This window comes from Cyanistes caeruleus, chromosome 4, assembly GCF_971803275.1.
Source record: "Cyanistes caeruleus chromosome 4, bCyaCae1.hap1.1, whole genome shotgun sequence".
Taxonomy (NCBI): domain Eukaryota; kingdom Metazoa; phylum Chordata; class Aves; order Passeriformes; family Paridae; genus Cyanistes; species Cyanistes caeruleus.
In genome coordinates, this window is record NC_141704.1 from 70068153 (window position 1) to 70138738 (window position 70586).

Consider the following 70586-nt stretch of genomic DNA (forward strand, 5'->3'; position numbering starts at 1 on the left):
TTCACATAGTATATAGTGAAATACTATCATTTCCACCTGAAATATTCATCATCATTATTATGTTTTTCCATACTAAATTACAAAGTCTCCTGCACCCATCTTCCCAATATCCCATTCTAAGTGCTTGCTTCTTTAATCCCTTAGGAAGCAAAAGGAGCCTCAGGTGTCTCTGGATCAACAGAAACTAAACAACACAGCTTGACAAAGTATATCAAATTGTCAATCAACTCAATAAAGAACTCCCACTCCAGAGATAGCTATCACCAGCTGATGAATTTGGCTAGGGCAGGTTTAGTGAAGAAAAACTAGGTCTTTATTACCAAATCAGTTAGGAGTTGTTCTACCGTACTGCCCGTAGGATGGGAGTACAAACACCATATTCTTCACAGCCTCATCCACAAAGAATTCCACCTTCAAATTAAGGCTGCTTTGGAGTTGGACCAAACCAATGAAAACTCACTCATCAAACACAGTGATGGCAGCATGCTCAGTCTTTGCAATACAAAACTGGCAACTAACAGCACATTCCTGATCACATCTCCAAGGCTGAGTGTACAGAACTGCAGTGGTGGCCAGGCCCTCGCTGACTGCCAAACCTCCAGCCATCATCCCTTCCTCTCACAGCGACAGGGCAGAAAATAACAACAGCAGAAACTAGAAAGCTTAAGCTAAAACCACAAAGGTCATTGATGAAACAGACTGGAGTGCTTTAGAAACTAGCACGCAGATTTAGCTGAAAACAAATCTTATTGATCACCAATTACAATGAATACTTAATTCTATCATTCTGCATTATTATTAGACAGTCAGAGACAGCCAAGCTGACCTCAAGCATGCTGAAGCATCGGGGCCAAGCAGTGCACATCTTCCCAGGAGCTGATTTACCCATCGTTCTCAAGTGAATTCACCTGCACACAGCCCCACCGTACAACTGCTAGGCTGCAAAATAAAAAAATAGCTCTGCTTAAGAGTCAAACCCCAGGACATAGACCATATGAAAGGAAGAATGAAACCTGCAGCATTTGGTTGACCTTCAATGCCCTGAGAAGATGACAAATTTCCCAAGATGAACAAGTGCCCAAAATACAAAGCAAAGGACTGACTTTTAGGGATCAAATGTTAAATAGGCCTGCGAAATTGGAGTTGTTAGGTTGCACATGAAAGAAGGGAAAAAAGAAAAAACCACCCCAACCCTCAACTGCAATTTTACATCCCTCTTGGAAAATTTGCTTTAATAAGAGAGAGGAATGGATACAATCTTCCCCTCACCTGGAGATTTTAATCAATTCAAGCCATTTCAAATCTGGCAAGAAAGCCCTACCACAGTCCCCATCAAACAACATTGCCTTTCATTTTTGCTTCTCATGACTACTTCAGAGCAGTCTAAATAACAGCAAAGAAGGAAATTCAAGTTGCAATTCAAACACTAAGCTCTGGAATCCCACATTGCCTTCAAACACCTGCATGAAACACTAACTTCATGCTCTATGCTCCCTGCTTTCTTCTAGTTTACTGCACAGTGCATTATTTACATAAAACAGAATTTCTTCTGTGGGAAAGGCTTGCATGGTACTTCAAAGCCTGAATAAATCAGGGACTGCAGCTTGAACTAACAAAAAAATCATCCAAAAAATTCCTTTCAATATCTGCATTGTATTGCCTTATCATGCTACCTGTCTAGCTGAGTTATTCAGGTATCCACACCAGAAATGACAGACAATGTCTCTCTATGATGATGTGATGTTACTTCAAATGAAAAAAAACAATAAATAAAAATCACAGATTAATTTCCCATACAAATGATGACTCACTACTCCCAAATCCTTCCTTATAGCAGGATGCTCACTTCAGTCTGGAAGTCTTCATGTTGCAGCCTGCAGGAATCAGCTTATTTCCTGTCAAGGGCTGGAAAGCCTTACAGGAACTGGTTTTGGTTGAAGAACTTCTCCAAGGTGCTTACCTGTGGGACTTATCCAGGTAAGGGATGTTAGCTCCCTCTTCTTTGAGGTTCAGTGTCCAACCACTCCTACTGCTGGTAAGAAGAACAGAAGAAACATCTGCCCATAGCAAGGACTGCACTGGTGGGCAAAGTCCAAATTCCATCCTTCAGGGAAAAAGAAACAAAGACTGAGGAATTCATGTCTGTTCAAAATTTCATCCTTGACTACTGAAAGCATTGGAAGCACATGTGTATGTTTAAAAATGGAATTGTCCTCATTTAAGAATAAAAATAATTTCATCCCATCACCATTTTTCTTGGTCCAATCCTGAACTGCAGATCCAAACAGCTGAGAAAGCATGGAATAGTCTGCTGGACAGCATTAAAATGAGCAACTCCTGTATCTTCCTAAGATAAGAACACAAATCACAAAGAAAGGCACTCTGAGAAAAAATTTCTTAGAGGAAGACCTCAATTATTTTCCAGCAAGGCAGGTAATATGCATTTGGCTATTTGTTAGAAAAAAAACCAAAAAACAAACCTGTTTTTATACAAGATTTTACTCATATATTAACTATCACATATTTTGCAAAACAAAAAGAGACCACAGCAAAGTAAAATCCCAATTTTTTCCTATATTTAAGCTGTGATAGTATGTCTGAAATGGGAATCCAGAGCCTCACCAGATTAATATCACCACTTGGACCAGAGAATTTGCCATATCCACTTCTTCTGGTTTCGTTCAGTTGGAGCTTCTGTTTGTACAGTGATGATGGCTCTTGAACATTCTGGGATTTAAAGTAGTCCCTGAAGAGATGGCTGACAAAAATATGATGTTACTTTCAAGATGCTTTTTAATTATTTCTACCCTCATCCAGAACCTTCTGAGGAGACTTGAAGAATTTTGAGGAATTTTTCTTAGATTTTGTGGAAACTTGTGGAGGTTTTGTGGGATTTTTGTGTGATTTTGTGGGATATTGAGGCGATTTAGGGATCTTGAGGGATTTTTCATGTATTTTGTGGGAATTTGTGGAGATTTGGTGGGATATTTTTCTAGAATTTGGTCGTGTTTTGAGAAGATTTAGGGAATTATGTGGGATTTTTCTTGGAATTTTGTTGGATATTGAGGAGATTTTGTGGGTGGTTTGTGGAACTTTGAGGGACTTTTCTGGAATTTGGTGAGATTCTGTAGAGAACTGACAAATTATCAGGGATTTTTCATGTATTCTGTGGGAATTTGTGGAGATTTGGTGGGATTTTTGTGGATTTTGGCCGTGTTTTGAGAAGACTTAGGGAATTTTGTGGGACTTTCCTGGGATTTTGTTGGGTATTGCGGACATTTTGTGGGATGTTTCTGGAATTTGGTGGGGCTTTTCAAGAATTTTGTGGTATTTTGAAAAGATTTTGGGAATTTTGTGGTGTTTTTTCTTGAATTTTGTGGGAAACTGTGCTGATTTTATGGGGCGTTTCTGGAATTTGGTCGAGTTTTCAGAAGATTTAGGGATTTTTGTGGGATTTTTGTGGGATGTTCTGGGAATTGGTGGAGATTTTGTGGGACATTCCTGTGAATTGGTAGGGTTTTGAAATGATTTAGGGAGTTTTGTGGGACTTCTCTGGAATTTTGTGTGTTTTTTCTGGAATTGTGTGGTTTTGAGGAGACTTGAAGAATTTTGAGGAATTTGTTTTAGATTTTGTGGGAATTTGTGGAGAATCTGTGGGATTTTACTGGAATTTGGTGGGCCTTTTCAAGGACTTTGTGTGGTTTTGAGGAGACTTGAAGAATTTTGAGGAATTTTTCTTAGATTTTGTGGAAACTTGTGGAGGTTTTGTTTGATTTTTGTGGGATTTTGTGGGATATTGAGGCGATTTCGGGATCTTGAGGGATTTTTCATGTATTTTGTGGGATTTTGTGGAGATTTGGTGGGACATTTTTCTAGAATTTAGTCGTGTTTTGAGAAGATTTAGGGAATTTTGTGTGATTTTTCTGGGATTTTGTTGTATATTGAGGAGATTTTGTGGGATGTTTGTGGAACTTTGAGGGACTTTTCTGGAATTTGGTGAGATTCTGTAGAGAACTGACGAATTATCAGGGGTATTTTCATGTATTCTGTGGGAATTTGTGGAGATTCGGTGGGATTTTTGTGGATTTTGTCCATGTTTTGAGAAGATTTAGGGAATTTTGTGGGATTTTTCCTGGAATTTTATTGGATACCGGGGAGATTTTGTGGGATGTTTCTGGAACTTTGAGGGACTTTTCTGGAATTTGGTGAGATTCTGTAGAGAACTGACGAATTATCAGGGATTTTTCATGTATTCTGTGGGAATTTGTGGAGATTCTGTGGGATTTTTTTGGAATTTGGTAGAGTTTTGAGAAGATTTAGGGAATTTTGTGTGACTTTTCTGGGATTTTGTTGGGTATTGAGGACATTTTGTGGGATGTTTCGGGAATTTGGTGGGGCTTTTCAAGAATTTTGTGGTATTTTGAAAAGATTTAGGGAATTGTGTGGTGTTTTTTCTTGAATTTTGTGGGAAACTGTGCTGATTTTATGGGGCGTTTCAGGAATTTGGTCGAGTTTTCAGAAGATTTCGGGATTTTTGTGGGATTTTTGTGGGATGTTCTGGGAATTGGTGGAGATTTTGTGGGACATTCCTGTGAATTGGTAGGGTTTTGAAATGATTTAGGGAGTTTTGTGGGACTTCTCTGGAATTTTGTGGGGTTTTTCTGGAATTGTGTGGGATTCTGAGGAGACTTGAAGAATTTTGAGGAATTTTTCTTAGATTTTGTGGAAACTTGTGGCGGTTTTGTGGGATTTTTGTGTGATTTTGTGGGATATTGAGGCGATTTAGGGATCTTGAGGGATTTCTCATGTATTTTGTGGGAATTTGTGGAGATTTGGTGGGATATTTTTCTAGAATTTGGTTGTGTTTTGAGAAGATTTAGGGAATTTTGTCGTGTTTTTTCTTGAATTTTGTGGGAAACTGTGCTGATTTTATGGGGCGTTTCTGGAATTTGGTCGAGTTTTCAGAAGATTTAGGGATTTTTGTGAGATTTTTGTGGGATGTTCTGGGAATTGGTGGAGATTTTGTGGGACATTCCTGTGAATTGGTAGGGTTTTGAAATGATTGAGGGAGTTTTGTGGGACTTCTCTGGAATTTTGTGTGTTTTTTCTGGAATTGTGTGGGATTCTGAGGAGACTTGAAGAATTTTGAGGAATTTTTCGTAGATTTTGTGGAAACTTGTGGAGGTTTTGTGTGATTTTTGTGTGATTTTGTGGGATATTGAGGCGATTTAGGGATCTTGAGGGATTTCTCATGTATTTTGTGGGAATTTGTGTAGATTTGGTGGGATATTTTTCTAGAATTTGGTCGTGTTTTGAGAAGATTTAGGGAATTTTGTGGGATTTTTCCTGGAATTTTGTTGGATATTAGGGAGAATTTGTGGGATGTTTATGGAACTTTGAGGGACTTTTCTGGAATTTGGTGAGATTCTGTAGAGAACTGACGAATTATCAGGGATTTTTCATGTATTCTGTGGGAATTTGTGGAGATTCGGTGGGATTTTTCTGGAATTTTGGTTGTGGTTTGAGAAAATTTAGGGAATTTTGTGGGATTTTTCTGGGATTTTGTTGGGTATTGGGGACATTTTTTGAAATGTTTCTGGAATTTGGTGGGGCTTTTCAAGAATTTTGTGGTATTTTGAAAAGGTTTAGGGAATTTTGTGGTTTTTTTTCTTGAATTTTGTGGGAAACTGTGCTGATTTTATGGGGCGTTTCTGGAATTTGGTCGAGTTTTCAGAAGATTTAGGGATTTTTGTGGGATTTCTGTGGGATGTTCTGGGAATTGGTGGAGATTTTGTGGGACATTCCTGTGAATTGGTAGGGTTTTGAAATGATTTAGGGAGTTTTGTGGGACTTCTCTGGAATTTGGTGGGGTTTTTCTGGAATTGTGTGGGATTCTGAGGAGACTTGAAGAATTTTGAGGAATTTGATTTAGATTTTTGTGGGAATTTGTGAAGATTCTGTGGGATTTTTCTGGAATTTGGTGGGCCTTTTCACGAACTTTGTGTGGTTTTGAGGAGACTTGAAGAATTTTGAGGAATTTTTCTTAGATTTTGTGGAAACTTGTGGAGGTTTTGTGGGATTTTTGTGTGATTTTGTGGGATATTGAGGCGATTTAGGGATCTTGAGGGATTTTTCATGTATTTTGTGGGAATTTGTGGAGATTTGGTGGGATATTTTTCTAGAATTTGGTCGTGTTTTGAGAAGATTTAGGGAATTTTGTGGGATTTTTCCTGGAATTTTGTTGGATATTAGGGAGATTTTGTGGGATGTTTGTGGAACTTTGAGGGACTTTTCTGGAATTTGGTGAGATTCTGTAGAGAACTGACGAATTATCAGGGATTTTTCATGTATTCTCTGGGAATTTGTGGAGATTTGGTGTGATTTTTCTTGAATTTGGCCGTGTTTTGAGAAGATTTAGAGAATTTTGTGGGGTTTTTCTTGAATTTTGTTGGATATTGAGGAGATTTTGTGGGATGTTTGTGGAACTTTGAGGGACTTTTCTGGAATTTGGTGAGATTCTGTAGAGAACTGACGAATTATCAGGGATTTTTCATGTATTCTGTGGGAATTTGTGGAGATTCGGTGGGATTTTTCTGGAATTTTGGTTGTGTTTTGAGAAAATTTAGGGAATTTTGTGGGATTTTTCTGGGATTTTGTTGGGTATTGGGGACATTTTGTGGGATGTTTCTGGAATTTGGTGGGGCTTTTCAAGAATTTTGTGGTATTTTGAAAAGGTTTAGGGAATTTTGTGGTGTTTTTTCTTGAATTTTGTGGGAAACTGTGCTGATTTTATGGGGCGTTTCTGGAATTTGGTCGAGTTTTCAGAAGATTTAGGGATTTTTGTGGGATTTTTGTGGGATGTTCTGGGAATTGGTGGAGATTTTGTGGGACATTCCTGTGAATTGGTAGGGTTTTGAAATGATTTAGGGAGTTTTGTGGGACTTCTCTGGAATTTTGTGGGGTTTTTATGGAATTGTGTGGGATTCTAAGGAGACTTGAAGAATTTTGAGGAATTTGATTTAGATTTTTGTGGGAATTTGTGAAGATTCTGTGGGATTTTTTTGGAATTTGGTGGGCCTTTTCACGAACTTTGTGTTTTTGAGGAGACTTGAAGAATTTTGAGGAATTTTTCTTAGATTTTGTGGAAACTTGTGGAGGTTTTGTGGGATTTTTGTGTGATTTTGTGGGATATTGAGGCGATTTCGGGATCTTGAGGGATTTCTCATGTATTTTGTGGGAATTTGTGGAGATTTGGTGGGATATTTTTCTAGAATTTGGTCGTGTTTTGAGAAGATTTAGGGAATTTTGTGGGATTTTTCCTGGAATTTTGTTGGATATTAGGGAGAATTTGTGGGATGTTTGTGGAACTTTGAAGGACTTTTCTGGAATTTGGTGAGATTCTGTAGAGAACTGACGAATTATCAGGGATTTTTCATGTATTCTGTGGGAATTTGTGGAGATTCTGTGGGATTTTTCAAGAATTTGGTAGAGTTTTGAGAAGATTTAGGGAATTTTGTGGGACTTTTCTGGGATTTTGTTGGGTATTGAGGACATTTTGTGGGATGTTTCGGGAATTTGGTGGGGCTTTTCAAGAATTTTGTGGTATTTTGAAAAGATTTAGGGAATTTTGTGGTGTTTTTTCTTGAATTTTGTGGGAAACTGTGCTGATTTTATGGGGCGTTTCTGGAATTTGGTCGAGTTTTCAGAAGATTTAGAAATTTTTGTGGGATTTCTGTGGGATGTTCTGGGAATTGGTGGAGATTTTGTGGGACATTCCTGTGAATTGGTAGGGTTTTGAAATGATTGAGGGAGTTTTGTGGGACTTCTCTGGAATTTTGTGTGTTTTTTCTGGAATTGTGTGGGATTCTGAGGAGACTTGAAGAATTTTGAGGAATTTTTCTTAGATTTTGTGGAAACTTGTGGAGGTTTTGTGGGATTTTTGTGTGATTTTGTGGGATATTGAGGCGATTTAGGGATCTTGAGGGATTTTTCAAGTATTTTGTGGGAATTTGTGTAGATTTAGTGGGATATTTTTCTAGAATTTGGTCGTGTTTTGAGAAGATTTAGGGAATTTTGTGGGATTTTTCCTGGAATTTTGTTGGATATTAGGGAGAATTTGTGGGATGTTTGTGGAACTTTGAGGGACTTTTCTGGAATTTGGTGAGATTCTGTAGAGAACTGACGAATTATCAGGGATTTTTCATGTATTTTGTGTTAATTTGTGGAGATTTGGTGGGATATTTTTCTAGAATTTGGTCGTGTTTTGAGAAGATTTAGGGAATTTTGTGGGATTTTTTCTGGAATTTTGTTGGATACTGGGGAGATTTTGTGGGATGTTTGTGGAACTTTGAGGGACTTTTCTGGAATTTGGTGAGATTCTATAGAGAACTGAGAAATTATCAGGGATTTTTCATGTATTCTGTGGGAATTTGTGGAGATTCGGTGGGATTTTTGAGGATTTTGGCCGTGTTTTGAGAAGATTTAGGGAATTTTTTGTGATTTTTCTGGAATTTTGTTGGATATTGAGGACATTTTGTGGGATGTTTGTGGAACTTTGAGGGACATTTCAGGAATTTGGTGAGATTCTGTAGAGAACTGACGAATTATCAGGGATTTTTCATGTATTCTGTGGGAATTGGTGGAGATTCGGTGGGATTTTTGAGGATTTTGGCCGTGTTTTGAGAAGATTTAGAGAATTTTGTGGGATTTTTCTTGAATTTTGATGGATATTGAGGAGAATTTGTGGGATGTTTGTGGAACTTTGAGGGACTTTTCTGGAATTTGGTGAGATTCTGTAGAGAACTGACGAATTATCAGGGATTTTTCACGTATTCTGTGGGAATTTCTGGAGATTCGGTGGGATTTTTCTGGAATTTTGGTTGTGTTTTGAGAAAATTTAGGGAATTTTGTGTGATTTTTCTGGGATTTTGTTGGATATTGAGGACATTTTGTGGGATGTTTCTGGAATTTGGTGGCCGTTTTCAAGAATTTTGTGGTATTTTGAAAACATTTTGGGAATTTTGTGCTGTTTTTTCTGGAATTTTGTGGGAAACTGTGCTGATTTTATGGGGCGTTTCTGGAATTTGGTCGAGTTTTCAGAAGATTTAGGGATTTTTTTGAGATTTCTGTGGGATGTTCTGGGAATTGGTGGAGATTTTGTGGGACATTCCTGTGAATTGTTAGGGTTTTGAAATGATTTAGGGAGTTTTGTGGGACTTCTCTGGAATTTTGTGTGTTTTTTCTGGAATTGTGTAGGATTCTGAGGAGACTTGAAGAATTTTGAGGAATTTGATTTAGATTTTTATGGGAATTTGTGGAGAGTCTGTGGGATTTTTTTGGAATTTGGTGGGCCTTTTCACGAACTTTGTGTGGTTTTGAGGAGACTTGAAGAATTTTGAGGAATTTTTCTTAGATTTTGTGGAAACTTGTGGAGGTTTTGTGGAATTTTTGTGTGATTTTGTGGGATATTGAGGCGATTTAGGGATCTTGATGGATTTTTCATGTATTTTGTGGGATTTTGTGGAGATTTGGTGGGATATTTTTCTAGAATTTGGTCGTGTTTTGAGAAGATTTAGGGAATTTTGTGGTGTTTTTTCTTGAATTTTGTGGGAAACTGTGCTGATTTTATGGGGCGTTTCTGGAATTTGGTCGAGTTTTCTGAAGATTTAGGGATTTTTGTGGGATTTCTGTGGGATGTTCTGGGAATTGGAGATTTTGTGGGACATTCCTGTGAATTGGTAGGGTTTTGAAATGATTTAGGGAGTTTTGTGGGACTTCTCTGGAATTTTGTGTGTTTTTTCTGGAATTGTGTGGGATTCTGAGGAGACTTGAAGAATTTTGAGGAATTTTTCTTAGATTTTGTGGAAACTTGTGGAGGTTTTGTGTGATTTTTGTGTGATTTTGTGGGATATTGAGGCGATTTAGGGATCTTGAGGGATTTCTCATGTATTTTGTGGGAATTTGTGTAGATTTGGTGGGATATTTTTCTAGAATTTGGTCGTGTTTTGAGAAGATTTAGGGAATTTTGTGGGATTTTTCCTGGAATTTTGTTGGATATTAGGGAGAATTTGTGGGATGTTTATGGAACTTTGAGGGACTTTTCTGGAATTTGGTGAGATTCTGTAGAGAACTGACGAATTATCAGGGATTTTTCATGTATTCTGTGGGAATTTGTGGAGATTCGGTGGGATTTTTCTGGAATTTTGGTTGTGGTTTGAGAAAATTTAGGGAATTTTGTGGGATTTTTCTGGGATTTTGTTGGGTATTGGGGACATTTTTTGAAATGTTTCTGGAATTTGGTGGGGCTTTTCAAGAATTTTGTGGTATTTTGAAAAGGTTTAGGGAATTTTGTGGTTTTTTTTCTTGAATTTTGTGGGAAACTGTGCTGATTTTATGGGGCGTTTCTGGAATTTGGTCGAGTTTTCAGAAGATTTAGGGATTTTTGTGGGATTTCTGTGGGATGTTCTGGGAATTGGTGGAGATTTTGTGGGACATTCCTGTGAATTGGTAGGGTTTTGAAATGATTTAGGGAGTTTTGTGGGACTTCTCTGGAATTTGGTGGGGTTTTTCTGGAATTGTGTGGGATTCTGAGGAGACTTGAAGAATTTTGAGGAATTTGATTTAGATTTTTGTGGGAATTTGTGAAGATTCTGTGGGATTTTTCTGGAATTTGGTGGGCCTTTTCACGAACTTTGTGTGGTTTTGAGGAGACTTGAAGAATTTTGAGGAATTTTTCTTAGATTTTGTGGAAACTTGTGGAGGTTTTGTGGGATTTTTGTGTGATTTTGTGGGATATTGAGGCGATTTAGGGATCTTGAGGGATTTTTCATGTATTTTGTGGGAATTTGTGGAGATTTGGTGGGATATTTTTCTAGAATTTGGTCGTGTTTTGAGAAGATTTAGGGAATTTTGTGGGATTTTTCCTGGAATTTTGTTGGATATTAGGGAGATTTTGTGGGATGTTTGTGGAACTTTGAGGGACTTTTCTGGAATTTGGTGAGATTCTGTAGAGAACTGACGAATTATCAGGGATTTTTCATGTATTCTCTGGGAATTTGTGGAGATTTGGTGTGATTTTTCTTGAATTTGGCCGTGTTTTGAGAAGATTTAGAGAATTTTGTGGGGTTTTTCTTGAATTTTGTTGGATATTGAGGAGATTTTGTGGGATGTTTGTGGAACTTTGAGGGACTTTTCTGGAATTTGGTGAGATTCTGTAGAGAACTGACGAATTATCAGGGATTTTTCATGTATTCTGTGGGAATTTGTGGAGATTCGGTGGGATTTTTCTGGAATTTTGGTTGTGTTTTGAGAAAATTTAGGGAATTTTGTGGGATTTTTCTGGGATTTTGTTGGGTATTGGGGACATTTTGTGGGATGTTTCTGGAATTTGGTGGGGCTTTTCAAGAATTTTGTGGTATTTTGAAAAGGTTTAGGGAATTTTGTGGTGTTTTTTCTTGAATTTTGTGGGAAACTGTGCTGATTTTATGGGGCGTTTCTGGAATTTGGTCGAGTTTTCAGAAGATTTAGGGATTTTTGTGGGATTTTTGTGGGATGTTCTGGGAATTGGTGGAGATTTTGTGGGACATTCCTGTGAATTGGTAGGGTTTTGAAATGATTTAGGGAGTTTTGTGGGACTTCTCTGGAATTTTGTGGGGTTTTTATGGAATTGTGTGGGATTCTAAGGAGACTTGAAGAATTTTGAGGAATTTGATTTAGATTTTTGTGGGAATTTGTGAAGATTCTGTGGGATTTTTTTGGAATTTGGTGGGCCTTTTCACGAACTTTGTGTTTTTGAGGAGACTTGAAGAATTTTGAGGAATTTTTCTTAGATTTTGTGGAAACTTGTGGAGGTTTTGTGGGATTTTTGTGTGATTTTGTGGGATATTGAGGCGATTTAGGGATCTTGAGGGATTTTTCAAGTATTTTGTGGGAATTTGTGTAGATTTAGTGGGATATTTTTCTAGAATTTGGTCGTGTTTTGAGAAGATTTAGGGAATTTTGTGGGATTTTTCCTGGAATTTTGTTGGATATTAGGGAGAATTTGTGGGATGTTTGTGGAACTTTGAGGGACTTTTCTGGAATTTGGTGAGATTCTGTAGAGAACTGACGAATTATCAGGGATTTTTCATGTATTTTGTGGGAATTTGTGGAGATTTGGTGGGATATTTTTCTAGAATTTGGTCGTGTTTTGAGAAGATTTAGGGAATTTTGTGGGATTTTTTCTGGAATTTTGTTGGATACTGGGGAGATTTTGTGGGATGTTTGTGGAACTTTGAGGGACTTTTCTGGAATTTGGTGAGATTCTATAGAGAACTGAGAAATTATCAGGGATTTTTCATGTATTCTGTGGGAATTTGTGGAGATTCGGTGGGATTTTTGAGGATTTTGGCCGTGTTTTGAGAAGATTTAGGGAATTTTTTGTGATTTTTCTGGAATTTTGTTGGATATTGAGGACATTTTGTGGGATGTTTGTGGAACTTTGAGGGACATTTCAGGAATTTGGTGAGATTCTGTAGAGAACTGACGAATTATCAGGGATTTTTCATGTATTCTGTGGGAATTGGTGGAGATTCGGTGGGATTTTTGAGGATTTTGGCCGTGTTTTGAGAAGATTTAGAGAATTTTGTGGGATTTTTCTTGAATTTTGATGGATATTGAGGAGAATTTGTGGGATGTTTGTGGAACTTTGAGGGACTTTTCTGGAATTTGGTGAGATTCTGTAGAGAACTGACGAATTATCAGGGATTTTTCACGTATTCTGTGGGAATTTCTGGAGATTCGGTGGGATTTTTCTGGAATTTTGGTTGTGTTTTGAGAAAATTTAGGGAATTTTGTGTGATTTTTCTGGGATTTTGTTGGATATTGAGGACATTTTGTGGGATGTTTCTGGAATTTGGTGGCCGTTTTCAAGAATTTTGTGGTATTTTGAAAACATTTTGGGAATTTTGTGCTGTTTTTTCTGGAATTTTGTGGGAAACTGTGCTGATTTTATGGGGCGTTTCTGGAATTTGGTCGAGTTTTCAGAAGATTTAGGGATTTTTTTGAGATTTCTGTGGGATGTTCTGGGAATTGGTGGAGATTTTGTGGGACATTCCTGTGAATTGTTAGGGTTTTGAAATGATTTAGGGAGTTTTGTGGGACTTCTCTGGAATTTTGTGTGTTTTTTCTGGAATTGTGTAGGATTCTGAGGAGACTTGAAGAATTTTGAGGAATTTGATTTAGATTTTTATGGGAATTTGTGGAGAGTCTGTGGGATTTTTTTGGAATTTGGTGGGCCTTTTCACGAACTTTGTGTGGTTTTGAGGAGACTTGAAGAATTTTGAGGAATTTTTCTTAGATTTTGTGGAAACTTGTGGAGGTTTTGTGGAATTTTTGTGTGATTTTGTGGGATATTGAGGCGATTTAGGGATCTTGATGGATTTTTCATGTATTTTGTGGGATTTTGTGGAGATTTGGTGGGATATTTTTCTAGAATTTGGTCGTGTTTTGAGAAGATTTAGGGAATTTTGTGGTGTTTTTTCTTGAATTTTGTGGGAAACTGTGCTGATTTTATGGGGCGTTTCTGGAATTTGGTCGAGTTTTCTGAAGATTTAGGGATTTTTGTGGGATTTCTGTGGGATGTTCTGGGAATTGGAGATTTTGTGGGACATTCCTGTGAATTGGTAGGGTTTTGAAATGATTTAGGGAGTTTTGTGGGACTTCTCTGGAATTTTGTGTGTTTTTTCTGGAATTGTGTGGGATTCTGAGGAGACTTGAAGAATTTTGAGGAATTTTTCTTAGATTTTGTGGAAACTTGTGGAGGTTTTGTGTGATTTTTGTGTGATTTTGTGGGATATTGAGGCGATTTAGGGATCTTGAGGGATTTCTCATGTATTTTGTGGGAATTTGTGTAGATTTGGTGGGATATTTTTCTAGAATTTGGTCGTGTTTTGAGAAGATTTAGGGAATTTTGTGGGATTTTTCCTGGAATTTTGTTGGATATTAGGGAGAATTTGTGGGATGTTTATGGAACTTTGAGGGACTTTTCTGGAATTTGGTGAGATTCTGTAGAGAACTGACGAATTATCAGGGATTTTTCATGTATTCTGTGGGAATTTGTGGAGATTCGGTGGGATTTTTCTGGAATTTTGGTTGTGGTTTGAGAAAATTTAGGGAATTTTGTGGGATTTTTCTGGGATTTTGTTGGGTATTGGGGACATTTTTTGAAATGTTTCTGGAATTTGGTGGGGCTTTTCAAGAATTTTGTGGTATTTTGAAAAGGTTTAGGGAATTTTGTGGTTTTTTTTCTTGAATTTTGTGGGAAACTGTGCTGATTTTATGGGGCGTTTCTGGAATTTGGTCGAGTTTTCAGAAGATTTAGGGATTTTTGTGGGATTTCTGTGGGATGTTCTGGGAATTGGTGGAGATTTTGTGGGACATTCCTGTGAATTGGTAGGGTTTTGAAATGATTTAGGGAGTTTTGTGGGACTTCTCTGGAATTTGGTGGGGTTTTTCTGGAATTGTGTGGGATTCTGAGGAGACTTGAAGAATTTTGAGGAATTTGATTTAGATTTTTGTGGGAATTTGTGAAGATTCTGTGGGATTTTTCTGGAATTTGGTGGGCCTTTTCACGAACTTTGTGTGGTTTTGAGGAGACTTGAAGAATTTTGAGGAATTTTTCTTAGATTTTGTGGAAACTTGTGGAGGTTTTGTGGGATTTTTGTGTGATTTTGTGGGATATTGAGGCGATTTAGGGATCTTGAGGGATTTTTCATGTATTTTGTGGGAATTTGTGGAGATTTGGTGGGATATTTTTCTAGAATTTGGTCGTGTTTTGAGAAGATTTAGGGAATTTTGTGGGATTTTTCCTGGAATTTTGTTGGATATTAGGGAGATTTTGTGGGATGTTTGTGGAACTTTGAGGGACTTTTCTGGAATTTGGTGAGATTCTGTAGAGAACTGACGAATTATCAGGGATTTTTCATGTATTCTCTGGGAATTTGTGGAGATTTGGTGTGATTTTTCTTGAATTTGGCCGTGTTTTGAGAAGATTTAGAGAATTTTGTGGGGTTTTTCTTGAATTTTGTTGGATATTGAGGAGATTTTGTGGGATGTTTGTGGAACTTTGAGGGACTTTTCTGGAATTTGGTGAGATTCTGTAGAGAACTGACGAATTATCAGGGATTTTTCATGTATTCTGTGGGAATTTGTGGAGATTCGGTGGGATTTTTCTGGAATTTTGGTTGTGTTTTGAGAAAATTTAGGGAATTTTGTGGGATTTTTCTGGGATTTTGTTGGGTATTGGGGACATTTTGTGGGATGTTTCTGGAATTTGGTGGGGCTTTTCAAGAATTTTGTGGTATTTTGAAAAGGTTTAGGGAATTTTGTGGTGTTTTTTCTTGAATTTTGTGGGAAACTGTGCTGATTTTATGGGGCGTTTCTGGAATTTGGTCGAGTTTTCAGAAGATTTAGGGATTTTTGTGGGATTTTTGTGGGATGTTCTGGGAATTGGTGGAGATTTTGTGGGACATTCCTGTGAATTGGTAGGGTTTTGAAATGATTTAGGGAGTTTTGTGGGACTTCTCTGGAATTTTGTGGGGTTTTTATGGAATTGTGTGGGATTCTAAGGAGACTTGAAGAATTTTGAGGAATTTGATTTAGATTTTTGTGGGAATTTGTGAAGATTCTGTGGGATTTTTTTGGAATTTGGTGGGCCTTTTCACGAACTTTGTGTTTTTGAGGAGACTTGAAGAATTTTGAGGAATTTTTCTTAGATTTTGTGGAAACTTGTGGAGGTTTTGTGGGATTTTTGTGTGATTTTGTGGGATATTGAGGCGATTTCGGGATCTTGAGGGATTTCTCATGTATTTTGTGGGAATTTGTGGAGATTTGGTGGGATATTTTTCTAGAATTTGGTCGTGTTTTGAGAAGATTTAGGGAATTTTGTGGGATTTTTCCTGGAATTTTGTTGGATATTAGGGAGAATTTGTGGGATGTTTGTGGAACTTTGAAGGACTTTTCTGGAATTTGGTGAGATTCTGTAGAGAACTGACGAATTATCAGGGATTTTTCATGTATTCTGTGGGAATTTGTGGAGATTCTGTGGGATTTTTCAAGAATTTGGTAGAGTTTTGAGAAGATTTAGGGAATTTTGTGGGACTTTTCTGGGATTTTGTTGGGTATTGAGGACATTTTGTGGGATGTTTCGGGAATTTGGTGGGGCTTTTCAAGAATTTTGTGGTATTTTGAAAAGATTTAGGGAATTTTGTGGTGTTTTTTCTTGAATTTTGTGGGAAACTGTGCTGATTTTATGGGGCGTTTCTGGAATTTGGTCGAGTTTTCAGAAGATTTAGAAATTTTTGTGGGATTTCTGTGGGATGTTCTGGGAATTGGTGGAGATTTTGTGGGACATTCCTGTGAATTGGTAGGGTTTTGAAATGATTGAGGGAGTTTTGTGGGACTTCTCTGGAATTTTGTGTGTTTTTTCTGGAATTGTGTGGGATTCTGAGGAGACTTGAAGAATTTTGAGGAATTTTTCTTAGATTTTGTGGAAACTTGTGGAGGTTTTGTGGGATTTTTGTGTGATTTTGTGGGATATTGAGGCGATTTAGGGATCTTGAGGGATTTTTCAAGTATTTTGTGGGAATTTGTGTAGATTTGGTGGGATATTTTTCTAGAATTTGGTCGTGTTTTGAGAAGATTTAGGGAATTTTGTGGGATTTTTCCTGGAATTTTGTTGGATATTAGGGAGAATTTGTGGGATGTTTGTGGAACTTTGAGGGACTTTTCTGGAATTTGGTGAGATTCTGTAGAGAACTGACGAATTATCAGGGATTTTTCATGTATTTTGTGGGAATTTGTGGAGATTTGGTGGGATATTTTTCTAGAATTTGGTCGTGTTTTGAGAAGATTTAGGGAATTTTGTGGGATTTTTTCTGGAATTTTGTTGGATACTGGGGAGATTTTGTGGGATGTTTGTGGAACTTTGAGGGACTTTTCTGGAATTTGGTGAGATTCTATAGAGAACTGAGAAATTATCAGGGATTTTTCATGTATTCTGTGGGAATTTGTGGAGATTCGGTGGGATTTTTGAGGATTTTGGCCGTGTTTTGAGAAGATTTAGGGAATTTTTTGTGATTTTTCTGGAATTTTGTTGGATATTGAGGACATTTTGTGGGATGTTTGTGGAACTTTGAGGGACATTTCAGGAATTTGGTGAGATTCTGTAGAGAACTGACGAATTATCAGGGATTTTTCATGTATTCTGTGGGAATTGGTGGAGATTCGGTGGGATTTTTGAGGATTTTGGCCGTGTTTTGAGAAGATTTAGAGAATTTTGTGGGATTTTTCTTGAATTTTGATGGATATTGAGGAGAATTTGTGGGATGTTTGTGGAACTTTGAGGGACTTTTCTGGAATTTGGTGAGATTCTGTAGAGAACTGACGAATTATCAGGGATTTTTCATGTATTTTGTGTTAATTTGTGGAGATTTGGTGGGATATTTTTCTAGAATTTGGTCGTGTTTTGAGAAGATTTAGGAAATTTTGTGGGATTTTTCCTGGAATTTTGTTGGATATTAGGGAGATTTTGTGGGATGTTTGTGGAACTTTGAACGACTTTTTAGGAATTTGGTGAGATTCTGTAGAGAACTGACGAATTATCAGGGATTTTTCATGTATTCTGTGGGAATTTGTGGAGATTCTGTGGGATTTTTCTGGAATTTGGTAGAGTTTTGAGAAGATTTAGGGAATTTTGTGGGACTTTTCTGGGATTTTGTTGGATATTGAGGACATTATGTGGGATGTTTCGGGAATTTGGTGGGGCATTTCAGGAATTTTGTGGTATTTTGAAAAGATTTTGGGAATTTTGTGGTGTTTTTTCTTGAATTTTGTGGGAAACTGTGCTGATTTTATGGGGCGTTTCTGGAATTTGGTCGAGTTTTCAAAAGATTTAGGGATTTTTGTGGGATTTCTGTGGGATGTTCTGGGAATTGGTGGAGATTTTGTGGGACATTCCTGTGAATTGGTAGGGTTTTGAAATGATTTAGGGAGTTTTGTGGGACTTCTCTGGAATTTGGTGGGGTTTTTCTGGAATTGTGTGGGATTCTGAGGAGACTTGAAGAATTTTGAGGAATTTGATTTAGATTTTTGTGGGAATTTGTGGAGATTCTGTGGGATTTTTCTGGAATTTGGTGGGCCTTTTCACGAACTTTGTGTGGTTTTGAGGAGACTTGAAGAATTTTGAGGAATTTTTCTTAGATTTTGTGGAAACTTGTGGAGGTTTTGTGGGATTTTTGTGTGATTTTGTGGGATATTGAGGCGATTTAGGGATCTTGAGGGATTTTTCATGTATTTTGTGGGAATTTGTGGAGATTTGGTGGGATATTTTTCTAGAATTTGGTCGTGTTTTGAGAAGATTTAGGAAATTTTGTGGGATTTTTCCTGGAATTTTGTTGGATATTAGGGAGATTTTGTGGGATGTTTGTGGAACTTTGAGGGACTTTTTAGGAATTTGGTGAGATTCTGTAGAGAACTGACGAATTATCAGGGATTTTTCATGTATTCTGTGCGAATTTGTGGAGATTCTGTGGGATTTTTCTGGAATTTGGTAGAGTTTTGAGAAGATTTAGGGAATTTTGTGGGACTTTTCTGGGATTTTGTTGGATATTGAGGACATTTTGTGGGATGTTTCGGGAATTTGGTGGGGCATTTCAGGAATTTTGTGGTATTTTGAAAAGATTTTGGGAATTTTGTGGTGTTTTTTCTTGAATTTTGTGGGAAACTGTGCTGATTTTATGGGGCGTTTCTGGAATTTGGTCGAGTTTTCAAAAGATTTAGGGATTTTTGTGGGATTTCTGTGGGATGTTCTGGGAATTGGTGGAGATTTTGTGGGACATTCCTGTGAATTGGTAGGGTTTTGAAATGATTTAGGGAGTTTTGTGAGACTTCTCTGGAATTTTGTGGGGTTTTTCTGGAATTGTGTGGGATTCTGAGGAGACTTGAAGAATTTTGAGGAATTTTTCTTAGATTTTGTGGAAACTTGTGGAGGTTTTGTGTGATTTTTGTGTGATTTTGTGGGATATTGAGGAGATTTAGGGATCTTGAGGGATTTCTCATGTATTTTGTAGGAATTTGTGGAGATTTGGTGGGATAATTTTCTAGAATTTGGTCGTGTTTTGAGAAGATTTAGGGAATTTTGTGGTGTTTTTTCTTGAATTTTGTGGGAAACTGTGCTGATTTTATGGGGCGTTTCTGGAATTTGGTCTAAAGCAAGAGAAAAAACCCCAAACAAACACAACCTTTCAGGCAGAGAAAAGATGTGGTTGCTCTTGAAGAAAGCATTTCATTCTGCCTGGAGAAGAACCTGTTGGGAAAAATATTAGCTTTTAGCAAAATGGCACTGTGCTGTTGCACTTGTTCTAGCACTGGGAGAAAGAACAGGCCCGTCTGTAAGGCTCCTGCAGCTCACCCTGGCTGAGGGTCATTGACCACTGAGCACTGCAGGCATCACTGGCAACAACGATGGTGGAAAATGGGGAGGGAGCAGGATAAATAAATGTTTGCCATTGCCTTAGCCAAAAAAACCCCAGACATCAAAAGCAACCCACCCTCAAAACAAAGCTATGAAAATAGTTTGCCTCTGAATTTAAAGAACTTCAATTAACTCTATGATGTCTGCTTTTGGTTCAGCATTCATCAATCTGAATTTGAATATGCACAGGGTAATGAAAGGTAACTGAGGCTTAAAAATCATGTCTATTGACTTGTGCATAGCCTATACTGAAGCACATTAAAAAGCAGCGTTTTGCTTGAAATCTGCACGGTATTAACTTCATTCAGTCTTACACTCACTAGGTAATTAAATACATGAAGAAATAGATTTTTTTTTTTTTTATTAAGAATGCATTATTAATTAGGAAGGCATGGCTTTAGCAGAGTCTGCTGATACCAACATTACTCAGCTAAGTTCAAAGTATGAACACAAGAACTTGATGACAGAAGCAATGTTCATCAGAGCCTCAACAAGAAAGTTGCAGTTCCAAGTTTTTCAGATGTCCTACACTTGCTAAGGCACCTCCAGAAAGAGGAGTCAACTGAAAATAGCACAGGAAATTTGAAACCCATTTCTATATTTTTCTTTTTTTTCCTGAACTTTCTTGTGGGCAACAGAAAACTCCCAATATGTGGAATGCAATGTAGTTTTTATGCCAGAGTCATGAGTCATCCCCTCAGTTCCAACCTGATCCAATGCTCACTTGAATCTTGGAAAGGCTCAAATCAGCAAGATGAAATTAAAATTGTATTCATGAAAGGAGCTCTTTACTCTCCATTCCCCTCCCTCCCCCAAATACATCAGCACCAAGTGAGAAAGGCTCGATTTGAAAGATAATTATTACACAATTAAACTTGGACATAGCTAGTTTGCTACAAGTTCCAGCAGACAGACAAACAAGAGCAGAATCAGAGGTTATCAACCTCAATAGAAATTCCAGCTCATGCTTTCCCCAAAAGCCTCATTTAATTTATCCAGGATTAAAAAATAAAAGAGAAATGAAAAAAAAATCACATAAAAGCATTTCACATAGTATATAGTGAAATACTATCATTTCCACCTGAAATATTCATCATCATTATTATGTTTTTCCATACTAAATTACAAAGTCTCCTGCACCCATCTTCCCAATATCTCATTCTAAGTGCTTGCTACTTTAATCCCTTAGGAAGCAAAAGGAGCCTCAGGTGTCTCTGGATCAACAGAAACTAAACAACACAGCTTGACAAAGTATATCAAATTGTCAATCAACTCAATATAGGTTTTCCACTCCAGAGATAGCTATCACCAGCTGATGAATTTGGCTAGGGCAGGTTTAGTGAAGAAAAACTAGGTCTTTATTACCAAATCAGTTAGGAGTTGTTCTACCGTACTGCCCGTAGGATGGGAGTATAAACACCATATTCTTCACAGCCTCATCCACAAAGAATTCCACCTTCAAATTAAGGCTGCTTTGGAGTTGGACCAAACCAATGAAAACTCACTCATCAAACACAGTGATGGCAGCATGCTCAGTCTTTGCAATACAAAACTGGCAACTAACAGCACATTCCTGATCACATCTCCAAGGCTGAGTGTACAGAACTGCAGTGGTGGCCAGGCCCTCGCTGACTGCCAAACCTCCAGCCATCATCCCTTCCTCTCACAGCGACAGGGCAGAAAATAACAACAGCAGAAACTAGAAAGCTTAAGCTAAAATCACAAAGGTCATTGATGAAACAGACTGGAGTGCTTTAGAAACTAGCACGCAGATTTAGCTGAAAACAAATCTTATTGATCACCAATTACAATGAATACTTAATTCTATCATTCTGCATTATTATTAGACAGTCAGAGACAGCCAAGCTGACCTCAAGCATGCTGAAGCATCGGGGCCAAGCAGTGCACATCTTCCCAGGAGCTGATTTACCCATCGTTCTCAAGTGAATTCACCTGCACACAGCCCCACCGTACAACTGCTAGGCTGCAAAATAAAAAAATAGCTCTGCTTAAGAGTCAAACCCCAGGACATAGACCATATGAAAGGAAGAATGAAACCTGCAGCATTTGGTTGACCTTCAATGCCCTGAGAAGATGACAAATTTCCCAAGATGAACAAGTGCCCAAAATACAAAGCAAAGGACTGACTTTTAGGGATCAAATGTTAAATAGGCCTGCGAAATTGGAGTTGTTAGGTTGCACATGAAAGAAGGGAAAAAAGAAAAAACCACCCCAACCCTCAACTGCAATTTTACATCCCTCTTGGAAAATTTGCTTTAATAAGAGAGAGGAATGGATACAACCTTCCCCTCACCTGGAGATTTTAATCAATTCAAGCCATTTCAAATCTGGCAAGAAAGCCCTACCACAGTCCCCATCAAACAACATTGCCTTTCATTTTTGCTTCTCAGGACTACTTCAGAGCAGTCTAAATAACAGCAAAGAAGGAAATTCAAGTTGCAATTCAAACACTAAGCTCTGGAATCCCACATTGCCTTCAAACACCTGCATGAAACACTAACTTCATGCTCTATGCTCCCTGCTTTCTTCTAGTTTACTGCACAGTGCATTATTTACATAAAACAGAATTTCTTCTGTGGGAAAGGCTTGCATGGTACTTCAAAGCCTGAATAAATCAGGGACTGCAGCTTGAACTAACAAAAAAATCATCCAAAAAATTCCTTTCAATATCTGCATTGTATTACCTTATCATGCTACCTGTCTAGCTGAGTTATTCAGGTATCCACACCAGAAATGACAGACAATGTCTCTCTATGATGATGTGATGTTACTTCAAATGAAAAAAAACAATAAATAAAAATCACAGATTAATTTCCCATACAAATGATGACTCACTACTCCCAAATCCTTCCTTATAGCAGGATGCTCACTTCAGTCTGGAAGTCTTCATGTTGCAGCCTGCAGGAATCAGCTTATTTCCTGTCAAGGGCTGGAAAGCCTTACAGGAACTGGTTTTGGTTGAAGAACTTCTCCAAGGTGCTTACCTGTGGGACTTATCCAGGTAAGGGATGTTAGCTCCCTCTTCTTTGAGGTTCAGTGTCCAACCACTCCTACTGCTGGTAAGAAGAACAGAAGAAACATCTGCCCATAGCAAGGACTGCACTGGTGGGCAAAGTCCAAATTCCATCCTTCAGGGAAAAAGAAACAAAGACTGAGGAATTCATGTCTGTTCAAAATTTCATCCTTGACTACTGAAAGCATTGGAAGCACATGTGTATGTTTAAAAATGGAATTGTCCTCATTTAAGAATAAAAATAATTTCATCCCATCACCATTTTTCTTGGTCCAATCCTGAACTGCAGATCCAAACAGCTGAGAAAGCATGGAATAGTCTGCTGGACAGCATTAAAATGAGCAACTCCTGTATCTTCCTAAGATAAGAACACAAATCACAAAGAAAGGCACTCTGAGAAAAAATTTCTTAGAGGAAGACCTCAATTATTTTCCAGCAAGGCAGGTAATATGCATTTGGCTATTTGTTAGAAAAAAAACCAAAAAACAAACCTGTTTTTATACAAGATTTTACTCATATATTAACTATCACATATTTTGCAAAACAAAAAGAGACCACAGCAAAGTAAAATCCCAATTTTTTCCTATATTTAAGCTGTGATAGTATGTCTGAAATGGGAATCCAGAGCCTCACCAGATTAATATCACCACTTGGACCAGAGAATTTGCCATATCCACTTCTTCTGGTTTCGTTCAGTTGGAGCTTCTGTTTGTACAGTGATGATGGCTCTTGAACATTCTGGGATTTAAAGTAGTCCCTGAAGAGATGGCTGACAAAAATATGATGTTACTTTCAAGATGCTTTTTAATTATTTCTACCCTCATCCAGAACCTGCAATCATCTGATCTCCTTCACTATGCTCCAAGCTCATTAAAACTGGAACGCTAAATAAGAATATTCAAAATATTTTGTTTTGCATTGCTAAAGGCACCACTGCAGGTACTTGACTCATCCTTCAGACTGTAAATAAATAAATGAAGTCTAGGACAGGTCAAATAAAGACACTATGTTTTCTGTGTTTTGTTGGGGTTGGTTTTAGAAGACTTAGGAGATTTGAAACAGATCTTTTATTAAGGAATTGTTCCTAAGGGACTTGACTTACAGAAATTAATTTATACTTGGCAGTGCATTTGATTGATTGCAGTTCCTTTTTTTCAAATACAAACCAGCATTTTCACTACCAGGTGTGGTGGTTGGAAATGTTGGGACTGTAGAACACTGCAAGGCTAATTTCTCCTCCAGTCTCCATCATTTTTATGTAGCTCAGCATTTTCTCATCCTTACTGAGATCTGCTGCAAATTTAAAATACCCTAACAGGGCTGAGAGAGTATTGCAACAGTGTTTATCTAGTGTATCATTACAGTTCTTGTTACCCTAATTCCACAGTTCTGAGCAACAACTCTCATTTTATGGGCAGGTAATTGAGCTCTATGATACATGAATTGATTTGCAGGGGAAATACATTAAAACCTGGCTGGAAAAGAAAATTATTCAGGATCTTCACTCTGATTGCCTTTTACAGCTACCACTCTAGGACCACTGAAAGAGCTTACTTTAGCTCATGTCAATGAAGCTACAATTCAGTGTTTGTCCAAAAAATGTTCACATTCTAAAATGAAGGTTACTGTGGTTTCCTGAGTTATAAAGGCAGAATTAAAGATTACTGCAGATTCTTAGATCAGGACCACTTCCCAGCTCAAGAACTATTTAGTGGGAAGAGCCAAGGCAAAAGGCAGCATTCAAGCAAGTGTTGCTGATCAAGTGAGTTATGGGTTCTACATGAAAATGTTAGCAAGGGTGATCCAGTCAGATCTCATGTCTGCCTGTGGTTCAGCACTGCAGCTGCTAACACCCAGAGCACCAGATCCAATCACTCCTGAGGAGCAGGTTTGTTCAAGCAGGCACTGTTGTTTCAGGACCAGTGAAAGACAGGACAGAGACAAAATTGATAGTACTCCCTCAGTGCAAACAGAACTTGCCCTGCGACAAATTTGCTCCTCTCTGGCCCTACTTTTAACATCCCTGCTCTCAAATTCCTATTTTTAGCAGCTTCTCATAAAAGGCATTCTTACTCAGAGAAGTGAATGTTAGAAGTGTTCATTTGAATGAAGCAAACAATTAAGCAACATCTTCCCTAAAGTGATTTTGTAAAAGTTATGGTTTAGTTTTCTTCCTAATTGCTTGGAAAAATCGGATTGGCGCTGGAAATGGGAAGGGTTGGCTAAAAGGAGTCAGCTGATGGGAAGCAGCCAGTAACTCCTGCTGCTGCTGACCTGCTGCAACTCCCAGGTTAAGAGGACAAGTGCCTCATTTGTAATCAAGTCTATATAAAACACAAAAGAGGCAGAAGGACAAACCTGGTTCATAAAGGCAGCAGTCTGTGACCAAAAGCAGCAGAGTCAGCAGCCAGTGTTTCACTCCTGATGAGAGCCCACTTGCAAAAGTTCCACTTGAGTACCTGCTGCAGAGCAGAGGCTGTTCTTCATTGATGTGTCAAACCATGACAGCCATACTTCTGTTGCTATTCAAAGAACAGGGATAAACTCCGGGGTTTGTTAGGTTTTAAATAGTTTCCAATTTCAGGCCTAATAGAAGGCAAAATGGAAAATATCACATGTAATAGGACTTAAAAATAGAAATACGGAAGAACACAATGTTATACTCATGTTACCTATTACTTTTTTCAGCTGAGCAAAGTCTTCACAAACACTATAAATACATATCTTTTTCCCCCAATGAAAATAATAATAAAAAAATCTGTCTTGTAACCTGAAAGAAAAGAGATAAAACCAAAGCAAACCTGATTCTTGTAAACAGAAAATGTTGCTTAAAAATTGAGTTTGGGGAGCATAAATATTTAATTGCCTTGAGCATGTCTTAGGAATTCACATTTACTCAAAATAGTGTCAAGAGCAAACAAAACTGCAAAACAATCTCTTTTAGTAGGAAATACCTTGTGAGAATCAAGTGTTTTCTTATCATCTTTCACTGTTTCACTTGATGTCTGAATCTTCTAACTCCAACTCCTAGAACAGCATCAGTGGGGGAGAGAGACAATGAACACTCCTTCTGTTATTTGACTGACTGCAAGGTTTTGACATGTAGAGTATTAATAAAAATAATTTATTCTCACAGGGTTTTGTCAGAATAACAAGCTGGTAGCTTTAAATATGGTTAAGAAAATTTTATGTATGTTAGGAAAAAACAAACAAAAAGAAACATTTGCAGTAGTAGGACAAAACCATCATAAAAAAGGTATATAGCAGATATACATATTTATATTCATATATATATATCTCCAATTTCCCAAAGCATTGCTCTAAGAATTAGACAAAACTGGCTACAAAATTCAGATTTTTTAGGTTATTTATTGACTGTAAAGTGAATCCTGACTGACAATAAATATCACTGGGGAACATTAATTATTAAATATACATTGTCCAATCTTTAACAAATCAACTTTAGTAAGAACAGTTTTAAATCTAAAAATAAAAACAATTTCCAAGACACTTATTTTAAGTAATTGCACTAAGAAATAGTAAGACCTTATATATAGTTAAATGACTAGCAGCCAACTCACATCATCATAGTAAGAATAATATATATGTACTGCAATTTTAAGTGTTATGACTTCAAGAACTTGTAGTAATAACCAAGCATTACTTGCTAAATAACACAAAATTTGTCTGATTAAGTCTGTTTAAAAGAATATGCAATGGGAATAACTAAGAGCTGAAATTAATGGTGTTAGCTTGTAAAGACAGAAATTTACTTCTTACAAGTAGGAAAACATGCAATATATTCCTATACTTAACACATGTTCGTAGTACAGACATTCCTGTTAATAAATTTCAGGTTAAAATTGACAAATGTGACATGTTCTACTATATGGAATTTCTTCAAGTGGCTGTTGTTCCATCGGACAACACAAACTAAAAAATGTCCTGCCTCTCAGAAATATTATTCTGTTTCTACTCTTTACTTTATTTTTTTATTTTTTTTTTTCACTTTTAGAAAAACACAGATTTTTTTTTTTTTAGTATTAGAAAAATATAGGACAAAAACAAGGCTTAAGTTTTAGATAGGGAAGAGAGAATAAGGAGATGCTTTATAAGCTGAAATATTTTTCTCTTAAAGCTATGGAGATGGACAACCATGTTCTGAAAAAAACTCCTTTAATTCATGACAGAGTATATTGGGAAGCATGGAGTGTTCAAAGTGTGGATTTTGAGTAAAAAGTAGAGTAATTGTGATACAGTGAGGCGCTGGAACAGAGTGGAGTGAAGATTTGAGGCCTTGAGGGCAATGAGAAAACTGTTTTCCTGCGAAGCTCACAGAGACAGATGAAGAGGACTCATGGCCCATACACACCTCAGAGTGATGTGAAATGGGAGGAGTGAACTCATGGCAGATTTCCGGGCAGCTGGCATCAAACAAATAGAAAACTATAACAGAAATATTTTTCTTGTGAGAAACTCCATAGATTAGCAGAAGAAGATTTCTGTTTCTATACAAACACTGATAAAGAGACTCTAGCAAGAATTGGGACTGTTTTAAACACCAAAGTTCCAAAGTCTTTTGTCTCTATCTTGTCATGTGAACAAGGGAATGCTGGGTAGTGCGGGATAAAAGGGTTTTCTGAAAGTTTATTCTGGTGTTCTTATTCTTGTAGTTTTGTGAATAAACTTTCTTTATTCCTTTTAAGTTTTAAGCCTGTTTTGCTCTTGCTCTAATCCATATCTCACAGCAAGAAATAAGTAAGTTTTCTAGTATTTTTTCAGTTACTGCTTTAAAACCACGACAACTGTGTTTTCACCATCACGTCAGATCAGCTCTTGGACTCACAGCTCACCGCAGACCTCGAAACAGGAGGCAAAGATCTGCACCACTTGGCCTTTCAGAACTTCTCACCCATCTATGACCTTTCTGGGGCCAGCTTCACAAAATGAGGGGGAAGCCATTCCAAAGAACACGACCAAGGAAATCACACAGCACTCGGGATTTGTTCCAGGCATCAAATTTTTAATGGATGATGTGAAGTAACACCGAAGCAATTCCTGTCCACAGAAAAAAAGATTTCAAATGGTTTTGTCTCAAGGACAATCACTGGAGGTTGAAAGTTTCTGGGGCTGAAAGTTACATGAGGTCCTCAACACTGAGCAATCAATATCCCCAGAGTCTAAACTGTGAAATTACTACCTGGGCAAGGAGAACATTTTCAGGATTTGCAACTCATCTCAAAGCCTCAGTAGAACTCAACCAGCAGAATTCCCCTGAGATGGCACTGTGCTCTGGAAGCCCTCAAATACTCACTAAAACAGACTTGACTTTCACTAGGACAGCTGCTCATGAAAATCTGGGGTAAAACCTATGGGAAGTGGCCATGTGCACGCATATTCCTTCTTCCCACAGCAGGCACAATCAAATCCTCCTTTGAATGGCCTCCAAGTTGAGCAGCACTCATTGGCACAGCCTCTTCTCCCACAGACAGGCCAGCGAGCAACACGGCAGCGCCAGCCAGGTGGGCAAGGACAAGAGAGAGCAGATGCCAACAAGGCTTGGAAGCTGGGCCAAGGGAGGTTTACGCTGGCCATTGGGAAGAACTTGTGCCCAGCGTGGGCCATCAGATACTGCAATGGCCTGACAGGGGCTGCTGGAGTCATCATTGTGGCACGGGTGCAAGGCAAGCCAGGCCGCAGCGCTCGGGCCCCGCTCTGCTGGCCATGCTTGCCGCCATGGCTCCCAGCTTGGACTCAACATTCTCTCAGGGCTCTCTGCAGCCAGGGCGTTCTGTGCTTCTGTGACATCACAGCCTCTGGGGACGGCACGCTGGCTGGCAACTGTCCCCAGCTGTTGCTGCGCCCCAGTGCCCAGGCACAGCTGCTCGCAGAGAGACGCCCAGAGCCTCGGTGCTGCTGGCAGAGCACTATGGCTGCTCACGGCTCCTCCGCGCTGCTGCAGCTTTACGTGCTGCTGCTCTTGGCTCATCCCCTCGACCCTGTGAGCAAACCTGAGCGCAGCACGGATGCCTCTCCTCTGCTTCTGGAGGATTGTCATCTGGACGAGTCGGACCCTGAGCGCATCCGGTGGGCGGCCAGGACATTCCTGCTCATCGACCTGCTCATCATAGGAATGGCCATGGGATGGTCGCTCGGAAAAAGAATTCAGAGACGCTGGCGAGAGGTGAGGAGGGGGGTGGGGGGTCAGGCAGGCGGGATGGGGCAGACCTTGAGGGCCTCTTGGGCACCCTTTGGCCAATGCCCTGCGGCAGAAGGGGCCTGAGCTCCTGGCTGGGGAATGCGGCCCAGGGGCTGAGCTCCATGGACAGCACCAAGCAGAGGCGGCAGAGCTCTGCCTGCTGCAGCCTCTTCCCCGGGCCAGCCCAGCCCAACTGGGCCCGAGTCTCTGTCTCCCAGGCCAAAGGCAGCCCCACAGGTGCCGGCCCCGCTCTGCCCCTCTGCCTCTTCCATGGGGATCCCTGTGCTTTGCCTTGCAGCGGAATCTCCAGAGCCCTTCGGGCCGTGCGGGGCCCCGCCGCCATCGAAGACAGGGCTGTCCCACGGAGCTGATGCAGCTGCTGATGGACAACCGCGACCTGATGCGGCTGCTCCTTCGCGACAGCCCTCAACCAACCACCAAGATGGCGGCAAAAGAGGGCAGTGACAGGAGACTCCGCACCTCCCCACAGCTCTGACCTCCAGCGTCGCGCTCCAGCTACAGAACCTTACGGGGAACGGGTGACCAGTGCCCAGCCCAGGCACTGCGACGTTCCCCACCTTACAAGTTAGCCACACCCCTGTTGTTGTTCGATTCCCCACCACGTTTCCCCCAAGAAGTTGACCTTTCCCTTAGTGTTCAGTTCTAAACAGTTGAAGCATTGAAGTTTCTTAGCCTTAAGATTCTTACCCCATAGTCTTCTAGTAACGTTGGATTGTAGATTTTAGAAGTAGTCAAGTGAATAAAGTTCACGTTTTCTACACGTTGCTGTGTCATTTTCTTGAGGTTGCACCTGAGACCTGGGGACTCCTTGAGAGATGGCTTTGCATGGCAGCTCCAGACTGCCTGCAATGGAGAGCCCCAGTGCCCCAGCAGGCTTTGCAAGAGCACGGAGGGCAGCGGGAAAGAAGAAGGTGGCCAATATTCACCTGCCTCCAGCTTCCAAGGAAGCTTGCAGTCAAGCCCTGTCTGCCCTTTAGGGGGGACCCTAAAGGCCCCGGCAGGCATCACCATGGCCCCAGGACGGGGGGCTTGCAGCACTCTGGGGCACCAGGAAAGGAGCAGGATCATCCCTGGAAAGCTGTCTGGAGACAAATCCAGAGACGTCTCCCCTGGCATCCAGGCAAGGGCTGAATACAGGCAGGCAATTAGATCCACAGGCTGCCTGGGCTATGGCACCAATCAGTCCTGCTTCATAGATTTCGGGGGGCGGGGTTATACATATATATATATATATATATATATATATATATACACGCATATATGTATATATGTATCTACATCTGTATTTAGTTCTTTGTATTTATCCTGTTGACCCTCAAATAGGATTAGATTTCATTTTCCTACAAAACAAAACATCCGTTTTTTGATTTTTAGGAATCAACCATCTGTGCTCCCACTTTAAATCACTTCTCTCAAACTCATTCTGCATCTTGCTCCTTTCCAGCACCATCAAATACCTCTGTTAAAATACAGAGCATCAGTGGAAGGACGACAATCTTGTTACTTGCTGAAGAAAGTTAACTTGGATGACATACCTGCTTTTAAAAATCCAAGAGGAACAAAACCTACACATCAGCTTTAGAATTTCAAAAGCTGCTTCCTCAACTCTTCCACACCACTTTACTCTTTGGGGACATTCAGCAGCAATACCAAACAAGCACAGAAAAGAAATGGAAGAAGAAATGCAGATAGTCAGCAGCTGACCACCTACCAAAATACATTTTAAATGCAGCTCCAAGTTCTCCAAGAGCAAGTTTGAAGTGTAAATGGAGACACTCACACAAAATTACTACCAGGTGGTACTTTTGGCATTTCCTTGGGCTTTCCTCTTCATTTTTTTTTTATCTCTCACCTAAGGCAAGAGAAAAAACCCCAAACAAACACAACCTTTCAGGCAGAGAAAAGATGTGGTTGCTCTTGAAGAAAGCATTTCATTCTGCCTGGAGAAGAAGCTGCTGGGAAAAATATTAGCTTTTAGCAAAATGGCACTGTGCTGTTGCACTTGTTCTAGCACTGGGAGAAAGAACAGGCCCGTCTGTAAGGCTCCTGCAGCTCACCCTGGCTGAGGGTCATTGACCACTGAGCACTGCAGGCATCACTGGCAACAACGATGGTGGAAAATGGGGAGGGAGCAGGATAAATAAATGTTTGCCATTGCCTTAGCCAAAAAAACCCCAGACATCAAAAGCAACCCACCCTCAAAACAAAGCTATGAAAATAGTTTGCCTCTGAATTTAAAGAACTTCAATTAACTCTATGATGTCTGCTTTTGGTTCAGCATTCATCAATCTGAATTTGAATATGCACAGGGTAATGAAAGGTAACTGAAGCTTAAAAATCATGTCTATTGACTTGTGCATAGCCTATACTGAAGCACATTAAAAAGCAGCGTTTTGCTTGAAATCTGCACGGTATTAACTTCATTCAGTCTTACACTCACTAGGTAATTAAATACATGAAGAAATAGATTTTTTTTTTTTTTATTAAGAATGCATTATTAATTAGGAAGGCATGGCTTTAGTAGAGTCTGCTGATACCAACATTACTCAGCTAAGTTCAAAGTATGAACACAAGAACTTGATGACAGAAGCAATGTTCATCAGAGCCTCAACAAGAAAGTTGCAGTTCCAAGTTTTTCAGATGTCCTACACTTGCTAAGGCATCTCCAGAAAGAGGAGTCAACTGAAAATAGCACAGGAAATTTGAAACCCATTTCTCTTTTTGTCTTTTTTTCCTGAACTTTCTTGTGGGCAACAGAAAACTCCTAATATGTGGAATGCAATGTAGTTTTTATGCCAGAGTCATGAGTCATCCCCTCAGTTCCAACCTGATCCAATGCTCACTTGAATCTTGGAAAGGCTCAAATCAGCAAGATGAAATTTCAATTGTATTCATGAAAGGAGCTCTTTACTCTCCATTCCCCTCCCTCCCCCAAATACATCAGCACCAAGTGAGAAAGGCTCAATTTGAAAAATAATTATTACACAATTAAACTTGGACATAGCTAGTTTGCTACAAGTTCCAGCAGACAGACAAACGAGAGCAGAATCAGAGGTTATCAACCTCAATAGAAATTCCAGCTCATGCTTTCCCCAAAAGCCTCATTTAATTTATCCAGGATTAAAAAATAAAAGAGAAATGAAAAAAACCACATAAAAGCATTTCACATAGTATATAGTGAAATGCTATCGTTTCCACCTGAAATATTCATCATCATTATTATGTTTTTCCATAGTAAATTACAAAGTCTCCTGCACCCATCTTCCCAATATCTCATTCTAAGTGCTTGCTACTTTAATCCCTTAGGAAGCAAAAGGAGCCTCAGGTGTCTCTGGATCAACAGAAACTAAACAACACAGCTTGACAAAGTATATTAAATTGTCAATCAACTCAATAAAGGTTTTCCACTCCAGAGATAGCTATCACCAGCTGATGAATTTGGCTAGGGCAGGTTTAGTGAAGAAAAACTAGGTCTTTATTACCAAATCAGTTAGGAGTTGTTCTACCGTACTGCCCGTAGGATGGGAGTATAAACACCATATTCTTCACAGCCTCATCCACAAAGAATTCCACCTTCAAATTAAGGCTGCTTTGGAGTTGGACCAAACCAATGAAAACTCACTCATCAAACACAGTGATGGCAGCATGCTCAGTCTTTGCAATACAAAACTGGCAACTAACAGCACATTCCTGATCACATCTCCAAGGCTGAGTGTACAGAACTGCAGTGGTGGCCAGGCCCTCGCTGACTGCCAAACCTCCAGCCATCATCCCTTCCTCTCACAGCGACAGGGCAAAAAATAACAACAGCAGAAACTGGAAAGCTTAAGCTAAAATCACAAAGGTCATTGATGAAACAGACTGGAGTGCTTTAGAAACTAGCACGCAGACTTAGCTGAAAACAAATCTTATTGATCACCAATTACAATGAATACTTAATTCTGTTATTCTGCATTATTATTAGACAGTCAGAGGCAGCCAAGCTGACCTCAAGCATGCTGAAGCATCGGGGCCAGGCAGTGCACATCTTCCCAGGAGCTGATTTACCCATCGTTCTCAAGTCAATTCACCTGCACACAGCCCCACCGTACAACTGCTAGGCTGCAAAATAAAAAAATAGCTCTGCTTAAGAGTCAAACCCCAGGACATAGACCATATGAAAGGAAGAATGAAACCTGCAGCATTTGGTTGACCTTCAATGCCCTGAGAAGATGACAAATTCCCCAAGATGAACAAGTGCCCAAAATACAAAGCAAAGGACTGACTTTTAGGGATCAAATGTTAAATAGGCCTGCGAAATTGGAGTTGTTAGGTTGCACATGAAAGAAGGGAAAAAAGAAAAAACCACCCCAACCCTCAACTGCAATTTTACATCCCTCTTGGAAAATTTGCTTTAATAAGAGAGAGGAATGGATACAACCTTCCCCTCACCTGGAGATTTTAATCAATTCAAGCCATTTCAAATCTGGCAAGAAAGCCCTACCACAGTCCCCATCAAACAACATTGCCTTTCATTTTTGCTTCTCATGACTACTTCAGAGCAGTCTAAATAACAGCAAAGAAGGAAATTCAAGTTGCAATTCAAACACTAAGCTCTGGAATCCCACATTGCCTTCAAACACCTGCATGAAACACTAACTTCATGCTCTATGCTCCCTGCTTTCTTCTAGTTTACTGCACAGTGCATTATTTACATAAAACAGAATTTCTTCTGTGGGAAAGGCTTGCATGGTACTTCAAAGCCTGAATAAATCAGGGACTGCAGCTTGAACTAACAAAAAAATCATCCAAAAAATTCCTTTCAATATCTGCATTGTATTGCCTTATCATGCTACCTGTCTAGCTGAGTTATTCAGGTATCCACACCAGAAATGACAGACAATGTCTCTCTATGATGATGTGATGTTACTTCAAATGAAAAAAAACAATAAATAAAAATCACAGATTAATTTCCCATACAAATGATGACTCACTACTCCCAAATCCTTCCTTATAGCAGGATGCTCACTTCAGTCTGGAAGTCTTCATGTTGCAGCCTGCAGGAATCAGCTTATTTCCTGTCAAGGGCTGGAAAGCCTTACAGGAACTGGTTTTGGTTGAAGAACTTCTCCAAGGTGCTTACCTGTGGGACTTATCCAGGTAAGGGATGTTAGCTCCCTCTTCTTTGAGGTTCAGTGTCCAACCACTCCTACTGCTGGTAAGAAGAACAGAAGAAACATCTGCCCATAGCAAGGACTGCACTGGTGGGCAAAGTCCAAATTCCATCCTTCAGGGAAAAAGAAACAAAGACTGAGGAATTCATGTCTGTTCAAAATTTCATCCTTGACTACTGAAAGCATTGGAAGCACATGTGTATGTTTAAAAATGGAATTGTCCTCATTTAAGAATAAAAATAATTTCATCCCATCACCATTTTTCTTGGTCCAATCCTGAACTGCAGATCCAAACAGCTGAGAAAGCATGGAATAGTCTGCTGGACAGCATTAAAATGAGCAACTCCTGTATCTTCCTAAGATAAGAACACAAATCACAAAGAAAGGCACTCTGAGAAAAAATTTCTTAGAGGAAGACCTCAATTATTTTCCAGCAAGGCAGGTAATATGCATTTGGCTATTTGTTAGAAAAAAAACCAAAAAACAAACCTGTTTTTATACAAGATTTTACTCATATATTAACTATCACATATTTTGCAAAACAAAAAGAGACCACAGCAAAGTAAAATCCCAATTTTTTCCTATATTTAAGCTGTGATAGTATGTCTGAAATGGGAATCCAGAGCCTCACCAGATTAATATCACCACTTGGACCAGAGAATTTGCCATATCCACTTCTTCTGGTTTCGTTCAGTTGGAGCTTCTGTTTGTACAGTGATGATGGCTCTTGAACATTCTGGGATTTAAAGTAGTCCCTGAAGAGATGGCTAACAAAAATATGATGTTACTTTCAAGATGCTTTTTAATTATTTCTACCCTCATCCAGAACCTTCTGAGGAGACTTGAAGAATTTTGAGGAATTTTTCTTAGATTTTGTGGAAACTTGTGGAGGTTTTGTGGGATTTTTGTGTGATTTTGTGGGATATTGAGGCGATTTAGGGATCTTGAGGGATTTTTCATGTATTTTGTGGGAATTTGTGGAGATTTGGTGGGATATTTTTCTAGAATTTGGTCGTGTTTTGAGAAGATTTAGGGAATTATGTGGGATTTTTCTTGGAATTTTGTTGGATATTGAGGAGATTTTGTGGGTGGTTTGTGGAACTTTGAGGGACTTCTCTGGAATTTGGTGAGATTCTGTAGAGAACTGACAAATTATCAGGGATTTTTCATGTATTCTGTGGGAATTTGTGGAGATTTGGTGGGATTTTTGTGGATTTTGGCCGTGTTTTGAGAAGACTTAGGGAATTTTGTGGGACTTTCCTGGGATTTTGTTGGGTATTGAGGACATTTTGTGGGATGTTTCTGGAATTTGCTGGGGCTTTTCAAGAATTTTGTGGTATTTTGAAAAGATTTTGGGAATTTTGTGGTGTTTTTTCTTGAATTTTGTGGGAAACTGTGCTGATTTTATGGGGCGTTTCTGGAATTTGGTCGAGTTTTCAGAAGATTTAGGGATTTTTGTGGGATTTTTGTGGGATGTTCTGGGAATTGGTGGAGATTTTGTGGGACATTCCTGTGAATTGGTAGGGTTTTGAAATGATTTAGGGAGTTTTGTGGGACTTCTCTGGAATTTTGTGTGTTTTTTATGGAATTGTGTGGGATTCTGAGGAGACTTGAAGAATTTTGAGGAATTTGTTTTAGATTTTGTGGGAATTTGTGGAGAATCTGTGGGATTTTACTGGAATTTGGTGGGCCTTTTCAAGGACTTTGTGTGGTTTTGAGGAGACTTGAAGACTTTTGAGGAATTTTTCTTAGATTTTGTGGAAACTTGTGGAGGTTTTGTGGGATTTTTGTGGAATTTTGTGGGATATTGAGGCGATTTCGGGATCTTGAGGGATTTTTCATGTATTTTGTGGGAATTTGTGGAGATTTGGTGGGATATTTTTCTAGAATTTAGTCGTGTTTTGAGAAGATTTAGGGAATTTTGTGTGATTTTTCTGGGATTTTGTTGTATATTGAGGAGATTTTGTGGGATGTTTGTGGAACTTTGAGGGACTTTTCTGGAATTTGGTGAGATTCTGTAGAGAACTGACGAATTATCAGGGGTATTTTCATGTATTCTGTGGGAATTTGTGGAGATTCGGTGGGATTTTTGTGGATTTTGTCCATGTTTTGAGAAGATTTAGGGAATTTTGTGTGACTTTTCTGGGATTTTGTTGGGTATTGAGGACATTTTGTGGGATGTTTCGGGAATTTGGTGGGGCTTTTCAAGAATTTTGTGGTATTTTGAAAAGATTTAGGGAATTGTGTGGTGTTTTTTCTTGAATTTTGTGGGAAACTGTGCTGATTTTATGGGGCGTTTCAGGAATTTGGTCGAGTTTTCAGAAGATTTAGGGATTTTTGTGGGATTTTTGTGGGATGTTCTGGGAATTGGTGGAGATTTTGTGGGACATTCCTGTGAATTGGTAGGGTTTTGAAATGATTTAGGGAGTTTTGTGGGACTTCTCTGGAATTTTGTGTGTTTTTTCTGGAATTGTGTGGGATTCTGAGGAGACTTGAAGAATTTTGAGGAATTTGTTTTAGATTTTGTGGGAATTTGTGGAGAATCTGTGGGATTTTACTGGAATTTGGTGGGCCTTTTCAAGGACTTTGTGTGCTTTTGAGGAGACTTGAAGAATTTTGAGGAATTTTTCTTAGATTTTGTGGAAACTTGTGGAGGTTTTGTGTGATTTTTGTGGGATTTTGTGGGATATTGAGGCGATTTCGGGATCTTGAGGGATTTTTCATGTATTTTGTGGGATTTTGTGGACATTTGGTGGGACATTTTTCTAGAATTTAGTCGTGTTTTGAGAAGATTTAGGGAATTTTGTGTGATTTTTCTGGGATTTTGTTGTATATTGAGGAGATTTTGTGGGATGTTTGTGGAACTTTGAGGGACTTTTCTGGAATTTGGTGAGATTCTGTAGAGAACTGACGAATTATCAGGGGTATTTTCATGTATTCTGTGGGAATTTGTGGAGATTCGGTGGGATTTTTGTGGATATTGTCCATGTTTTGAGAAGATTTAGGGAATTTTGTGGGATTTTTCCTGGAATTTTATTGGATACCGGGGAGATTTTGTGGGATGTTTCTGGAACTTTGAGGGACTTTTCTGGAATTTGGTGAGATTCTGTAGAGAACTGACGAATTATCAGGGATTTTTCATGTATTCTGTGGGAATTTGTGGAGATTCTGTGGGATTTTTTTGGAATTTGGCCGTGTTTTGAGAAGATTTAGGGAATTTTGTGTGACTTTTCTGGGATTTTGTTGGGTATTGAGGACATTTTGTGGGATGTTTCAGGAATTTGGTGGGGCTTTTCAAGAATTTTGTGGTATTTTGAAAAGATTTAGGGAATTGTGTGGTGTTTTTTCTTGAATTTTGTGGGAAACTGTGCTGATTTTATGGGGCGTTTCAGGAATTTGGTCGAGTTTTCAGAAGATTTAGGGATTTTTGTGGGATTTTTGTGGGATGTTCTGGGAATTGGTGGAGATTTTGTGGGACATTCCTGTGAATTGGTAGGGTTTTGAAATGATTTAGGGAGTTTTGTGGGACTTCTCTGGAATTTTGTGTGTTTTTTATGGAATTGTGTGGGATTCTGAGGAGACTTGAAGAATTTTGAGGAATTTGTTTTAGATTTTGTGGGAATTTGTGGAGAATCTGTGGGATTTTACTGGAATTTGGTGGGCCTTTTCAAGGACTTTGTGTGGTTTTGAGGAGACTTGAAGACTTTTGAGGAATTTTTCTTAGATTTTGTGGAAACTTGTGGAGGTTTTGTGGGATTTTTGTGGAATTTTGTGGGATATTGAGGCGATTTCGGGATCTTGAGGGATTTTTCATGTATTTTGTGGGAATTTGTGGAGATTTGGTGGGATATTTTTCTAGAATTTGGTCGTGTTTTGAGAAGATTTAGGGAATTTTGTGTGATTTTTCTTGAATTTTGTGGGATATTGAGGAGATTTTGTGGGATGTTTGTGGAACTTTGAGGGACTTTTCTGGAATTTGGTGAGATTCTGTAGAGAACTGACGAATTATCAGGGATTTTTCATGTATTCTGTGGGAATTTGTGGAGATTTGGTGGGATTTTTCTGGAATTTTGGTTGTGTTTTGAGAAAATTTAGGGAATTTTGTGGGATTTTTCTGGGATTTTGTTGGGTATTGGGGACATTTTGTGGGATGTTTCTGGAATTTGGTGGGGCTTTTCAAGAATTTTGTGGTATTTTGAAAAGGTTTAGGGAATTTTGTGGTGTTTTTTCTTGAATTTTGTGGGAAACTGTGCTGATTTTATGGGGCGTTTCTGGAATTTGGTCGAGTTTTCAGAAGATTTAGGGATTTTTGTGGGATTTCTGTGGGATGTTCTGGGAATTGGTGGAGATTTTGTGGGACATTCCTGTGAATTGGTAGGGTTTTGAAATGATTTAGGGAGTTTTGTGGGACTTCTCTGGAATTTGGTGGGGTTTTTCTGGAATTGTGTGGGATTCTGAGGAGACTTGAAGAATTTTGAGGAATTTGATATAGATTTCTGTGGGAATTTGTGAAGATTCTGTGGGATTTTTCTGGAATTTGGTGGGCCTTTTCAAGGACTTTGTGTGGTTTTGAGGAGACTTGAAGAATTTTGAGGAATTTTTCTTAGATTTTGTGGAAACTTGTGGAGGTTTTGTGGGATTTTTGTGTGATTTTGTGGGATATTGAGGCGATTTATGGATCTTGAGGCATTTCTCATGTATTTTGTGGGAATTTGTGGAGATTTGGTGGGATATTTTTCTAGAATTTGGTCGTGTTTTGAGAAGATTTAGGGAATTTTGTGGTGTTTTTTCTTGAATTTTGTGGGAAACTGTGCTGATTTTATGGGGCGTTTCAGAAATTTGGTCGAGTTTTCAGAAGATTTAGGGATTTTTGTGGGATTTCTGTGGGATGTTCTGGGAATTGGAGATTTTGTGGGACATTCCTGTGAATTGGTAGGGTTTTGAAATGATTTATGGAGTTTTGTGGGACTTCTCTGGAATTTTGTGGGGTTTTTATGGAATTGTGTGGGATTCTGAGGAGACTTGAAGAATTTTGAGGAATTTTTCTTAGATTTTGTGGAAACTTGTGGAGGTTTTGTGGGATTTTTGTGTGATTTTGTGGGATATTGAGGCGATTTAGGGATCTTGAGGGATTTTTCATGTATTTTGTGGGAATTTGTGGAGATTTGGTGGGATATTTTTCTAGAATTTGGTCGTGTTTTGAGAAGATTTAGGAAATTTTGTGGGATTTTTCCTGGAATTTTGTTGGATATTAGGGAGATTTTGTGGGATGTTTGTGGAACTTTGAGGGACTTTTCTGGAATTTGGTGAGATTCTGTAGAGAACTGACGAATTATCAGGGATTTTTCATGTATTCTGTGGGAATTTGTGGAGAATCTTTGGGATTTTTCTGGAATTTGGTAGAGTTTTGAGAAGATTTAGGGAATTTTGTGGGACTTTTCTGGGATTTTGTTGGGTACTGGGGACATTTTGTGGGATGTTTCTGGAATTTGGTGGGGCTTTTCAAGAATTTTGTGGTATTTTGAAAAAGTTTAGGGAATTTTGTGGTGTTTTTTCTTGAATTTTGTGGGAAACTGTGCTGATTTTATGGGGCGTTTCTGGAATTTGGTCGAGTTTTCAGAAGTGTTAGGGATTTTTGTGAGATTTTTGTGGGATGTTTGTGGAACTTTGAGGGACTTTTCTGTAATTTGGTGAGATTCTGTAGAGAACTGACGAATTATCAGGGATTTGTCATGTATTCTGTGGGAATTTCTGGAGATTTGGTGGGATTTTTCTGGAATTTGGTAGAGTTTTGATAAGATTTAGGGAATTTTGTGTTGTTTTTTCTTGAATTTTGTGGGAAACTGTGCTGATTTTATGGGGCGTTTCTGGAATTTGGTCAAGTTTTCAGAAGATTTAGGGAATTGTGTGAGATTTTTCCTGGAATTTTGTTGGATATTAGGGAGATTTTGTGGGAGGCTTGTGGAACTTTGGGGGACTTTTCTGGTATTTGGTGAGATTCTGTAGAGAACTGACGAATTATCAGGGATTTTTCATGTATTCTGTGGGAATTTCTGGAGATTTGGTGGGATTTTTGTGGATTTTGGCCGTGTTTTGAGAAGATTTAGGGAATTTTGTGTAATTTTTCTGGAATTTTGTTGGATATTGAGGACATTTTGTGGGATGTTTGTGGAACTTTGAGGGACATTTCAGGAATTTGGTGAGATTCTGTAGAGAACTGACGAATTATCAGGGATTTTTCATGTATTTTGTGTTAATTTGTGGAGATTTGGTGGGATATTTTTCTAGAATTTGGTCGTGTTTTGAGAAGATTTAGAGAATTTTGTGGGATTTTTCTTGAATTTTGTTGGATATTGAGGAGATTTTGTGGGATGTTTGTGGAACTTTGAGGGACTTTTCTGGAATTTGGTGAGATTCTGTAGAGAACTGACGAATTATCAGGGATTTTTCATGTATTCTGTGGGAATTTGTGGAGATTCGGTGGGATTTTTCTGGAATTTTGGTTGTGTTTTGAGGAAATTTAGGGAATTTTGTGTGATTTTTCTGGGATTTTGTTGGGTATTGAGGACATCTTGTGGGATGTTTCTGGAATTTGGTGGCCCTTTTCAAGAATTTTGTGGTATTTTGAAAACATTTTGGGAATTTTGTGGTGTTTTTTCTTGAATTTTGTGGGAAACTGTGCTGATTTTATGGGGCGTTTCTGGAATTTGGTCGAGTTTTCAGAAGATTTAGGGATTTTTTTGAGATTTCTGTGGAATGTTCTGGGAATTGGTGGAGATTTTGTGGGACATTCCTGTGAATTGTTAGGGTTTTGAAATGATTTAGGGAGTTTTGTGGGACTTCTCTGGAATTTTGTGTGTTTTTTCTGGAATTTTGTGGGATTCTGAGGAGACTTGAAGAATTTTGAGGAATTTGATTTAGATTTTTATGGGCATTTGTGGAGAGTCTGTGGGATTTTTTTGGAATTTGGTGGGCCTTTTCACGAACTTTGTGTGGTTTTGAGGAGACTTGAAGAATTTTGAGGAATTTTTCTTAGATTTTGTGGAAACTTGTGGAGGTTTTGTGGGATTTTTGTGTGATTTTGTGGTATATTGAGGCGATTTAGGGATCTTGATGGATTTCTCATATATTTTGTGGGAATTTGTGGAGATTTGTTGGGATATTTTTCTAGAATTTGGTCGTGTTTTGAGAAGATTTAGGGAATTTTGTGGTGTTTTTTCTTGAATTTTGTGGGAAACTGTGCTGATTTTATGGGGCGTTTCAGAAATTTGGTCGAGTTTTCAGAAGATTTAGGGATTTTTGTGGGATTTCTGTGGGATGTTCTGGGAATTGGAGATTTTGTGGGACATTCCTGTGAATTGGTAGGGTTTTGAAATGATTTATGGAGTTTTGTGGGACTTCTCTGGAATTTTGTGTGTTTTTTATGGAATTGTGTGGGATTCTGAGGAGACTTGAAGAATTTTGAGGAATTTTTCTTAGATTTTGTGGAAACTTGTGGAGGTTTTGTGGGATTTTTGTGTGATTTTGTGGGATATTGAGGCGATTTAGGGATCTTGAGGGATTTCTCATGTATTTTGTGGGAATTTGTGGAGATTTGGTGGGATATTTTTCTAGAATTTGGTTGTGTTTTGAGAAGATTTAGGGAATTTTGTGGGATTTTTCCTGGAATTTTGTTGGATATTAGGGAGAATTTGTGGGATGTTTGTGGAACTTTGAGGGACTTTTCTGGAATTTGGTGAGATTCTGTAGAGAACTGACGAATTATCAGGGATTTTTCATGTATTCTGTGGGAATTTGTGGAGATTTGGTGGGATTTTTCTGGAATTTTGGTTGTGTTTTGAGAAAATTTAGGGAATTTTGTGGGATTTTTCTGGGATTTTGTTGGGTATTGGGGACATTTTGTGGGATGTTTCTGGAATTTGGGGTGGCTTTTCAAGAATTTTGTGGTATTTTGAAAAGGTTTAGGGAATTTTGTGGTGTTTTTTCTTGAATTTTGTGGGAAACTGTGCTGATTTTATGGGGCGTTTCTGGAATTTGGTCGAGTTTTCAGAAGATTTAGGGATTTTTGTGGGATTTCTGTGGGATGTTCTGGGAATTGGTGGAGATTTTGTGGGACATTCCTGTGAATTGGTAGGGTTTTGAAATGATTTAGGGAGTTTTGTGGGACTTCTCTGGAATTTGGTGTGTTTTTTCTGGAATTGTGTGGGATTCTGAGGAGACTTGAAGAATTTTGAGGAATTTGATTTAGATTTTTGTGGGAATTTGTGAAGATTCTGTGGGATTTTTCTGGAATTTGGTGGGCCTTTTCAAGGACTTTGTGTGGTTTTGAGGAGACTTGAAGAATTTTGAGGAATTTTTCTTAGATTTTGTGGAAACTTGTGGAGGTTTTGTGGGATTTTTGTGTGATTTTGTGGGATATTGAGGCGATTTATGGATCTTGAGGCATTTCTCATGTATTTTGTGGGAATTTGTGGAGATTTGGTGGGATATTTTTCTAGAATTTGGTCGTGTTTTGAGAAGATTTAGGGAATTTTGTGGTGTTTTTTCTTGAATTTTGTGGGAAACTGTGCTGATTTTATGGGGCGTTTCAGAAATTTGGTCGAGTTTTCAGAAGATTTAGGGATTTTTGTGGGATTTCTGTGGGATGTTCTGGGAATTGGAGATTTTGTGGGACATTCCTGTGAATTGGTAGGGTTTTGAAATGATTTATGGAGTTTTGTGGGACTTCTCTGGAATTTTGTGGGGTTTTTATGGAATTGTGTGGGATTCTGAGGAGACTTGAAGAATTTTGAGGAATTTTTCTTAGATTTTGTGGAAACTTGTGGAGGTTTTGTGGGATTTTTGTGTGATTTTGTGGGATATTGAGGCGATTTAGGGATCTTGAGGGATTTTTCATGTATTTTGTGGGAATTTGTGGAGATTTGGTGGGATATTTTTCTAGAATTTGGTCGTGTTTTGAGAAGATTTAGGGAATTTTGTGGGATTTTTCCTGGAATTTTGTTGGATATTAGGGAGATTTTGTGGGATGTTTGTGGAACTTTGAGGGACTTTTCTGGAATTTGGTGAGATTCTGTAGAGAACTGACGAATTATCAGGGATTTTTCATGTATTCTGTGGGAATTTGTGGAGAATCTGTGGGATTTTTCTGGAATTTGGTAGAGTTTTGAGAAGATTTAGGGAATTTTGTGGGACTTTTCTGGGATTTTGTTGGGTACTGGGGACATTTTGTGGGATGTTTCTGGAATTTGGTGGGGCTTTTCAAGAATTTTGTGGTATTTTGAAAAAGTTTAGGGAATTTTGTGGTGTTTTTTCTTGAATTTTGTGGGAAACTGTGCTGATTTTATGGGGCGTTTCTGGAATTTGGTCGAGTTTTCAGAAGTGTTAGGGATTTTTGTGAGATTTTTGTGGGATGTTTGTGGAACTTTGAGGGACTTTTCTGTAATTTGGTGAGATTCTGTAGAGAACTGACGAATTATCAGGGATTTGTCATGTATTCTGTGGGAATTTCTGGAGATTTGGTGGGATTTTTCTGGAATTTGGTAGAGTTTTGATAAGATTTAGGGAATTTTGTGTTGTTTTTTCTTGAATTTTGTGGGAAACTGTGCTGATTTTATGGGGCGTTTCTGGAATTTGGTCAAGTTTTCAGAAGATTTAGGGAATTGTGTGAGATTTTTCCTGGAATTTTGTTGGATATTAGGGAGATTTTGTGGGAGGCTTGTGGAACTTTGGGGGACTTTTCTGGTATTTGGTGAGATTCTGTAGAGAACTGACGAATTATCAGGGATTTTTCATGTATTCTGTGGGAATTTCTGGAGATTTGGTGGGATTTTTGTGGATTTTGGCCGTGTTTTGAGAAGATTTAGGGAATTTTGTGTAATTTTTCTGGGATTTTTTTGGATATTGAGGACATTTTGTGGGATGTTTCTGGAATTTGGTGGGGCTTTTCAAGAATTTTGTGGTATTTTGAAAAGGTTTAGGGAATTTTGTGGTGTTTTTTCTTGAATTTTGTGGGAAACTGTGCTGATTTTATGGGGCGTTTCTGGAATTTGGTCGAGTTTTCAGAAGATTTAGGGATTTTTGTGGGATTTTTGTGGGATGTTCTGGGAATTGGTGGAGATTTTGTGGGACATTCCTGTGAATTGGTAGGGTTTTGAAATGATTTAGGGAGTTTTGTGGGACTTCTCTGGAATTTTGTGGGGTTTTTCTGGAATTGTGTGGGATTCTGAGGAGACTTGAAGAATTTTGAGGAATTTGTTTTAGATTTTGTGGGAATTTGTGGAGAATCTGTGGGATTTTACTGGAATTTGGTGGGCCTTTTCAAGGACTTTGTGTGGTTTTGAGGAGACTTGAAGAATTTTGAGGAATTTTTCTTAGATTTTGTGGAAACTTGTGGAGGTTTTGGGTGATTTTTGTGTGATTTTGTGGGATATTGAGGCCATTTCGGGATCTTGAGGGATTTTTCGTGTATTTTGTGGGATTTTGTGGAGATTTGGTGGGACATTTTTCTAGAATTTAGTCGTGTTTTGAGAAGATTTAGGGAATTTTGTGGTGTTTTTTCTTGAATTTTGTGTGAAACTGTGCTGATTTTATTGGGCGTTTCTGGAATTTGGTCAAGTTTTCAGATGATTTAGGGAATTTTGTCAGATTTTTCCTGGAATTTTGTTGGATATTAGGGAGATTTTGTGGGATGCTTGTGGAACTTTGAGGGACTTTTCTGGAATTTGGTGAGATTCTGTAGAGAACTGACGAATTATCAGGGATTTTTCATGTATTCTGTGGGAATTTCTGGAGATTTGGTGGGATTTTTCTGGAATTTTGGTTATGTTTTGAGAAGATTTAGGGAATTTTGTGGGACTTTTCTGGGATTTTGTTGGGTATAGAGGACATTTTGTGGGATGTTTCTGGAATTTGGTGGGGCTTTACAAGAATTTTGTGGTATTTTGAAAAGATTTTGGGAATTTTGTGGTGTTTTTTCTTGAATTTTGTGGGAAACTGTGCTGATTTTATGGGGCGTTTCTGGAATTTGGTCGAGTTTTCAGAAGATTTAGGGATTTTTGTGGGATTTCTGTGGGATGTTCTGGTAATTGGTGGAGATTTTGTGGGACATTCCTGTGAATTGGTAGGGTTTTGAAATGATTTAGGGAGTTTTGTGGGACTTCTCTGGAATATTGTGTGTTTTTTCTGGAATTGTGTGGGATTCTGAGGAGACTTGAAGAATTTTGAGGAATTTTTCTTAGATTTTGTGGAAACTTGTGGAGGTTTTGGGTGATTTTTGTTGGATTTTGTGGGATATTGAGGAGATTTAGGGATCTTGAGGGATTTTTCATGTATTTTGTGGGAAATTGTGGAGTTTTGGTGGGATATTTTTCTAGAATTTGGTCGTGTTTTGAGAAGATTTAGGGAATTTTGTGGGATTTTTTCTGGAATTTTGTTGGATACTGGGGAGATTTTGTGGGTGGTTTGTGGAACTTTGAGGGACTTTTCTGGAATTTGGTGAGATTCTGTAGAGAACTGACAAATTATCAGGGATTTTTCATGTATTCTGTGGGAATTTGTGGAGATTCGGTAGGATTTTTGAGGATTTTGGCCGTGTTTTGAGAAGATTTAGGGAATTTTTTGTGATTTTTCTGGAATTTTGTTGGATATTGAGGACATTTTGTGGGATGTTTGTGGAACTTTGAGGGACATTTCAGGAATTTGGTGAGATTCTGTAGAGAACTGACGAATTATCAGGGATTTTTCATGTATTCTCTGGGAATTTGTGGAGATTTGGTGGGATATTTTTCTAGAATTTGGTCGTGTTTTGAGAAGATTTAGAGAATTTTGTGGGATTTTTCTTGAATTTTGTTGGATATTGAGGAGATTTTGTGGGATGTTTGTGGAACTTTGAGGGACTTTTCTGGAATTTGGTGAGATTCTGTAGAGAACTGACGAATTATCAGGGATTTTTCATGTATTCTGTGGGAATTTGTGGAGATTCGGTGGGATTTTTCTGGAATTTTGGTTGTGTTTTGAGAAAATTTAGGGAATTTTGTGGGATTTTTCTGGGATTTTGTTGGGTATTGGGGACATTTTGTGGGATGTTTCTGGAATTTGGTGGGGCTTTTCAAGAATTTTGTGGTATTTTGAAAAGATTTTGGGAATTTTGTGGTGTTTTTTCTTGAATTTTGTGGGAAACTGTGCTGATTTTATGGGGCGTTTCTGGAATTTGGTCGAGTTTTCAGAAGATTTAGGGATTTTTGTGGGATTTTTGTGGGATGTTCTGGGAATTGGTGGAGATTTTGTGGGACATTCCTGTGAATTGGTAGGGTTTTGAAATGATTTAGGGAGTTTTGTGGGACTTCTCTGGAATTTTGTGGGGTTTTTCTGGAATTGTGTGGGATTCTGAGGAGACTTGAAGAATTTTGAGGAATTTGATTTAGATTTCTGTGGGAATTTGTGGAGATTCTGTGGGATTTTTCTGGAATTTGGTGGGCGTTTTCACGAACTTTGTGTGGTTTTGAGGAGACTTGAAGAATTTTGAGGAATTTTTCTTAGATTTTGTGGAAACTTGTGGAGGTTTTGTGGGATTTTTGTGTGATTTTGTGGGACATTGAGGCGATTTAGGGATCTTGAGGGATTTTTCATGTATTTTGTGGGAATTTGTGGAGATTTGGTGGGATATTTTTCTAGAATTTGGTCGTGTTTTGAGAAGATTTAGGAAATTTTGTGGGATTTTTCCTGGAATTTTGTTGGATATTAGGGAGATTTTGTGGGATGTTTGTGGAACTTTGAGGGACTTTTTAGGAATTTGGTGAGATTCTGTAGAGAACTGACGAATTATCAGGGATTTTTCATGTATTCTGTGGGAATTTGTGGAGATTCTGTGGGATTTTTCTGGAATTTGGTAGAGTTTTGAGAAGATTTAGGGAATTTTGTGGGACTTTTCTGGGATTTTGTTGGATATTGAGGACATTTTGTGGGATGTTTCGGGAATTTGGTGGGGCATTTCAGGAATTTTGTGGTATTTTGAAAAGATTTTGGGAATTTTGTGGTGTTTTTTCTTGAATTTTGTGGGAAACTGTGCTGATTTTATGGGGCGTTTCTGGAATTTGGTCGGGTTTTCAAAAGATTTAGGGATTTTTGTGGGATTTCTGTGGGATGTTCTGGGAATTGGTGGAGATTTTGTGGGACATTCCTGTGAATTGGTAGGGTTTTGAAATGATTTAGGGAGTTTTGTGAGACTTCTCTGGAATTTTGTGGGGTTTTTCTGGAATTGTGTGGGATTCTGAGGAGACTTGAAGAATTTTGAGGAATTTTTCTTAGATTTTGTGGAAACATGTGGAGGTTTTGGGTGATTTTTGTGTGATTTTGTGGGATATTGAGGAGATTTAGGGATCTTGAGGGATTTCTCATGTATTTTGTGGGAATTTGTGGAGATTTGGTGGGATAATTTTCTAGAATTTGGTCGTGTTTTGAGAAGATTTAGGGAATTTTGTGGTGTTTTTTCTTGAATTTTGTGGGAAACTGTGCTGATTTTATGGGGCGTTTCTGGAATTTGGTCTAAAGCAAGAGAAAAAACCCCAAACAAACACAACCTTTCAGGCAGAGAAAAGATGTGGTTGCTCTTGAAGAAAGCATTTCATTCTGCCTGGAGAAGAACCTGTTGGGAAAAATATTAGCTTTTAGCAAAATGGCACTGTGCTGTTGCACTTGTTCTAGCACTGGGAGAAAGAACAGGCCCGTCTGTAAGGCTCCTGCAGCTCACCCTGGCTGAGGGTCATTGACCACTGAGCACTGCAGGCATCACTGGCAACAACGATGGTGGAAAATGGGGAGGGAGCAGGATAAATAAATGTTTGCCATTGCCTTAGCCAAAAAACCCCCAGACATCAAAAGCAACCCACCCTCAAAACAAAGCTATGAAAATAGTTTGCCTCTGAATTTAAAGAACTTCAATTAACTCTATGATGTCTGCTTTTGGTTCAGCATTCATCAATCTGAATTTGAATATGCACAGGGTAATGAAAGGTAACTGAGGCTTAAAAATCATGTCTATTGACTTGTGCATAGCCTATACTGAAGCACATTAAAAAGCAGCGTTTTGCTTGAAATCTGCACGGTATTAACTTCATTCAGTCTTACACTCACTAGGTAATTAAATACATGAAGAAATAGATTTTTATTTTTTTTATTAAGAATGCATTATTAATTAGGAAGGCATGGCTTTAGCAGAGTCTGCTGATACCAACATTACTCAGCTAAGTTCAAAGTATGAACACAAGAACTTGATGACAGAAGCAATGTTCATCAGAGCCTCAACAAGAAAGTTGCAGTTCCAAGTTTTTCAGATGTCCTACACTTGCTAAGGCACCTCCAGAAAGAGGAGTCAACTGAAAATAGCACAGGAAATTTGAAACCCATTTCTATATTTTTCTTTTTTTTCCTGAACTTTCTTGTGGGCAACAGAAAACTCCCAATATGTGGAATGCAATGTAGTTTTTATGCCAGAGTCATGAGTCATCCCCTCAGTTTCAACCTGATCCAATGCTCACTTGAATCTTGGAAAGGCTCAAATCAGCAAGATGAAATTAAAATTGTATTCATGAAAGGAGCTCTTTACTCTCCATTCCCCTCCCTCCCCCAAATACATCAGCACCAAGTGAGAAAGGCTCGATTTGAAAGATAATTATTACACAATTAAACTTGGACATAGCTAGTTTGCTACAAGTTCCAGCAGACAGACAAACAAGAGCAGAATCAGAGGTTATCAACCTCAATAGAAATTCCAGCTCATGCTTTCCCCAAAAGCCTCATTTAATTTATCCAGGATTAAAAAATAAAAGAGAAATGAAAAAAAAATCACATAAAAGCATTTCACATAGTATATAGTGAAATACTATCATTTCCACCTGAAATATTCATCATCATTATTATGTTTTTCCATACTAAATTACAAAGTCTCCTGCACCCATCTTCCCAATATCTCATTCTAAGTGCTTGCTTCTTTAATCCCTTAGGAAGCAAAAGGAGCCTCAGGTGTCTCTGGATCAACAGAAACTAAACAACACAGCTTGACAAAGTATATCAAATTGTCAATCAACTCAATAAAGAACTCCCACTCCAGAGATAGCTATCACCAGCTGATGAATTTGGCTAGGGCAGGTTTAGTGAAGAAAAACTAGGTCTTTATTACCAAATCAGTTAGGAGTTGTTCTACCGTACTGCCCGTAGGATGGGAGTACAAACACCATATTCTTCACAGCCTCATCCACAAAGAATTCCACCTTCAAATTAAGGCTGCTTTGGAGTTGGACCAAACCAATGAAAACTCACTCATCAAACACAGTGATGGCAGCATGCTCAGTCTTTGCAATACAAAACTGGCAACTAACAGCACATTCCTGATCACATCTCCAAGGCTGAGTGTACAGAACTGCAGTGGTGGCCAGGCCCTCGCTGACTGCCAAACCTCCAGCCATCATCCCTTCCTCTCACAGCGACAGGGCAGAAAATAACAACAGCAGAAACTAGAAAGCTTAAGCTAAAATCACAAAGGTCATTGATGAAACAGACTGGAGTGCTTTAGAAACTAGCACGCAGATTTAGCTGAAAACAAATCTTATTGATCACCAATTACAATGAATACTTAATTCTATCATTCTGCATTATTATTAGACAGTCAGAGACAGCCAAGCTGACCTCAAGCATGCTGAAGCATCGGGGCCAAGCAGTGCACATCTTCCCAGGAGCTGATTTACCCATCGTTCTCAAGTGAATTCACCTGCACACAGCCCCACCGTACAACTGCTAGGCTGCAAAATAAAAAAATAGCTCTGCTTAAGAGTCAAACCCCAGGACATAGACCATATGAAAGGAAGAATGAAACCTGCAGCATTTGGTTGACCTTCAATGCCCTGAGAAGATGACAAATTTCCCAAGATGAACAAGTGCCCAAAATACAAAGCAAAGGACTGACTTTTAGGGATCAAATGTTAAATAGGCCTGCGAAATTGGAGTTGTTAGGTTGCACATGAAAGAAGGGAAAAAAGAAAAAACCACCCCAACCCTCAACTGCAATTTTACATCCCTCTTGGAAAATTTGCTTTAATAAGAGAGAGGAATGGATACAACCTTCCCCTCACCTGGAGATTTTAATCAATTCAAGCCATTTCAAATCTGGCAAGAAAGCCCTACCACAGTCCCCATCAAACAACATTGCCTTTCATTTTTGCTTCTCATGACTACTTCAGAGCAGTCTAAATAACAGCAAAGAAGGAAATTCAAGTTGCAATTCAAACACTAAGCTCTGGAATCCCACATTGCCTTCAAACACCTGCATGAAACACTAACTTCATGCTCTATGCTCCCTGCTTTCTTCTAGTTTACTGCACAGTGCATTATTTACATAAAACAGAATTTCTTCTGTGGGAAAGGCTTGCATGGTACTTCAAAGCCTGAATAAATCAGGGACTGCAGCTTGAACTAACAAAAAAATCATCCAAAAAATTCCTTTCAATATCTGCATTGTATTACCTTATCATGCTACCTGTCTAGCTGAGTTATTCAGGTATCCACACCAGAAATGACAGACAATGTCTCTCTATGATGATGTGATGTTACTTCAAATGAAAAAAAACAATAAATAAAAATCACAGATTAATTTCCCATACAAATGATGACTCACTACTCCCAAATCCTTCCTTATAGCAGGATGCTCACTTCAGTCTGGAAGTCTTCATGTTGCAGCCTGCAGGAATCAGCTTATTTCCTGTCAAGGGCTGGAAAGCCTTACAGGAACTGGTTTTGGTTGAAGAACTTCTCCAAGGTGCTTACCTGTGGGACTTATCCAGGTAAGGGATGTTAGCTCCCTCTTCTTTGAGGTTCAGTGTCCAACCACTCCTACTGCTGGTAAGAAGAACAGAAGAAACATCTGCCCATAGCAAGGACTGCACTGGTGGGCAAAGTCCAAATTCCATCCTTCAGGGAAAAAGAAACAAAGACTGAGGAATTCATGTCTGTTCAAAATTTCATCCTTGACTACTGAAAGCATTGGAAGCACATGTGTATGTTTAAAAATGGAATTGTCCTCATTTAAGAATAAAAATAATTTCATCCCATCACCATTTTTCTTGGTCCAATCCTGAACTGCAGATCCAAACAGCTGAGAAAGCATGGAATAGTCTGCTGGACAGCATTAAAATGAGCAACTCCTGTATCTTCCTAAGATAAGAACACAAATCACAAAGAAAGGCACTCTGAGAAAAAATTTCTTAGAGGAAGACCTCAATTATTTTCCAGCAAGGCAGGTAATATGCATTTGGCTATTTGTTAGAAAAAAAACCAAAAAACAAACCTGTTTTTATACAAGATTTTACTCATATATTAACTATCACATATTTTGCAAAACAAAAAGAGACCACAGCAAAGTAAAATCCCAATTTTTTCCTATATTTAAGCTGTGATAGTATGTCTGAAATGGGAATCCAGAGCCTCACCAGATTAATATCACCACTTGGACCAGAGAATTTGCCATATCCACTTCTTCTGGTTTCGTTCAGTTGGAGCTTCTGTTTGTACAGTGATGATGGCTCTTGAACATTCTGGGATTTAAAGTAGTCCCTGAAGAGATGGCTGACAAAAATATGATGTTACTTTCAAGATGCTTTTTAATTATTTCTACCCTCATCCAGAACCTGCAAACATCTGATCTCCTTCACTATGCTCCAAGCTCATTAAAACTGGAACGCTAAATAAGAATATTCAAAATATTTTGTTTTGCATTGCTAAAGGCACCACTGCAGGTACTTGACTCATCCTTCAGACTGTAAATAAATAAATGAAGTCTAGGACAGGTCAAATAAAGACACTATGTTTTCTGTGTTTTGTTGGGGTTGGTTTTAGAAGACTTAGGAGATTTGAAACAGATCTTTTATTAAGGAATTGTTCCTAAGGGACTTGACTTACAGAAATTAATTTATACTTGGCAGTGCATTTGATTGATTGCAGTTCCTTTTTTTCAAATACAAACCAGCATTTTCACTACCAGGTGTGGTGGTTGGAAATGTTGGGACTGTAGAACACTGCAAGGCTAATTTCTCCTCCAGTCTCCATCATTTTTATGTAGCTCAGCATTTTCTCATCCTTACTGAGATCTGCTGCAAATTTAAAATACCCTAACAGGGCTGAGAGAGTATTGCAACAGTGTTTATCTAGTGTATCATTACAGTTCTTGTTACCCTAATTCCACAGTTCTGAGCAACAACTCTCATTTTATGGGCAGGTAATTGAGCTCTATGATACATGAATTGATTTGCAGGGGAAATACATTAAAACCTGGCTGGAAAAGAAAATTATTCAGGATCTTCACTCTGATTGCCTTTTACAGCTACCACTCTAGGACCACTGAAAGAGCTTACTTTAGCTCATGTCAATGAAGCTACAATTCAGTGTTTGTCCAAAAAATGTTCACATTCTAAAATGAAGGTTACTGTGGTTTCCTGAGTTATAAAGGCAGAATTAAAGATTACTGCAGATTCTTAGATCAGGACCACTTCCCAGCTCAAGAACTATTTAGTGGGAAGAGCCAAGGCAAAAGGCAGCATTCAAGCAAGTGTTGCTGATCAAGTGAGTTATGGGTTCTACATGAAAATGTTAGCAAGGGTGATCCAGTCAGATCTCATGTCTGCCTGTGGTTCAGCACTGCAGCTGCTAACACCCAGAGCACCAGATCCAATCACTCCTGAGGAGCAGGTTTGTTCAAGCAGGCACTGTTGTTTCAGGACCAGTGAAAGACAGGACAGAGACAAAATTGATAGTACTCCCTCAGTGCAAACAGAACTTGCCCTGCGACAAATTTGCTCCTCTCTGGCCCTACTTTTAACATCCCTGCTCTCAAATTCCTATTTTTAGCAGCTTCTCATAAAAGGCATTCTTACTCAGAGAAGTGAATGTTAGAAGTGTTCATTTGAATGAAGCAAACAATTAAGCAACATCTTCCCTAAAGTGATTTTGTAAAAGTTATGGTTTAGTTTTCTTCCTAATTGCTTGGAAAAATCGGATTGGCGCAGGAAATGGGAAGGGTTGGCTAAAAGGAGTCAGCTGATGGGAAGCAGCCAGTAACTCCTGCTGCTGCTGACCTGCTGCAACTCCCAGGTTAAGAGGACAAGTGCCTCATTTGTAATCAAGTCTATATAAAACACAAAAGAGGCAGAAGGACAAACCTGGTTCATAAAGGCAGCAGTCTGTGACCAAAAGCAGCAGAGTCAGCAGCCAGTGTTTCACTCCTGATGAGAGCCCACTTGCAAAAGTTCCACTTGAGTACCTGCTGCAGAGCAGAGGCTGTTCTTCATTGATGTGTCAAACCATGACAGCCATACTTCTGTTGCTATTCAAAGAACAGGGATAAACTCCGGGGTTTGTTAGGTTTTAAATAGTTTCCAATTTCAGGCCTAATAGAAGGCAAAATGGAAAATATCACATGTAATAGGACTTAAAAATAGAAATATGGAAGAACACAATGTTATACTCATGTTACCTATTACTTTTTTCAGCTGAGCAAAGTCTTCACAAACACTATAAATACATATCTTTTTCCCCCAATGAAAATAATAATAAAAAAATCTGTCTTGTAACCTGAAAGAAAAGAGATAAAACCAAAGCAAACCTGATTCTTGTAAACAGAAAATGTTGCTTAAAAATTGAGTTTGGGGAGCATAAATATTTAATTGCCTTGAGCATGTCTTAGGAATTCACATTTACTCAAAATAGTGTCAAGAGCAAACAAAACTGCAAAACAATCTCTTTTAGTAGGAAATACCTTGTGAGAATCAAGTGTTTTCTTATCATCTTTCACTGTTTCACTTGATGTCTGAATCTTCTAACTCCAACTCCTAGAACAGCATCAGTGGGGGAGAGAGACAATGAACACTCCTTCTGTTATTTGACTGACTGCAAGGTTTTGACATGTAGAGTATTAATAAAAATAATTTATTCTCACAGGGTTTTGTCAGAATAACAAGCTGGTAGCTTTAAATATGGTTAAGAAAATTTTATGTATGTTAGGAAAAAACAAATAAAAAGAAACATTTGCAGTAGTAGGACAAAACCATCATAAAAAAGGTATATAGCAGATATACATATTTATATTCATATATATATATCTCCAATTTCCCAAAGCATTGCTCTAAGAATTAGACAAAACTGGCTACAAAATTCAGATTTTTTAGGTTATTTATTGACTGTAAAGTGAATCCTGACTGACAATAAATATCACTGGGGAACATTAATTATTAAATATACATTGTCCAATCTTTAACAAATCAACTTTAGTAAGAACAGTTTTAAATCTAAAAATAAAAACAATTTCCAAGACACTTATTTTAAGTAATTGCACTAAGAAATAGTAAGACCTTATATATAGTTAAATGACTAGCAGCCAACTCACATCATCATAGTAAGAATAATATATATGTACTGCAATTTTAAGTGTTATGACTTCAAGAACTTGTAGTAATAACCAAGCATTACTTGCTAAATAACACAAAATTTGTCTGATTAAGTCTGTTTAAAAGAATATGCAATGGGAATAACTAAGAGCTGAAATTAATGGTGTTAGCTTGTAAAGACAGAAATTTACTTCTTACAAGTAGGAAAACATGCAATATATTCCTATACTTAACACATGTTCGTAGTACAGACATTCCTGTTAATAAATTTCAGGTTAAAATTGACAAATGTGACATGTTCTACTATATGGAATTTCTTCAAGTGGCTGTTGTTCCATCGGACAACACAAACTAAAAAATGTCCTGCCTCTCAGAAATATTATTCTGTTTCTACTCTTTACTTTATTTTTTTATTTTTTTTTTTCACTTTTAGAAAAACACAGATTTTTTTTTTTTTAGTATTAGAAAAATATAGGACAAAAACAAGGCTTAAGTTTTAGATAGGGAAGAGAGAATAAGGAGATGCTTTATAAGCTGAAATATTTTTCTCTTAAAGCTATGGAGATGGACAACCATGTTCTGAAAAAAACTCCTTTAATTCATGACAGAGTATATTGGGAAGCATGGAGTGTTCAAAGTGTGGATTTTGAGTAAAAAGTAGAGTAATTGTGATACAGTGAGGCGCTGGAACAGAGTGGAGTGAAGATTTGAGGCCTTGAGGGCAATGAGAAAACTGTTTTCCTGCGAAGCTCACAGAGACAGATGAAGAGGACTCATGGCCCATACACACCTCAGAGTGATGTGAAATGGGAGGAGTGAACTCATGGCAGATTTCCGGGCAGCTGGCATCAAACAAATAGAAAACTATAACAGAAATATTTTTCTTGTGAGAAACTCCATAGATTAGCAGAAGAAGATTTCTGTTTCTATACAAACACTGATAAAGAGACTCTAGCAAGAATTGGGACTGTTTTAAACACCAAAGTTCCAAAGTCTTTTGTCTCTATCTTGTCATGTGAACAAGGGAATGCTGGGTAGTGCGGGATAAAAGGGTTTTCTGAAAGTTTATTCTGGTGTTCTTATTCTTGTAGTTTTGTGAATAAACTTTCTTTATTCCTTTTAAGTTTTAAGCCTGTTTTGCTCTTGCTCTAATCCATATCTCACAGCAAGAAATAAGTAAGTTTTCTAGTATTTTTTCAGTTACTGCTTTAAAACCACGACAACTGTGTTTTCACCATCACGTCAGATCAGCTCTTGGACTCACAGCTCACCGCAGACCTCGAAACAGGTGGCAAAGATCTGCACCACTTGGCCTTTCAGAACTTCTCACCCATCTATGACCTTTCTGGGGCCAGCTTCACAAAATGAGGGGGAAGCCATTCCAAAGAACACGACCAAGGAAATCACACAGCACTCGGGATTTGTTCCAGGCATCAAATTTTTAATGGATGATGTGAAGTAACACCGAAGCAATTCCTGTCCACAGAAAAAAAGATTTCAAATGGTTTTGTCTCAAGGACAATCACTGGAGGTTGAAAGTTTCTGGGGCTGAAAGTTACATGAGGTCCTCAACACTGAGCAATCAATATCCCCAGAGTCTAAACTGTGAAATTACTACCTGGGCAAGGAGAACATTTTCAGGATTTGCAACTCATCTCAAAGCCTCAGTAGAACTCAACCAGCAGAATTCCCCTGAGATGGCACTGTGCTCTGGAAGCCCTCAAATACTCACTAAAACAGACTTGACTTTCACTAGGACAGCTGCTCATGAAAATCTGGGGTAAAACCTATGGGAAGTGGCCATGTGCACGCATATTCCTTCTTCCCACAGCAGGCACAATCAAATCCTCCTTTGAATGGCCTCCAAGTTGAGCAGCACTCATTGGCACAGCCTCTTCTCCCACAGACAGGCCAGCGAGCAACACGGCAGCGCCAGCCAGGTGGGCAAGGACAAGAGAGAGCAGATGCCAACAAGGCTTGGAAGCTGGGCCAAGGGAGGTTTACGCTGGCCATTGGGAAGAACTTGTGCCCAGCGTGGGCCATCAGATACTGCAATGGCCTGACAGGGGCTGCTGGAGTCATCATTGTGGCACGGGTGCAAGGCAAGCCAGGCCGCAGCGCTCGGGCCCCGCTCTGCTGGCCATGCTTGCCGCCATGGCTCCCAGCTTGGACTCAACATTCTCTCAGGGCTCTCTGCAGCCAGGGCGTTCTGTGCTTCTGTGACATCACAGCCTCTGGGGACGGCACGCTGGCTGGCAACTGTCCCCAGCTGTTGCTGCGCCCCAGTGCCCAGGCACAGCTGCTCGCAGAGAGACGCCCAGAGCCTCGGTGCTGCTGGCAGAGCACTATGGCTGCTCACGGCTCCTCCGCGCTGCTGCAGCTTTACGTGCTGCTGCTCTTGGCTCATCCCCTCGACCCTGTGAGCAAACCTGAGCGCAGCACGGATGCCTCTCCTCTGCTTCTGGAGGATTGTCATCTGGACGAGTCGGACCCTGAGCGCATCCGGTGGGCGGCCAGGACATTCCTGCTCATCGACCTGCTCATCATAGGAATGGCCATGGGATGGTCGCTCGGAAAAAGAATTCAGAGACGCTGGCGAGAGGTGAGGAGGGGGGTGGGGGGTCAGGCAGGCGGGATGGGGCAGACCTTGAGGGCCTCTTGGGCACCCTTTGGCCAATGCCCTGCGGCAGAAGGGGCCTGAGCTCCTGGCTGGGGAATGCGGCCCAGGGGCTGAGCTCCATGGACAGCACCAAGCAGAGGCGGCAGAGCTCTGCCTGCTGCAGCCTCTTCCCCGGGCCAGCCCAGCCCAACTGGGCCCGAGTCTCTGTCTCCCAGGCCAAAGGCAGCCCCACAGGTGCCGGCCCCGCTCTGCCCCTCTGCCTCTTCCATGGGGATCCCTGTGCTTTGCCTTGCAGCGGAATCTCCAGAGCCCTTCGGGCCGTGCGGGGCCCCGCCGCCATCGAAGACAGGGCTGTCCCACGGAGCTGATGCAGCTGCTGATGGACAACCGCGACCTGATGCGGCTGCTCCTTCGCGACAGCCCTCAACCAACCACCAAGATGGCGGCAAAAGAGGGCAGTGACAGGAGACTCCGCACCTCCCCACAGCTCTGACCTCCAGCGTCGCGCTCCAGCTACAGAACCTTACGGGGAACGGGTGACCAGTGCCCAGCCCAGGCACTGCGACGTTCCCCACCTTACAAGTTAGCCACACCCCTGTTGTTGTTCGATTCCCCACCACGTTTCCCCCAAGAAGTTGACCTTTCCCTTAGTGTTCAGTTCTAAACAGTTGAAGCATTGAAGTTTCTTAGCCTTAAGATTCTTACCCCATAGTCTTCTAGTAACGTTGGATTGTAGATTTTAGAAGTAGTCAAGTGAATAAAGTTCACGTTTTCTACACGTTGCTGTGTCATTTTCTTGAGGTTGCACCTGAGACCTGGGGACTCCTTGAGAGATGGCTTTGCATGGCAGCTCCAGACTGCCTGCAATGGAGAGCCCCCGTGCCCCAGCAGGCTTTGCAAGAGCACGGAGGGCAGCGGGAAAGAAGAAGGTGGCCAATATTCACCTGCCTCCAGCTTCCAAGGAAGCTTGCAGTCAAACCCTGTCTGCCCTTTAGGGGGGACCCTAAAGGCCCCGGCAGGCATCACCATGGCCCCAGGACGGGGGGCTTGCAGCACTCTGGGGCACCAGGAAAGGAGCAGGATCATCCCTGGAAAGCTGTCTGGAGACAAATCCAGAGACGTCTCCCCTGGCATCCAGGCAAGGGCTGAATACAGGCAGGCAATTAGATCCACAGGCTGCCTGGGCTATGGCACCAATCAGTCCTGCTTCATAGATTTCGGGGGGCGGGGTTATACATATATATATATATATATATACGCATATATGTATATATGTATCTACATCTGTATTTAGTTCTTTGTATTTATCCTGTTGACCCTCAAATAGGATTAGATTTCATTTTCCTACAAAACAAAACATCCGTTTTTTGATTTTTAGGAATCAACCATCTGTGCTCCCACTTTAAATCACTTCTCTCAAACTCATTCTGCATCTTGCTCCTTTCCAGCACCATCAAATACCTCTGTTAAAATACAGAGCATCAGTGGAAGGACGACAATCTTGTTACTTGCTTAAGAAAGTTAACTTGGATGACATACCTGCTTTTAAAAATCCAAGAGGAACAAAACCTACACATCAGCTTTAGAATTTCAAAAGCTGCTTCCTCAACTCTTCCACACCACTTTACTCTTTGGGGACATTCAGCAGCAATACCAAACAAGCACAGAAAAGAAATGGAAGAAGAAATGCAGATAGTCAGCAGCTGACCACCTACCAAAATACATTTTAAATGCAGCTCCAAGTTCTCCAAGAGCAAGTTTGAAGTGTAAATGGAGACACTCACACAAAATTACTACCAGGTGGTACTTTTGGCATTTCCTTGGGCTTTCCTCTTCATTTTTTTTTTATCTCTCACCTAAAGCAAGAGAAAAAACCCCAAACAAACACAACCTTTCAGGCAGAGAAAAGATGTGGTTGCTCTTGAAGAAAGCATTTCATTCTGCCTGGAGAAGAAGCTGCTGGGAAAAATATTAGCTTTTAGCAAAATGGCACTGTGCTGTTGCACTTGTTCTAGCACTGGGAGAAAGAACAGGCCCGTCTGTAAGGCTCCTGCAGCTCACCCTGGCTGAGGGTCATTGACCACTGAGCACTGCAGGCATCACTGGCAACAACGATGGTGGAAAATGGGGAGGGAGCAGGATAAATAAATGTTTGCCATTGCCTTAGCCAAAAAAACCCCAGACATCAAAAGCAACCCACCCTCAAAACAAAGCTATGAAAATAGTTTGCCTCTGAATTTAAAGAACTTCAATTAACTCTATGATGTCTGCTTTTGGTTCAGCATTCATCAATCTGAATTTGAATATGCACAGGGTAATGAAAGGTAACTGAAGCTTAAAAATCATGTCTATTGACTTGTGCATAGCCTATACTGAAGCACATTAAAAAGCAGCGTTTTGCTTGAAATCTGCACGGTATTAACTTCATTCAGTCTTACACTCACTAGGTAATTAAATACATGAAGAAATAGATTTTTTTTTTTTTTATTAAGAATGCATTATTAATTAGGAAGGCATGGCTTTAGTAGAGTCTGCTGATACCAACATTACTCAGCTAAGTTCAAAGTATGAACACAAGAACTTGATGACAGAAGCAATGTTCATCAGAGCCTCAACAAGAAAGTTGCAGTTCCAAGTTTTTCAGATGTCCTACACTTGCTAAAGCATCTCCAGAAAGAGGAGTCAACTGAAAATAGCACAGGAAATTTGAAACCCATTTCTATATTTTTCTTTTTTTTCCTGAACTTTCTTGTGGGCAACAGAAAACTCCCAATATGTGGAATGCAATGTAGTTTTTATGCCAGAGTCATGAGTCATCCCCTCAGTTCCAACCTGATCCAATGCTCACTTGAATCTTGGAAAGGCTCAAATCAGCAAGATGAAATTAAAATTGTATTCATGAAAGGAGCTCTTTACTCTCCATTCCCCTCCCTCCCCCAAATACATCAGCACCAAGTGAGAAAGGCTCAATTTGAAAAATAATTATTACACAATTAAACTTGGACATAGCTAGTTTGCTACAAGTTCCAGCAGACAGACAAACGAGAGCAGAATCAGAGGTTATCAACCTCAATAGAAATTCCAGCTCATGCTTTCCCCAAAAGCCTCATTTAATTTATCCAGGATTAAAAAATAAAAGAGAAATGAAAAAAACCACATAAAAGCATTTCACATAGTATATAGTGAAATGCTATCGTTTCCACCTGAAATATTCATCATCATTATTATGTTTTTCCATAGTAAATTACAAAGTCTCCTGCACCCATCTTCCCAATATCTCATTCTAAGTGCTTGCTACTTTAATCCCTTAGGAAGCAAAAGGAGCCTCAGGTGTCTCTGGATCAACAGAAACTAAACAACACAGCTTGACAAAGTATATTAAATTGTCAATCAACTCAATAAAGAACTCCCACTCCAGAGATAGCTATCACCAGCTGATGAATTTGGCTAGGGCAGGTTTAGTGAAGAAAAACTAGGTCTTTATTACCAAATCAGTTAGGAGTTGTTCTACCGTACTGCCCGTAGGATGGGAGTATAAACACCATATTCTTCACAGCCTCATCCACAAAGAATTCCACCTTCAAATTAAGGCTGCTTTGGAGTTGGACCAAACCAATGAAAACTCACTCATCAAACACAGTGATGGCAGCATGCTCAGTCTTTGCAATACAAAACTGGCAACTAACAGCACATTCCTGATCACATCTCCAAGGCTGAGTGTACAGAACTGCAGCGGTGGCCAGGCCCTCGCTGACTGCCAAACCTCCAGCCATCATCCCTTCCTCTCACAGCGACAGGGCAAAAAATAACAACAGCAGAAACTGGAAAGCTTAAGCTAAAATCACAAAGGTCATTGATGAAACAGACTGGAGTGCTTTAGAAACTAGCACGCAGATTTAGCTGAAAACAAATCTTATTGATCACCAATTACAATGAATACTTAATTCTATCATTCTGCATTATTATTAGACAGTCAGAGACAGCCAAGCTGACCTCAAGCATGCTGAAGCATCGGGGCCAGGCAGTGCACATCTTCCCAGGAGCTGATTTACCCATCGTTCTCAAGTCAATTCACCTGCACACAGCCCCACCGTACAACTGCTAGGCTGCAAAATAAAAAAATAGCTCTGCTTAAGAGTCAAACCCCAGGACATAGACCATATGAAAGGAAGAATGAAACCTGCAGCATTTGGTTGACCTTCAATGCCCTGAGAAGATGACAAATTCCCCAAGATGAACAAGTGCCCAAAATACAAAGCAAAGGACTGACTTTTAGGGATCAAATGTTAAATAGGCCTGCGAAATTGGAGTTGTTAGGTTGCACATGAAAGAAGGGAAAAAAGAAAAAACCACCCCAACCCTCAACTGCAATTTTACATCCCTCTTGGAAAATTTGCTTTAATAAGAGAGAGGAATGGATACAACCTTCCCCTCACCTGGAGATTTTAATCAATTCAAGCCATTTCAAATCTGGCAAGAAAGCCCTACCACAGTCCCCATCAAACAACATTGCCTTTCATTTTTGCTTCTCATGACTACTTCAGAGCAGTCTAAATAACAGCAAAGAAGGAAATTCAAGTTGCAATTCAAACACTAAGCTCTGGAATCCCATATTGCCTTCAAACAACTGCATGAAACACTAACTTCATGCTCTATGCTCTCCAATACATAGAAGCCATTTATTTGCATAGCCTTTGGCTGCTAAAGATGGAACCTGCATTTCTAGGAGCAGATGGGCCTGATTCTCACCTTCCCCCGACACACATGAGCAGTGTGGGCCCTGCCTTTCTGGGCACCTCACACTTACTTGATTCAAACTCTTGACTTTGCTCTCTGGAACACTGCCCTTCCTGAATCCAGCCCAAGCTACGAAGCAGCCACACACCTGCTGAAGTTGCCATTCTTGACATCTGCCTCTCCCCATCAGGATGCCTTGCAAAAACTATTAGGATCCAATGCTGCCCGTGTCTGCTGCAAGGAGGAGCTCTCTGGCTTTTTTACTCCTATCTTTAGAACATTCTCTTTCTAAGGTCATGACAGCTGGGGACAAATACAGAGCAGCACCTTGAAGCATTAACAAACAGAAGCAACAGAAAACAGAAGCTGCTGCATTTCCTGTGGCCATTTGAGGGTGAAACTGCAAGTGTGAAAATATTGCAGTTCTGTCATTCAGGAAGAAGCACACGTTCCAAAGGAAATCCATTCAAAGCAGATTATACAGCATAGATTTGTTATCCATTTGAAGTTATTAACTGGAAGCCAAAGAAAGATTTCTTTGGTAGCCTCACAGGTTTATCTTCAGCATTTATAATGGAACAGTTACTCTGCTTTAAATTTAAGTGTTTCTTTCCCCCAACAGTCTCATCTACCTCCTCACCAAGCTGATACGGAATAGAGGAGCACAGATCGTGTGAGGAACAGATTTGGAATTACATAAATGGACTTACCATGTGGCTACAACTGATATTTCCAGCTCTGTGGCCTAAGAGCATCCATCCAATGTCCTGCCAGTCCAGCACTTCCTGATGGTATTTGAAGCCACTGCTTCCACACAAGTTAGAACAATGCACTTCTCCTTTGAGGTCATCTGGCTGCTCCAAGTGCAACAATGGAGCCACCAAGTTCCACTTGCAAGGTCAGCATTACAAATTTAAAACCTTCCTGTTACAAAAGGTAAAGGCTCTCCAATCCTGCTGGAAACAAGAGCTTTGAAGAAACCTAACTCTTCCAACTTCAGCTTGCTTCCAACTTGAACGGTATCAGCTTTTTTAGATAATAAAGGATTGTCTGTAGATTACTGTGGATTAAAATTAGAACTGCAGACCTGACTATTAGTCTCAAGTTTGCTGGTGTGAGGAAGGTGATGGTCCTTCTTATCCATCCCTGGAATCACCATCATGCACTGTCTTCACTATCTCCAAGAGGTATTTTTTTTTTCAACGTGGATAAACTATTTTAGGAAGTTTGGAACAGGGAGAATGGCTGCCTTCCATATAAATCAAACAGGTTCCATTTCCAAGTGATTACAATTGTATCAAAGTCTTCAGGCCCAAATAGGTGTAGCCTCTGTGAAATACAGAAGCCCTTATGAAAGGCTCACTCAGAAGGTGTGAATAGAATAAAAAAGAAATTCATTATAAAAAAATGAGGAAGGAAAAAGCCTTCATTCCCAGCACTGCAGAATTCCAGCCAAGTAAAATCTCACTCACTTTACAATGAAAGGAAAATATTTGAGTGGTGGTGTCAGGGAGAAGGCGAGGATATACAGTGCCAGGGAGGATTCTGCACTTAGAGATGCTGAGTATCCAGCCAAGAGACAGAAATTCAATTGCCAAGGCATTTGAATGAAGTCAATTAAGTCACATCACCTTTTCTATTTCAGTGTTTCCATCTGACAAGAAAGCAAAGGCGGGCAGCAGAAAGCAGGTGAGCTGCTGCACTCAGGGGTAGGGATCAAATGAACTATGCTGGTTCCATATGCACTATGGGAAAAGCAGGCAGAAGAGAGGAAGAGCTCTAAAATTAAGATGGAATTTTAACCTCTTCCTTCTCTGTTGACACTGACTGTAGGCATGTCTAACAGCTTTTCAGACAATTGTGTTTGATTTTGTTCCACAAACCTTACCTAGATCCACATTCATTAGCTGACTCTCTGCTGCCATCAAAATTGAGGGAAGGAACACCTTTTAGCACTGCTTAGAAACAGAGGAGATCAAACTAAACTCTGCAGCTCCAATGAGCGAAGGAATTATGTCCTATCCACCTTCATGAAGCCGCAAAGACCAAAATCTCTTGAGAGCGTGCCATTTCCTTTCAGCCTTGTGCACTGAGCCTTCAGCTCATCACGGATCAAAAGATGCTGCACTAAATTACAAGAAAAATGACTGCATTCTGTTTAGTTGCAATCCTGGTAGTCATAACAAATCTTGTGTGCATCAGATGGCCTCCAGAAAAATCACATGCAACAGCAACACCATCCTCAGATGCTCTCCCAGTACCTTACCTAATCATTGCTCCGTCACTGGACAAGACTTGTCCCCACCCTTCACACCTACAGCAACAAACCTACAAATCTTCCAAACATTTCTTCAATTCCACACCCCTCCGGAACATTCCCGCTTAAAACCGCACAGCTGCCCACGGGACAAAGGTCCAGTGTTACAAGCTGCTGCTCTCCCTCCACACAAGCCCCTTGCACATCTTGCACTGCTGCTCTGAAACTGCACAATTTGTCAGCAGCACCATTAGACTCAGAATTGGGAAACAATTCCTTCTGCTGGGTTAAGTTGGAAACAGTTCAGGCTACAGGAGTTCTTTATTATTCACCCTCATGGAATGCCCCTGCCCTTCAGAGCTCAAGCACTCCTGTGCAGAGCATCTCATGGAGCCAAAGAGAAAGGACTGCTGTCCCAAAAGAAGAGTCTGGGAGGAACTCCCAGTGTCCTTCATGCCTTGAGAAAGCTAAGGAGCAGTCACTGATGGCCTAAAGGGTACAAATTCAGTTCAGATGACAAATTTTCCAGGGTGATCCCCCTCCTCTTTATCTTCTAACACAACTACAAACAAACCAAATTATAGATTTCACAAGGAATAAGGGATGTTTAAAAGCAAATCTCTAAACTAAGCCTGGCATGCTCACCCAGGAGTTCAACACAGCAAGGCAGGCACTCTGCACTACCTAGTTCATGGCAAGAGATTTCTAAACTCTACCAAATGAAGTGAAGAAATGAAACAGAGAGCAATAGAACCGTATTTTAATTCATTTCAAGGCATGGAATAACACAGAATCTTTTCCATGAAACTAGGGCATTTTTCTCCCTTATCTAGTGCCCAAGTAAGATTAGAAATTGGGAAAAAAACCACTGAAACTGCAAATGCATTTTGCCCCCAGCTAGAAACAAAAGGTAATTATTTGAAAACTAGAAAAAACTCCAAGAGGAAACGTAAAACATTATGGAATATGTATTATTTTTATCACCCAGAATTCCCCATGTTAAAGGCACAGAGAAAACCATCATTCAGAAGTGGGAAAACAGAGGGACTGTACAAGTGAAATGGAGTTCTGACAAATGATGCTGTGTAGAATATGGGTTCCCAAACCAACAGAACAAAGGCACCCCGACAGCAGCAGCCTCAGAGATTGTACATTGCAGCTGAAGCACGGGGGTTTCTGTAGATTCACCTTGTAAACTGGCACACTTACTTGCCAAGGCTGCTGAACTTCTTTCACCTTAAACCACAAAACCTCCCAGTCCTTCCACAGCAATCACTCCATCAAATCAAGGCAGACCAAAACATGTTCTTTGCGCTGTTCACAATAAGATGAAGTTATGTGCCCAAGAGATACCATTTGAAGTCAGAAGGAACAAGCCAGCAGGTGTAGAAAACTGGTATTTGAAGAAGTGACAAAAAGACAGCAAACTGAAGCCCATGCTTAATACAAAACCCCATGATTAATAGAACACAAATGCAGATGGATATGATAAGCTTGCACTGTCGAAGCTAAAATCATTTCTAACAAAAATCACCACATTTCCAAGAATTCAGTACCACTTGTGGTGGCCACTCCTGATCTCTACATAATATGTCAGCAGTTCAATTGGCAAGAATCTCTTTATCTAGATCCAAGCAGGGAAGAAGTCAAGGTCCCAGTGATATGCAATTCTGTAGCTTCATTAGAAACCTTTCATCCTGCAATAGTTGAAATCCAAGCGAGAAAAGAACCTGTTTGGACACCAACTATCCTTAGTAGCAACGTTTTGCAGCACGCAATTTGAAAAGGTTAACCTGCCAGGCAATAATACAGACAAGAAAAATGAAAAGGAGGGCAAGGAGAATCATCTGCTGCTGAAACTGCTCTTCTACAAAAACAAAGTGATATGAAGATTCAGCCCGTGAAGAACACATTCCTCAACCAGGAGAGAAAAACACAATTCTTAAAAATCTCCTCTGTCGTTCTGATTGGGAACGGTGGGAAAGAACGACACGGACTCTCAAGGGAGTCACAACAGGAGAATCTTCTCTACTTTATTACTCTAGGCTTGTCTAATAGACAGATACGTGGAAAGTACAGAAAGGAAACTCTTATTGCTTAGTAAAGTGCTACATCACCATCATTGGTCAGCGGGGCTCACCACCCCCCTGACTTTCTCCTGCAAGGAAAACAAGAGGACAGACAAACAGCACCTGGCAGTTGTTTTCTGTCTCTGAGGATTGTTTTGAAATCCTCCTATGAATTCCCAGGCTAGCTTCTCGGGCAGGACTGATAGGCCATGGGGCCTGCAGTTTCTGCAGCTCTCTGCAGCCTGCTCCAAAGCTAGCATCCATACTCTCCACTACATAAGAAATAGAAAACTGACTACAAATCACGTGTTCACTACTTGTTGCTTGTTCACTACTCAGACATCAAAATTACTACCACAATACTAGAAGAACAATCCAAGAAACATATTCCAGGGATGCATTTTAATTCATTTGCTGCTGCCAGCCGTGCTGTGCTTTGCTTCTATCCATCCACCCTGCTGCAAAAAGGTTCAATTGTGTTTTCACCATCACTTCAAATCAGCTCTTGGACTCACAGCTCACCACAGACCTCGAAACAGGAGGCAAAGATCTGCACCACTTGACCCTTCAGAACTTCTCACCCATCTATGACCTTTCTGGGGCCAGCTTCAGAAAATGGGGGGGAAGCCATTCCAAGGAACACGACCAAGGAAATCACACAGCACTGGGGACTTGTTCCAGGCATCAAATTTTTAATGGATGATGTGAAGTAACACCGAAGCAATTCCTGTCCACAGAAAAAAAGATTTCAAATGGTTTTGTCTCAAGGACAATCACTGGAGGTTGAAAGTTTCTGGGGCTGAAAGTTACATGAGGTCCTCAACACTGAGCAATCAATATCCCCAGAGTCTAAACTGTGAAATTACTACCTGGGCAAGGAGAACATTTTCAGGATTTGCAACTCATCTCAAAGCCTCAGTAGAACTCAACCAGTAGAATTCCCCTGAGATGGCACTGTGCTCTGGAAGCCCTCAAATACTCACTAAAACAGACTTGACTTTCACTAGGACAGCTGCTCATGAAAATCTGGGGTAAAACCTATGGGAAGTGGCCATGTGCACGCATATTCCTTCTTCCCACAGCAGGCACAATCAAATCCTCCTTTGAATGGCCTCCAAGTTGAGCAGCACTCATTGGCACAGCCTCTTCTCCCACAGACAGGCCAGCGAGCAACACGGCAGCGCCAGCCAGGTGGGCAAGGACAAGAGAGAGCAGATGCCAACAAGGCTTGGAAGCTGGGCCAAGGGAGGTTTACGCTGGCCATTGGGAAGAACTTGTGCCCAGCGTGGGCCATCAGATACTGCAATGGCCTGACAGGGGCTGCTGGAGTCATCATTGTGGCACGGGTGCAAGGCAAGCCAGGCCGCAGCGCTCGGGCCCCGCTCTGCTGGCCATACTTGCCGCCATGGCTCCCAGCTTGGACTCAACATTCTCTCAGGGCTCTCTGCAGCCAGGGCGTTCTGTGCTTCTGTGACATCACAGCCTCTGGGGACGGCACGCTGGCTGGCAACTGTCCCCAGCTGTTGCTGCGCCCCAGAGCCCAGGCACAGCTGCTCGCAGAGAGACGCCCAGAGCCTCGGTGCTGCTGGCAGAGCACTATGGCTGCTCACGGCTCCTCCGCGCTGCTGCAGCTTTACGTGCTGCTGCTCTTGGCCCATCCCCTCGACCCTGTGAGCAAACCCGAGAGGAGCACGGGTGCCTCTCCTCTGGTTCCGGAGGATTTCGACCTGGAGGAGAAGGACTCTGCGCTCCTCTGGTGGGCGTCCAGGACACTCCTGCTCATTGACATGCTCCTCATAGGAATGGCCATGGGATGGGCCCTTGGAAGAAGATTTCAGAGACGCTGGGGAGAGGTGAGGCAGGGGGTGGGGGGTCAGGGGCAGGTGGGATGGGGCAGACCTTGAGGGCCTCTTGGGCACCCTTTGGCCAATGCCCTGCGGCAGAAGGGGCCTGAGCTCCTGGCTGGGGAATGTGGCCCAGGGGCTGAGCTCCATGGACAGCACCAAGCAGAGGCGGCAGAGCTCTGCCTGCTGCAGCCTCTTCCCCGGGCCAGCCCAGCCCAACTGGGCCCGAGTCTCTGTCTCCCAGGCCAAAGGCAGCCCCACAGGTGCCAGCCCCGCTCTGCCTCTCTGCCTCTTCCATGGGGATCCCTGTGCTTTGCCTTGCAGCGGAATCTCCAGAGCCCTTCGGGCCGTGCGGGGCCCCGCCGCCATCGAAGACTCGGCTGTCCCACCAAGTTGATGCAGCTGCTCAGGCAAAACCGTGACCTGATGCGGCTGCACCTTCGCTACAGCTCTCAGCCGAGGAGGCCAACCACCAAGACGGCGGCAAAAGAGGGCAGTGACAGGAGACTCCGCACCTCCCCACAGCTCTGACCTCCAGCGTCGCGCTCCAGCTACAGAACCTTACGGGGAACGGGTGACCAGTGCCCAGCCCAGGCACTGCGACGTTCCCCACCTTACAAGTTAGCCACACCCCTGTTGTTGTTCGATTCCCCACCACGTTTCCCCCAAGAAGTTGACCTTTCCCTTAGTGTTCAGTTCTAAACAGTTGAAGCATTGAAGTTTCTTAGCCTTAAGATTCTTACCCCATAGTCTTCTAGTAACGTTGGATTGTAGATTTTAGAAGTAGTCAAGTGAATAAAGTTCACGTTTTCTACACGTTGCTGTGTCATTTTCTTGAGGTTGCACCTGAGACCTGGGGACTCCTTGAGAGATGGCTTTGCATGGCAGCTCCAGACTGCCTGCAATGGAGAGCCCCAGTGCCCCAGCAGGCTTTGCAAGAGCACGAAGCAACCTGAAAGCTGCTGTCAGAAGGCTGTGCTTCTTATCCGATCGAAGCAGCAGCACGCGCATTGGAGTTTGGCAAGCACTAAAGAGCTGCAGAAGAGCTTTGCTTAGCAAAATGGGCCAAGAAAAAGCATTTGCTTCATGGGTCTTTGTCGTCGCCTGGAAACAGGTAGCAGCATATGGAAGGGGGTTGTACACGTGGTTTCTTGCCTCGCTTCTCTGCACTTGCAGGGGCTCCCCCCGCCCACCCCGGGCTGCGCTCTGCGGCAGTGCTGCCGCATTGTGGGCACAGAGCGGTACTGCAGCTGTGCTCCGAGCCGGGCGGGGCCTGGCCGAGCGGGGCCGAGCAGGGGCGAGCCGAGCCGAAGCGGGCCAGAAAGAGCCGAGCCGAAGCGGGCCGGAAAGAGTCGAACCGAACCGAGCCGCGTCGGGCCTCCCCCCCGCCCCCCGCCGGAGCTGGCCGGGAGGACCGCGGCAGAGGCGTTAACTCCAATGCCTGCCGCCGCAGGCGCGGCCGCCACCCAGCTACGGAGCCGCTGAGTCTCGCCGCCATCGTCCTCGCCCCGGGAAAGGCGGCGGAAAATCGGGCGGAATGCTCGGAGTCGGTCGGCGTCGGCAGGTTTTTCGTTCAGGCATGTAAGTTAGACAGACGCGCTGAAAGCAGCGGGGGCCTTACTTGTGCCATAACAAAGATGGCCGCTCTGCCGGAAGTGGCTTCAGCCACAGCAAAGATGGCGGCGAGGAAGGGCGGAAGTTACGTCACGCCACGCAGAAGATGGCTGCCAGGTCGTGGCCGGCTTGTCCTTCCAAGGATGGCGGCCAAAAAGGCGGGAAAATAGAAGGACCCCGGGCAGTGGGTGCGTGAATTCGACTGCCTGACAAACACCCTGGCGTCGACGCCGCCCCGTCGCAATTTTCCGCGGCTGCTCCAGCCGTGCGGACACGGGCTGTGCGCTCGGCGGCACCGGGGCCGAGCGCGAGCCGGTCGGGCGCCGACAGGCAGCGGTGACGACGCCGCACTCTGCCGGGGTCCTTGACGCGGCCGCTTTTTCGGGCTTCTGGCACTCGCGACGACCCGTACCATGCTGCCACTCCTCTCACTCGGTTCCCCTATTTATTTAAAAGCTTGGCATTTAAATGAATAATATAGAAATTAAAATATAAAAATCTATAATAAAGAAATGCATATAGGGTGATAGATAGGGAGATATATAGATAGGGAGATAGATAGATAGATAGATAGATAGATAGATAGATAGAGAGATAGATAGATACATAGATACATAGATAGATAGATAGATAAATCTTCCCATAAACACGACCAAATTCTAGAAAAATATCTCACCAAATCACCACAAATTCCCACAAAATACATGAAAAATCCCTCAAGATCCCTAAATCGCCTCAATATCCCACAAAATCACACAAAAATCCCACAAAACCTCCACAAGTTTCCACAAAATCTAAGAAAAATTCCTCAAAATTCTTCAAGTCTCCTCAAAACCACACAAAGTTCGTGAAAAGGCCCACCAAATTCCAGAAAAATCCCACAGAATCTCCACAAATTCCCACAAAATCTAAAATAAATTCCTCAAAATTCTTCAAGTCTCCTCAGAATCCCACACAATTCCAGAAAAAACACACAAAATTCCAGAGAAGTCCCACAAAACTCCCTAAATCATTTCAAAACCCTACCAATTCACAGGAATGTCCCACAGAATCTCTACCAATTCCCAGAACATCCCACAAAAATCCCACCAAAATCATTAAA

The 70586-nt window shown here is 40.4% G+C and overlaps 3 protein-coding genes and 1 long non-coding RNA gene across 6 annotated transcripts; 2 read left to right on the top strand and 2 right to left on the bottom strand.

The window, feature by feature from the left end:
• Positions 1-20352: 20352 nt before the first annotated feature.
• Positions 20353-25572, bottom strand: LOC147653738 (uncharacterized). Of its 2 annotated transcripts, none has more exons than XR_015285757.1 (4): positions 25499-25572; positions 24903-25130; positions 22516-23313; positions 20353-21494 (listed from the first exon to the last, which is right to left on the bottom strand). XR_015285757.1 is itself a non-coding variant. In XM_086885310.1 (4 exons), exons 1-4 carry the CDS (start codon positions 23213-23215, stop codon positions 21437-21439), a joined length of 339 nt encoding a protein of 112 aa, XP_086741436.1. In that variant the 5' UTR covers positions 23216-23301; the 3' UTR covers positions 20353-21436. The 2 variants fall into 2 exon arrangements, 1 of the variants encoding a protein (XP_086741436.1); XM_086885310.1 differs by lacking the exons at positions 24903-25130; positions 25499-25572 and having other exon boundaries at positions 22516-22659; positions 22804-22902; positions 23178-23301.
• A 958-nt stretch (positions 25573-26530) lies between these two features.
• Positions 26531-31475, top strand: LOC147653739 (uncharacterized). Of its 2 annotated transcripts, XR_015285756.1 has the most exons (4): positions 26531-28728; positions 29042-29328; positions 29548-29884; positions 30209-31475. XR_015285756.1 is itself a non-coding variant. In XM_086885306.1 (2 exons), exons 1-2 carry the CDS (start codon positions 27916-27918, stop codon positions 29237-29239), a joined length of 1011 nt encoding a protein of 336 aa, XP_086741432.1. In that variant the 5' UTR covers positions 26531-27915; the 3' UTR covers positions 29240-29524. The 2 variants fall into 2 exon arrangements, 1 of the variants encoding a protein (XP_086741432.1); XM_086885306.1 differs by lacking the exons at positions 29548-29884; positions 30209-31475 and having other exon boundaries at positions 29042-29524.
• A 16852-nt stretch (positions 31476-48327) lies between these two features.
• Positions 48328-53788, bottom strand: LOC147653740 (uncharacterized). The gene is made up of 3 exons (XR_015285758.1): positions 53716-53788; positions 50733-53347; positions 48328-49711 (listed from the first exon to the last, which is right to left on the bottom strand). It is a non-coding gene; the product is annotated as an uncharacterized LOC147653740 (long non-coding RNA).
• Positions 53789-56633: 2845 nt separating this feature from the next.
• Positions 56634-57741, top strand: LOC147653741 (uncharacterized). The gene is made up of 2 exons (XM_086885307.1): positions 56634-56945; positions 57259-57741. The coding sequence occupies exons 1-2, from the start codon at positions 56691-56693 to the stop codon at positions 57454-57456; spliced, it is 453 nt and encodes a 150-aa protein (XP_086741433.1). The 5' UTR covers positions 56634-56690; the 3' UTR covers positions 57457-57741.
• The last annotated feature ends 12845 nt before the right edge of the window (positions 57742-70586 follow it).

What these genes read in the sequence shown, in the direction of transcription:
- LOC147653741 (XM_086885307.1), top strand. Translation starts at nt 56,691, where the DNA reads ATGGCTGCTCACGGCTCCTCCGCGCTGCTGCAGCTTTACGTGCTGCTG. An exon ending in TTCAGAGACGCTGGCGAGAG is followed by an intron (nt 56,946 to 57,258) that starts GTGAGGAGGGGG and finishes TTTGCCTTGCAG; the next exon opens with CGGAATCTCCAGAGCCCTTC.
- LOC147653739 (XM_086885306.1), top strand. Translation starts at nt 27,916, where the DNA reads ATGGGAAGTGGCCATGTGCACGCATATTCCTTCTTCCCACAGCAGGCA. An exon ending in TTCAGAGACGCTGGCGAGAG is followed by an intron (nt 28,729 to 29,041) that starts GTGAGGAGGGGG and finishes TTTGCCTTGCAG; the next exon opens with CGGAATCTCCAGAGCCCTTC.
- LOC147653738 (XM_086885310.1), bottom strand. Translation starts at nt 23,215, where the DNA reads ATGGCAAATTCTCTGGTCCAAGTGGTGATATTAATCTG. An exon ending in GGATTGGACCAAGAAAAATG is followed by an intron (nt 22,660 to 22,803) that starts GTGATGGGATGA and finishes TTTTCCCTGAAG; the next exon opens with GATGGAATTTGGACTTTGCC. An exon ending in TACCTGGATAAGTCCCACAG is followed by an intron (nt 21,495 to 22,515) that starts GTAAGCACCTTG and finishes TTTATTTTGCAG; the next exon opens with CCTAGCAGTTGTACGGTGGG.